Source organism: Zingiber officinale, chromosome 6A, assembly GCF_018446385.1.
Source record: "Zingiber officinale cultivar Zhangliang chromosome 6A, Zo_v1.1, whole genome shotgun sequence".
Classification (NCBI taxonomy): domain Eukaryota; kingdom Viridiplantae; phylum Streptophyta; class Magnoliopsida; order Zingiberales; family Zingiberaceae; genus Zingiber; species Zingiber officinale.
Genome location: NC_055997.1, coordinates 118,505,133 through 118,577,221, shown reverse-complemented (window position 1 = coordinate 118,577,221; position 72,089 = coordinate 118,505,133). Strand labels below are relative to the sequence as shown.

At 40.2% G+C, this 72,089-nt stretch overlaps 2 protein-coding genes across 2 annotated transcripts; both read right to left on the bottom strand.

The window, feature by feature from the left end:
* Window positions 1–41,723: 41,723 nt before the first annotated feature.
* LOC121995211 (WAT1-related protein At5g47470-like) lies at window positions 41,724–43,388 on the bottom strand. The gene is made up of 6 exons (XM_042549013.1): window positions 43,195–43,388; window positions 42,843–42,959; window positions 42,410–42,623; window positions 42,164–42,325; window positions 41,926–42,077; window positions 41,724–41,841 (listed from the first exon to the last, which is right to left on the bottom strand). Exons 1-6 carry the CDS (start codon window positions 43,386–43,388, stop codon window positions 41,724–41,726), a joined length of 957 nt encoding a protein of 318 aa, XP_042404947.1.
* An 8,031-nt stretch (window positions 43,389–51,419) lies between these two features.
* On the bottom strand, window positions 51,420–67,382 carry LOC121995210 (cytochrome P450 71A23-like). The gene is made up of 3 exons (XM_042549012.1): window positions 66,852–67,382; window positions 51,913–52,104; window positions 51,420–51,866 (listed from the first exon to the last, which is right to left on the bottom strand). The coding sequence occupies exons 1-3, from the start codon at window positions 67,380–67,382 to the stop codon at window positions 51,420–51,422; spliced, it is 1,170 nt and encodes a 389-aa protein (XP_042404946.1).
* Between the last annotated feature and the right edge of the window lie 4,707 nt (window positions 67,383–72,089).

The window sequence follows — 72,089 nt, the reverse complement described above, 5'->3', positions numbered from 1 at the left end:
AAGAGGAATACGGTAGAAGATCAAGAGGTCTTTCTAAAAGGTATAACTAGTAATTTATCTTTCCGCATCATACTAGTTATTTTTGGAAATAATACCAAATACAAGAGGCATGCGATTCTAGTATTTCAAATATGTTTTTCGATGTTGTGTTCTTTTATTTTTTTTCCCTTGTGATTTGATTGTTCTTTTCGGTTAACCTAAAGTTATTTTAGGAAATTAAATATTAGCTTTCCATAAAAGGTTTTGTCTAGCCGGTGGTGGTTGCTCCCATATCCAAGAAGGCCATGTGCCTCGCCACGTCAGTACTGGGAACCAATTATGGAAATTAATATTTAATGGAATTAATAACTTAAGGTGATTTGGGTCGAACGTGTTAAGTTCCGCAGGAGATCCAAGTCAAAACCTAAAAGAACAAATAGATTAAGTTTTGGATCAAACGTGTTAAGTTCCGCAGACGATCCAAAATTTAATTTAAAAGAACACATGGTAGCTAGGAAAAGGTTCAGATCTTTGTACAAAATTTTTGTACAGTGGAACCACTAGGTTTTCCGAGTAGCAACCAACAATTACTTGATTGGGTTCTCTGTTTCCCCCTTGTCTTGTCTTCTATCTTAACTAGCTTGTGTTGCATTTGTTGTGCCTTGTTGCCGTTCAGATAGTGCTCACTAATGCCCTGCTGACCAGCTCTTCACCAATCTATGGTCGGTGAGTTTCACTGCTCACATTAGGTGTTATTTCTGGTCTCAGCATTAGGTGCATCAGTCTGACTTGTTCTTTCACTGTACTTACTAACTCTAGGCAAAGGTGAGCTAGCCTGTTAAATCTTTTAACCGCTTCTTCTACTGGTAGGTCACCTTGTCTAAATTCTATAAACTGCTCATAATGTTTATTGGTGATCCGTTCGCGGAAAAACTCTTAGTAAAACTCTATCTCAAAGTCAACCCAGCTCATCTGGTTGACTGCTATCTTACTCTTAACTCGCTCCCACTACATACAAGCATCTCCAGATAGGCAGAATGAAGCACACTTGACCTTCTCGACTTCTGGCCAGTCAAGAAGCTCCATTGTGCTCTCAAATGTCTTGAACCAAGCCTGGGCATCCCAGGCTCAATCGTGCCTGAGAATCTTTTTGGTTTCAGCTTCAGCAACTAGATGAGGTATGCTTCATGTCTTCTAGGTGTTGTGGCGACTTCTTGGACAACCGATAGGACTTCAGCCACCACTGGGGTCTCCACATTAATGGTTGGGAAAGTGGGAGGAGCTGGCTTCTGATTGGTCATTAGATTGACGATCACTTGCTGCTGCTCGCTACTTGTCTCTGAAGTTGAGCAACAACTTTAGGGAGAATAGGCCCAGGGGTTCTGGGCTCTTCGTTCTCCTGAACTTGGTCCTCAGTATAAACGATACGGGGACGTCCTCTTCCTGACATCTAATTATGCAGGGAAAAAGACTTGGTATCCTCTCTCTAACCCTTCTAATCATACATAAATATGAATAAAGGAAAGGGAAACTAAATCTTCTATCTTACTTAAGCACTTAAAAACAAATACTCTATACTGCAGTTAATAATAAGGAAAGCAGAATAAAGAAAGAATTTTAAATACTTTCTTACTTGGAGACGGCAAGGATGATGCTGATGTGTGTGTGATGCTGGAGAATGGGACCTGCTCTGATACCAACTGTAACGACCACCCTTCATACTACTACTACTACTCTCTAAGAGTGACCGTTACTTATCTACTACTCTACTTAACCGGTTTATTAAAAATCTCTAGGAAAACCCTACCGAAAAATTTCGGCAGAGTCTCCCCTGTACCGGTGATCATTTCCCATAATACAAGCATAATATACTCTGTCACAGGCGGCTGGAATATATATCTTCACAACCACACAGTATAATATCACAAATAAAAGAAAGAAACTATCCTATCAATAGCAAACATCAATATCACTCCATCAATAGAACCCAAACTACAAACGCGGAATAAACTTAAATACAATATTGACTCATAATAGCATTAAAAGAAAACTAAAGAAATCTAAACAGAAATGTCTTAATAATTCCTTAGCAAACTCTTGATCTCCCCATAGTTCAGCCATCACACACCTTCATCACCACCACCTTGTCGCCTTCCTTGCTAAATCTTTTCCTTTCCTTTATCTGCAGTAGGAGGAAGTGCAGTCTATAAGCATAAAGCTTAGTGAGCGCTATCTACTCACAAAAACTCGATATGCATGTATATAAATAAAAACATGCTAAAACTGAATGCTAACATATAAAACTACTCATGCTCATATATAGCAAAGGAATCATGCTAACTGAAATACTAAACATGTGTAGCTCATCATGCTCATAAACCAATAAAAGAAGCATACTAAACATGTAAAGCTACTAAACATGTAAAACTACTAAACATGTAAAGCTAAACAGGCTCATAAGAATAAAACTATAACAGCATGCTGAAAGCAAATAAAACTGAACATGCTGAATAATCTAATAGCAAGAAACAAATAAAACTACTACTGCATGCTTCAAATAACAAGAAACTAAACTTTCTAATTCTAAACATATTTGAAGCTTGTTTCATTTGTTTCAAAACTTATACTTTAATACTTCAAAATAATAATAAACTTCTTTTGGGCCCGGCATTGTACCACTTAGTGCGCATTCTTAATAAGAATCGAGGTAGCTAATCCCGAAACTACTAAGATACTTCTAGGCCTTGTGCCTAGGGGCATCTTGGAGCCCATCCCTTGGACCTTGTGTCCGGTACATGCCCTTTAAAAGTAAAATACTTTCTTTTTAACTATAACTTCTTTATACTTGCCCTTACTTGGCATTTAAGCAAACACCTTGTGTGCGCTTTTGATATTCAATATTCTGGAATTGAAATCAAGTCTAAACCTTAGTCTTTCTTGCTTATAGTTCTTAAAGATAGAAACTCATGCTTATGTAATAGCAAAGAAACTAATAATCGCATGCTCAAGATATTCTAATAGCAAAAGAGACTAGAAAGTATCACCGTACACATCTAATGGCAAAGGGAATTGATCATGCTTAATTATTAGCAAATGGAAAATTGCTCATGCTTTACTATCAGCAAACGAAAATTAAACAGCAAGAGTATAATCTAAACAGCATAGGAAAAATCTAAACAACATGCTAAACCCATTCAAATTCCTTCTCCTCTTCTTTAACAAACTCATGATAGCAAAGGTAGATTAACCAAGCTAAGGCAGCAAAAAGGAAATTAACCAACAAAAGAGAATTATCATTGATAACCTAGATTCAAATATATTCTTCATGCTTACTGCCTAAAACAACAAAAGACCGAAACTAGAATCTGCTGAAGTTTTAAACCTATGCAAAGCTTGGTATGACAGCAAAGGAAATTACATCTAACTTATCAGTCATCTTAATTCATAGTTTAGGAAGAACAAATCAAGAATCAACTAAATTAGTTATTGGTATAATCAGTGACCAAGTTTAGCATATATCAATCAAACAATGTAATATTTTCAATACTTCTTTCATTTGTTATAGAAATTGTAGTTAATTCCTCATCTTGATCAATAATATCAGTTCTACAATAAGATCAGAAGGTCAATGATATCAAGATGATGGAAGGTTAGTATATTAGAAAGGCATCCCTGTCATGGTCAAGAGCTCCAACTAGCTTATCCACATGGATATAAAATTTTACATTAGCTTCAGAGTTCTGAATATACAATACTAATTACAAGGCTTGGAAGGAATTCTAATCCACCCGCTTGAACTGAACTAACCCTTCCCTTTCTTTCTTTAAGGATCACGGCAGCAAGCAAAAACAACAAAAGCTCCATGAAACATGCTCCGAAATCGACACAAGAACTAACATAAATCCGAAACCACTCCTACAACAACTCAGTGAAACAAAATCACCCAGTCCGAATGAATCTACCAAAATCAAACTACAAATCCCGGAAGCAAACAAAGAAGAATCAAAGCTCGCGGAACTACTCCTACTGCAGGTGAGAAGCAACTCACCGAGCGTTCTTGGACTTACAACCGACGGAGACGACCTCTAGGGCTTCGGAGATGTGGCTGTTTCGGCTCTTCTTTGTGCCTGCGCGCTCTCCTTGCCGAGAGTAACTCGAACTTGTGAAGAATCCGCGGAGAAGGGAGCTCGCCGGCCGTCGGAAAACCAACCCTAGTCGCCGCTGCGTTTCCGCCCGAGAGGAGCGCCGTCGCGTGAAGGAGAAGAATTTTGAGAGAAGTTGTTTGATTTTCTGAAAAGAAACCTAAATTCCTTTTCTTATACTAGGGTTTAAATCGAAACTATACCTTAAATAAATTTATTCCCATATTTAGTTAACAAAACGAGCTTAGCTCGATTGGTCGGGCCGGTTGTGCTTGGGTCCGAGGAGCTGGGTTCGAAACCTAGCTTCTACAACTTTTTTTTTTTAAAAACTTCTTTCTTTTTTTAACCCTACTAAACGACCTCCAAAAATTACGTAAAAATACTCTAAAAATTCCTAAAAATCTCTAGAATATTTTAAAAGTATTTCCAAATATTTTTATGGACCTTTAGAACTTGAAATAGGGAAAATTGGGTCGTTACATAAAATTAATTTAAATTATACTAGACATGATTTGGGAATATGATATAAGTTATTTCCTACTGGATAAATCAAGAATTTTGGTGGAATATACTTTTTTAAGATTTTTTTTAATTTGACCCCTATGGTTCCTGATATACCAATTTAGCCATATTTTTTTTTTAATTTTTCTAATTTGACCCATATGGTTCCTTCTAATCGATTAGAGGCGACAAAAAGCGGAGAAACGGCTAGATTTTGAAGCATTCAAAAGGGGAGATTCAAACATAAAGAAGAACAATTGTTCCATTGTTCACAAGTGCTCAAAAAGTTCAAGTGCTCTCATCCTTGCTACATCCTCAAGCTACTCTAAGAAGAAGAAGAAGCTACATCGAAATCCTAATTTCTTCTCTTCTTCTTTCTTGTGAGCTATTTCATTTGAGAGAGAGTTGTAAATTGTGTAAGGTTTCTCCACCTTTGGCATTGTTCCAAGAAAGAGAAGTTTCATAGTGGATGATGTGATCATGGTATAGATCCTTAGATTAGTCACCTCAAGTAGGTGGATACTAAGTAAACACAAGGAGTTAGCATTACTTCTAAGTTTCCACTGTCCAACCAAAAAGATCAAGAAATCAAAGTGAGCTATTCACCCCCCTTCAACCCCCAACCAATGGTATTATAGCAAGGTTGTTTTTGAGAACTCACATCCAAGGAAGCACAAGTTTAGAGCTACAAGATGTCATTAAAAGAGGGAGACAACACTTTCGACCATCATTCTTCAAAGGCAACAACTTTGCTTACTGGAAGAGCTGCATGGAGCACTATCTCATGATCAAAATTGACATGTGGTTCTCTATCACGAAAGGATTCATGGTGCCAATGGAGGATGGAAAAGTGTTTGAATCCTCAAAAGGACTGTTGAACAAAAAATGAAGGCTCAAGCTAATGCCGAGGCGATCATGACTCTTCAATGTAGATTGAGCTTGGAACAACTCAACAAGATTGGACCTTTCAAAAGTACCAAAGATTTATGGGACAAGCTCATTAAGCTAAATGAAGACACTAAGGAGAATTGCGAAGAGAGATCTTTTAATAAACCAATTATAGAATTTCACAATGAAGGATGGAGAAATGGTAAGTTCACTATATGGGAGATTCAAGGAACTCTTAAATGGTCTCCATTCAGTTAGAGAAAGTGTGGAGAATCGAGATCTCATAAGATATTCACTAAATTCCTTCCCAAGAAACTCATTATGGTCATCAATGGTGGATGCATATAAGATTTCAAGGGACTTGTCAATGGTAAAGTTAGATGTATTTTGTGAACTTGAATTGCATGAGAAGGATAATGCAAGCCATAAAGAGAAAGGTATAACATTGGTTGCAAGTGAAAAGAGCAAGAAGAATCACAAAGAAAAGAAGGAGAAGGAAGAGTCCTCTTCCGAATCTGAGCAAGATAGTGACAGTGATAGTGATGAGTTGCTATCATCAAGTGAAATGGCAAATTTGGTCCAAAAGATGATGAGACGCTTAAGAAAGTTTGACAAGAAGGATGTCTAAAATTGATGTAATTTGCTATGAATGAAAAAGGGCACTATAAAATGGAGTGCCCAAAATTGAAGAAGCAAGAAGAAAATTAAGAAGGAGAAGGCTTTGAAAGCCACATGGGATGAATCATCTTTGAGCTCATCCGAAAAATATGAAAGGAAGAGCTCAAGGCATGTGGCACTCGTGGCCTTAAGCCATGTGGATGATAGCAAAGGGGAAGACAATCATGGGGAGGATGTGGAATCTTCAAGTGAGTCATCATCTAGTGATGACGAGTGTAACGACCCGCCACCTACTGGCTAGGCTGTAAGACCGGGGGTTACATTATGATGTGCTAAGCTAAGAGGTGCGGAAAACTGTGCTAATTAAAATCTTACTCTGCTAATGACCATTACGGTCTGTAAGACTAGGTTCAAAGACCTTTCCATTGACATGCATAGACTAGGGAAGGAACCCAACTTCCGATTTGATCAAAAGACTGAAATGAGACCGTTCCAGCTGAAATCAGACACTCCAATCGATCGGCTGATCGATTGGAGTCATCTGATCGATCCGCTGATCGATTCAGCGTGCTACTGTGCACGGACAAAATTCTGGATCGATCAGCTGATCGATCCAGCCTGACTAATCGATCCATTGATCGATTCAGCGCGCTATTGTGCGCAGGGTAATATTCTGGATCGATTGACTGATCGATCCAGACTTGCCAATCGATCCAATGATCGATTCCAGGGCTTTCTATTCGCAACAGAACGCGTCCGGATCGATCGACGGATCGATCCCGGAGCTTACTGTTCGCGGTACAAACTCCTCAATCGATCAGCTGATCGATCGAGAAGCCTCCAATCGATCGGCTGATCGATTGGGGTTTCTAATTTCGTACCAGGAATCTAATTTCAACACTGTTTCGTGCCCAAATCACATGTATCAACTTTATAAGCATAAAACCAAACTACTATGCATAACATTACTCATAAGGTGCTATCTAATATCAAACTTAAAGCATACTACCCAATTCATGCTACTCAAACATTCTACAATGTAGGAAAGTAACTAGAATCAGAAATACTAAGTGCAGGTTTGCTAGTTCCCAAACATCTTTATTCCAAGTTCCCATCCACACACATCTTCACTGCATTGACCTTCAACCTCCGCTAGTCCATCTTTCCTTTATCTTTATCTGCAGTATATGGGAAAGAAGTATCTGTAAGCTTACGCTTAGTAAGAAACCATCTACCTCACAAAACCATGCATACGATGCAATTTATGTTATGAAAATATGCTATTTGAAAAATGTGCTGAACATGCTAAAACATGGCATTCTGGCATACAAAACATAGAAAGCAAAAGCTGATCATGGCAATATCTTCTGGTATCAACAAGATAGAACTAAACTGATACAATAGCTAACTACATAAATCCTGAACTGAAATCACATAACTAAATTGTGAAGCTTTGAAAAACTATATATCATAAATAGATGAAAATACTAATCATGCTGCTGATGGGTCCGACAATTGTACTTGCTGTGTGCGCATCCCTAACTAAACCAGGGGTTGCAAATTTCGAATCTAGTAGGGTTACTAGGTTATCTAAACCTAGGGACGACTATGAGAGCCCAACCCAATGGACATCTAGTGCAGTACAGTTCCACTGCTAAAAGTAAAATACTGTTTTATAACTGAATTATCTTATCTTGCTATTTCTAGGTTATCTGAACCTAGAGCTAGATTATCTGAACCTAGAGGCGACTGTGGGAGCCCACCCATTGGACAGTAGTCCCATATAAGTTGTAGCAAGACTAAATATGCTATTCTAAATGCTTCTACTGCATTTACTGAACTATTAAAATGCCTACTGTAGCATTTTACTGAGCTAAACGTTTTATCAAGCACTTGGTGTGCACTAGAACACACCCTACGTACTGAAAATCTGCATACTACTAAACTAATGCATAAAACACACGAATAGCTACTTATACTGCAGGTGAGGGGTTTCTTACCTCCTGCTCGAAGTTTCTTACAAATCTAAACGCTAGGTTTCCGGTGGAGAAGATCCCTTCGTCGATCTCCTCGTGTCTATGTGCTCTTCTCTCGGAGAGGAGCGTTCTCGTGCCGGAGTTGTCGTCGGGAGGTGCTCCTATAGCCCTTGGGACGGAACCCTAGCCCCTTTGGCTTGGTGCGCCGAGAGAAGAAGAGGAGGGAGAGGGGTCGGCGGGTGAGGGTTTGAGGAGAGGAAAAAAATTACATTAAAACAATTCCTCACTTAACCTCCCTATTTATATTAAGTGGTTAATTCGGCCAACTTAAATATAAATATAATTGTTTTCCTCTTCTTTCAGCACACCCCTGCTGGGGCCTCCTGGTTACTAGAGTCATCCATAAGGCACAAGGTCTAGTAGGTCTCGGGTTCAATTCCCGCTTAAGCTATTTTACGTTTCTATTTGTTTTTGTTACTTCCGCTACTCTAAAAATTCTGTAAAAATATCCTAAAATTCTAGAAAAATCATAGAATATTTCTAAAATTTATTTGAGATTTTTCAGGCGTTACAATCCCCCATATCTTATAAAAAGTTCGTCCTCGAACTTAGAATAACTCTGGGTACTTCTGTCTCATACTGGCTTCTGTCTCCCAAGTTGCCTCTTCTGCTGTGTGACTTTGCCAAATAACTTTTACTAATGGTACTTCCTTATTCCGTAATTTCTTAACTGCTCGGTCTATTATCTAAATAGGCCGACTGTCATAGCTGAGGTCTTCGCGGACTTGTACTGACTGGGGCTCAATCACTTGGGTGACATCTGGGATATGCTTCTTCAGCATAGAGACATGAAATACATTGTGGATAGCTGACATCTCCTGGGGTAGCTCTAGCTCATATGCTACCTTTCCAACTCTTCTGGTGATAAGGTATGGTCCCACATATCTGGGACTCAATTCGCCCTTCTTCCCAAAATGCATTACTCCCTTCATGGGAGCTACTCTGAGGAACACTGTATCCCTAACTATAAACTCTAAGAGCCTGCGCCGTGTATCAGCATAGCTTTTCTGGGAGCTCTGAGTTGTCTCTATCCTCTGGCAGATCTGCTGTATAGCTGTTGTGGTATCTGTCACTAGATCTATCTGAAGTTCTAGCTCTTTCTGTTCACCACTCTCATACCAGCAGATTGGAGATCTACACCTCCGTCCATAGAGAGCCTCGTAGGGTGCCATACCGATAGTGGCCTGATAGCTGTTGTTGTATGCAAATTCTTCTAAACTCAGATATTTGCACCAACTTCCCTTGAATTCTAGGGCACACGCTCGGAGCATATCTTCGAGTACCTGATTTACTCGCTCCGTCTGACCATCTGTCTGAGGATGGAAAGTTATGCTAAATTTTAACTTAGTGCCTAATGCTGACTGTACACACTCCCAGAAGTGTGATGTGAATCTGCTATCTCTGTCTGAAATAATGGTCCGTGGGACTCCATGCAGTCTTACGATCTCCTTGAGATACAACTGAGCCAGCTACTCCATGGAGTAGGATATCCTGATAGCTAAGAAGTGGGCTGATTTAGTCAACCTGTCGACTATTACCCAGATGACATCAAAACCATTCGTGGTTATGGGTAATCCCACTATGAAATCTATGGAAATATCCTCCCACTTTCATTCTGGGATCTGAATGGGCTGCAGAACTCCTCCTGGTCTCTGATGTTCTACCTTGACCCTCTAACAGGTCAGACAAATACTAACATACCTAGCGACGTCTCTTTTCATCCCAGGCCACCAAAAACATTTCTTCAGGTCTTGGTACATTTTGGTGGAACCAGGATGCATCGCATAAGGAGTCCTATGAGCCTCGTCTAGAATCTTCCTCCGTAGTTCCTCCTGATCCGGATCGCATAGTCTGTCACCAAAATATAATACCCCACTATCTGAGACCCTGAACTCTCCACTTTCTGATTCTGTTAACCCTTGCTTGATTTTATGAATTTCAGGATCCTGATCCTGAGCTGTCTGAATGTCATCAAGCAGGGTAGACGCTAAAGTCATAGTAGAGAGCTGTCCCACTATAAGTTCGAGACCAAAATCTGTAATCTCCTTCTGTAGGGATGGTGACATGGCTGCTAGGGATAGTAAGGTAGCACTGGACTTCCTGCTAAGTGCGTCTGCCACCTTATTGGCCTTTCATGGGTGGTAGAGGATGTCTATATCATAGTCCTTGACCAGCTCGAGCCATCTGCGCTGTCTCATATTCAGATCCTTCTGAGTGAAGAAGTACTTCAAACTCTGATGATCTGTATACACTCTGCACTGAGCTCCATACAAGTAATGTCTCTAAATTTTGAGAGCGAAGATAACTGCTGCAAGCTCGAGGTCATGAGTAGGGTAGTTCCTCTCATAATCCTTGAGTTGTCTGGAGGCATAGGCGACCACCTTGCCATTTTGCATCAGTACAGCTCCTAGTCCCAACTTAGAGGCATCACTATAAATGTCAAAGCTGTCTGTGTTTTCTGGTAGAGCCAGAATGGGAGCACTGGTCAATCTCCTATTTAGCTCGCTGAAACTGTTCTCACAGTCCTCTGTCCACTAAAATTTTCTGTTCTTTCTGGTAAGAGCTGTCAGTGGGGTGGCTATCCTGGAGAAGTCCTCTACGAATTTTCTGTAATAGCTCGCTAGTCCTAGGAAGCTTCTGATCTCACTGGCATTCTTAGATCTTTTCCAGTTACTCACAGCCTCTATGTTGATGGGGTCTACCATAACACCATCCTTGGAGATGATGTGACCCAGAAAGGACACCTGATCGAGCCAGAATTCACACTTCATGAACTTGGCGTACAACTGGTTCTGCTGAAGGATCTGTAGTACTGTCTTCAGGTGCTCTGCGTGTTCTTCCTGAGTTCTGGAATAGATAAGAATGTCGTCGATGAACATGATAACAAACTTATCTAAGTATTCCCTGAATACTCTGTTCATGAGATCCATGAAGGTAGCTGGAGCATTTGTCATGCAAAAGGCATGACTACGAACTCATAATGTCCGTATCTGGTCCTGAAGGTTGTCTTGGGTATATCACCTTCTTTAACTCTAACCTGGTGATATCCTGACCGTAGGTCTATTTTGGAGAACACTGTTGCTCCCTTTAGCTGATCAAACAGGTCATCTATTCTGGGAAGAGGATACTTGTTCTTGATCGTGACTTGGTTCAGTGCTCTGTAATCTATACACAGACGCATGCTCCCATCCTTCTTCTTCATGAACAATACAGGCGCTCCCCATGGTGAGTGACTATGACGTATGAAGCCCTTGTCAAGAAGCTCCTATAGTTGCTCCTGAAGTTCCTTCAGTTCTATTGGAGCCATGCGGTAAGGTGCTTTGGAGATGGGATTTGTACCGGGAATGAGTTCTATCTCGAATTCAATCTCCCTGTCTGGTGCTAGGCCTGGTAGCTCTTCAGGGAAGACTGCTGGGTAGTCACATACAACTCGGACCTCTTCTAGCTTTTGGTCCTTGTCCTGACTGGTATTGACTACATGCGCTAAAAATCCCGTACATCCCGAATCTAGCAATTTCTGTGCTTTCAGAGTTGAAAGAAATTTCTTGGCTTTTCTCTTCGGTTCTCCGCTGTACTCAAATTGTACTCCTGCTTCAGGTTGGAATATGACTTTCTGTTTACGGCACTCGATAGAGGCACCGTATCGAATCAGGAAGTCCATTCCAAAAATGTCATCGTAATCAGTCATATCTAGCACTATCAGATCACAAAAGAGTTCTCTGTCTGCTATAATAACTGGCACTGCTCTGAGCCAGTGCGTGGATGCCATAATTTCTCCCGAAGGTAGTGTTGTCAGAAACTGACCACTGAGTACCTCTGGAGGTGTCGCTAACTTTTCGGAAAACGCCCTGGATATATAAGAATGGGTTGTCCCAGTATCGAATAAGACAGTTGTACTTTACTATAAAATACTGATCTGACCTGTAACAACTGTCGAGGCATTCGCTACATCCTCTCTGGTGAGTGAATAGATCCTCGCGTTCGTCGTGGCTGAGGGGGCTTCTAGTCTGCCCTGGCTGATGTATGGACCGTCTAAAGCAGCCTGCATCTGGTGTAACTGGGCTGGCTGGCCTCCATACTGAATCGGTTGTGGTTGAGGAAAACCGGTCTTGTTCGGGCACTGCTTAGCCATATGCCCCTCTTATCCACATTCGAAGCATCCTCGTGTGCCCTTGCGATAAACTCCTGGGTGGAATCTCCCATAAGTAGAACACTTGGGATAACTAGGGTGTTTACTGGCTGGTCCTCCTTTTGGGTAACTCCCTGGTTTGCGTTTGTTGCTGGAGTTCCCTTTCCAGTTAGAGCTGTGGCCCTGGTGTTTCTGAGTACCTGAGCCTCCCTGACCTTTGGACTCTATGAGGACTTGCTTCTGCTGTTTGATATTGTTCTGGTAGTGCTCGGTGGTCAGAGCACTACTTACTAGTTCTTCAGTGGTTTGCGGTCTATGGACGCCGCTGGCCACGTTCATTGCTATTTCCGGCCTTAGCATCTTGAGCATCAACCGGACTCGTACTTTTTCAGTGCTGACTAGTTCAGGGCATAGACGAGCCAATCTGTTGAATTTCTTCATAGCTTCCTCCACTGAAAGGTTGCCCTGACGAAATTCAGTGAACTCGTCGTAGTGGCGGTTTGTGACCCGCATGTGGAAGAACTCTTTGAAGAATTCTTTCTCGAAGTCGACCCACATCATCTGGTTCACTGGGTGCTTCGCTTTAATTCGCTCCCACCACATACGTGTCTCCCCTGTCAGGTAGAAAGAGGCGCACTTCACTTTCTCATGTTCTGGCCAGTCCAGAAGCTCCATCGTACTCTCCAGTGTTTTGAACCAGGCTTGGGCATCCCATGGTTCGCTGGTGCCTGAGAAATTCTCTGGCTTGATTTTCTGCCACTGGATCAGATAGGCTTCTCTCCTTGCCCCTGCTGCTGGGGCTACTGGTGCTGCAGGTTGGACTGGTGGAACCTCTATGACTACCAGGGTTGCTAAATTCGGTTCTGGAGTGACAGTGGGAGTGTTCTGCTGACTAGCTCTTAAGGTGGCTATCTCCTGTTGCTGTTCAGCTAGTTGTTTCTGTAACTGAGCCACTACTGCTGTAAGGTCTGGAGGAGGCACTGAGCTGTCTGCCTCCTGCTGGGGCTCAGTAGCTGGTGCCTTTCTACCTGGGCGTCCTCATACCATTTTCTAAAGAAATAGAGGACATACATAACTAATAGAACCATATTGCATAACTATTGTTATCATGTTAGGTACTATACTACATCTACAAGCATGCTTTAGTTATCTAAGAACATGAAAACAAACAAAACATAAATAAAGTGAGAGATGTTCTTACTTGGAAGCCGTAGGTTCAATGCTGATGTGTGTTTAGGGAAGTATGGAACTTGCTGTGATACCACTCTGTAACGACCCGCCTCCTACTGGCTAGGCTGTAAGGCCGGAGGTTACATTATGTTGTGCTAAGCTAAGAGGTGCGGAAAACTGTGTTAATTAAAATCTTACTCTGCTAATGACCGTTATGGTCTGTAAGACTAGGTTCAAAGACCTTTCCATTGACATGCATAGACTAGGGAAGGAACCCAACTTCCGATTTGATCAAAAGACTGAAATGAGACCCTTCCAGCTGAAATCAGACACTCCAATTGATCGGCTGATCGATTGGAGTCATGTGATCGATCCGCTGATCTATTCAGCGTGCTACTGTGCACGGACAAAATTCTGGATCGATCGGTTGATTGATCCGGCCTGACTAATCGATCCATTGATCGATTCAGCGCGCTACTGTGCGTGGGGTAATATTCTGGATCGATCGACTGATCGATCCAGACTTGCCAATCGATCCAGTGATCGATTCCAGTGCTTTCTATTCGTGACAGAACGCGTCCAGATCGATCGACGGATAGATCCCGGAGATTATTGTTGGCGGTACAAACTCCTCAATCGATCAGCTGATCGATCGAGAAGCCTCCAATCGATCGGCTAATCGATTGGGGTTTCTGATTTCGTACCAGGAATCTGATTTCAGCACTGTTTCGTGCCCAAATCACATGTATCAACTTTATAAGCATAAAACCAAACTACTAGGAATAACATTACTCATAAGGTGCTATCTAATATCAAACTTAAAGCATACTACCCAATTCATGCTACTCAAACATTCTACAATGTAGGAAAGTAACTAGAATCAGAAATACTAAGTGCAGGTTTGCTAGTTCCCAAACATCTTTATTCCAAGTTCCCATCCACACACATCTTCACTGCATTGACCTTCAGCCTCCGCTAGTCCATCTTTCCTTTATCTTTATCTGCAGTATAAGGGAAAGAAGTATCTATAAGCTTACGCTTAGTAAGAAACCATCTACCTCACAAAACCATGCATACGATGCAATTTATGTTCTGAAAACATGCTATTTGAAAAATGTGCTGAACATGCTAAAACATGGCATTCTGGCATACAAAACATAGAAAGCAAAAGATGATCATGGCAATATCTTCTGGTATCAACAAGATAGAACTAAACTGATACAATAGCTAACTACATAAATGCTAAACTGATATAAATCCTGAACTGAAATCACATAACTAAATTGTGAAGCTTTGAAAAACTATATATCATAAATAGATGAAAATACTAATGATGCTGCTGATGGGCCTGTCAACTGTACTTGCTGTGCGCGCATCCCTAACTAAACCCGGGGTTGCAAATTCTGAATCTAGTAGGGTTGCTAGGTTATCTAAACCTAGGGACGACTATGGGAGCCCAACCCAATGGACATCTAGTCCAGTACAGTGTCACTGCTAAAAGTAAAATACTGTTTTATAACTGAATTATCTTATCTTGCTATTTCTAGGTTATCTGAACCTAGAGCTAGGTTATCTGAACCTAGAGGCGACTGTGGGAGCCCACTCATTGGACCGTACTCCCATATAAGTTATAGCAAGACTAAATATGCTATTCTAAATGCTTCTACTGCATTTACTGAACTATTAAAATGCCTACTGTAGCATTTTACTGAGCTAAACGTTTTATCAAGCACTTGGTGTGCACTAGAACACACCCTACGTACTGAAAATCTGCATACTACTAAACTAATGCATAAAACTCACGAATAGCTACTTATACTACAGGTGAGGGGTTTCTTACCTCCTGCTCGAAGTTTCTTACAAATCTAAATGCTAGGTTTCCGGTGGAGAAAATCCCTTCGTCGATCTCCTCACGTCTACGTGCTCTTCTCTCGGAGAGGAGCGTTCTCGTGTCGGAGTTGTCATCGGGAGGTGCTCATATAGCCCTTGGGACGGAACCCTAGCCCCTTTGGCTTGGTGCGCCGAGAGAAGAAGAGGAGGGAGAGGGGTCGGCGGGTGAGGGTTTGAGGAGAGGAAAAAATTGCGTTAAAACAATTCCTCACTTAACCTCCCTATTTATATTAAGTGGTTAATTCGGCCAACTTAAATATAAATATAATTGTTTTCCTCTTCTTTCAGCACACCCCTGCTGGGGCCTCCTAGTTACTAGAGTCATCCATAAGGCACAAGGTCTAGTAGGTCTCGGGTTCAAATCCCGCTTAAGCTATTTTACGTTTCTATTTATTTTTGCTACTTCCGCTACTCTAAAAATTCTGTAAAAATATCCTAAAATTCCAAAAAAATCATAGAATATTTCTAAAATTTATTTGAGAATTTTCGGGTGTTACAACGAGGTAATCTCTCCCAAGATTGATAAGATGTATGCCACTATTGCATCTTTAACTAATTCTCTAGCAAAATCAAAAGAAAAGGTTAGAAAGATACAAAATGAATTAAAATCATTTAAGAATGAAATTGTGTTATGTGAAACTTGCATACATCAAGTAAATGACATGAATGAATTTGATGAGCTTAAGGATGAGAATGCATCTTTAAAATTACAAATTGTTAATCTTAGAAGTGTTGTGGTAAAGTTTACTTCAAGCTTAAAATATTTGGACATGATTCTAGGAGCTCAAAAGGGGTTTACAACAAAGCAGGCTTAGGGTTTGAATCACAACATAAAGAAGTCAAATTCATATCTTTAGTTAGTAGAAACAATGCTTCAAGGGTTAAAATTGTGCAATCTTGGGTACCCAAGCAATTTGTTGTTGATGCTACCGGACCCAAAATTTGGACACCAAAACATTTAGTTCATTATGTTTGAATAGGCATGTGCCAAGGGGGAGCATCCAACAACATGGTTTATAGATAGTGGATACTCTAGGCACATGACGGGAGATTCATCAAAATTCTCATCATTTAGACACAAAAGTAAAGGTACCATTTCTCTTGGTAATAGTGGTGAATTAAAAGTCTTAGAAATTGGACATATTAGAATTTCTAAAAAAATTATGATAAAAATGTTTTATTAGTGAAAGATATGACTTTTAATCTTCTAAGTGTTAGTCAACTATGTGATTCAGGTTATAGAGTTGAGTTTAACTCATCTCAATGTCTAATCAAGAATAGTGAACTAAACACCATTGTGCTCATAGGACATAGAAAAGAAAATATTTATCAAGTTGATTTATTTGGTGCTACTAATGTATTTGCTAAGTGTCTCATGTCTAAAGAAGAGGAGACTTAGCTTTGACATTGGAGACTTGCTCACACCAACATGAGGAATATCAAAATTCTTTCAAAGAAAGAGTTGGTGCAAGGATTGCCAAAGTTGAAGTTTCAAAAGGGCAAAATGTGTGATGCATGTCAAATGAGTAAGCAAACCAAAGCACCCATAAAGGTAAAAATGTTGTAAGTACTTCAAATACATTGGAGCTCATTCACATGGATTTTTTTGATAGTAGTAGATATATATATATTTTTAAATGGTAGTAAGTATTACTTTGTGATTGTAGATGATTACACTAGATACACATGGGTATTTTTCTTGAAACATAAGGATCAAACTTTAGATACCTTGATTGCTTTTTGTAAAAAGGTATAAAATTAAAAGACTCATAAGATAAATAAAATAAGAAGTGATCATGGAGGTGAATTTGAAAATGATAGGTTCACAAGTTTTTGCATGGAAAAGAGTATAAATATGAATTTTCCACGCCTAGAACTCCTCAATAAAATGGAGTTACTAAGAGGGAAAATAGGATTTTGCAAGAGGTTGCTAGGAGCGTGTTGAATGAATGTTCATGTCATAGTGTCTATGGGATGAAGCAATTAATACAACTTGCTATGTACAAAATTGAATATTAATACATAGATTTCTGGGAAATACACTTCATGAGTTGTGGTTTGGTAAACCACTTATAATTAAACATATTAGAATGTTTGGATGTAAGATTTATATTCTAAACACCAAAGATCAATTAGGAAAATTCTCCACTAAGGCAAATGAGAGCATTCTTGTAGGTTACACAAGTTATAGCAAGATATATTGAATCTACAATAAAAGATCTAAATTAGTTGAAGAATCATTAAATGTTATGTTTGAAGAAAATCCTCCCTCAAATCCTACTAGAACAAATGATGAAGAATCACAATTTGAGTTAGAGAAATTAACATTAAATGAAGGAAATGATCAAGGGGGAGAAAACCAAGAGAGTGATAGTGAGAAAATTGAAACTTTACCACTTGAACCCAAAATTACAATAAATCAAGAATCAAGATCTATTAGGATTCATGTAAATCATCCCTTAGATAATGTAGGAAGAGATATTACACAAGGAGTGAGAACTCAATCTTACTTTAGAAGTGAAGGAAGTCAAGTAGCCCTAATTTCTTAAATTTAACCAAAAACCATTGATGATACCTTGCTTGATCTGGATTGGATTTTTTGCAATGCAAGATGAATTATCTTACTTTGAGAGAAGTAAAGTTCGGGACTTAGTTCCTAGGTCCAAAGAAAAATCAATTATTGATGCAAAATGGGTCTTTAAGAACAAACTTAATGATAAGGGAATGATTGTTAGAAACAAAAGCTAGATTAGTTGCTATAGGCTTCAATCAAGTAGAAGGATTGGATGATGATGAAACTTATGCACCCATAGCTAGATTGGAGTCTATTAGGATAATGTTGGCTTTTGCCACTCATAAGGGATTTAAATTGTATCAAATAGATGTAAAATTAGCATTTTTAAATGGTATTATAAAGGAAGAGGTATATGTTGAGCAACCAATGGGGTTTGAAAATTTTGGAGTGTCCAAACCACATGCATAAACTTAAAAAGGCCTTATATTGGCTAAAACAAGCTCCCCGGACTTGGTATGAACGATTGTCAACATTTCTAGTATCAAAAGGATTTTATAGAGGGCAAATTGATCCCACCATATTTTTGAAAAATAGTGGTAATGATATATGTGTCACCCTAGTATATGTAGATGACATTATTTGTGGTTCCACAAACAAAGATTTTTTAAATGAGTTCATCAATCACATGGAGAGTGAGTTTGAAATAAGTTTAATTGGTGAGTTGACATTTTTCCTAGGTTTATAAATTAAAAAAATAAAAGTGGGAATCTATATTCATCAATCTAAATATGAAAAAGAGTTATTTAAGAAATTTAGAATGAAAAATGTCAAAGATATATCTACTCTCATAACCACTAATACAAAATTAGATAGTGATCTTGAAGGAAAAAAAGTTGACCCTAAGTTGTATTGTAGTGCTATAGGTAGTCTCCTTTATCTCATGACTAGTAGACCTAATATATTTTGCCATGGGTTGATGTGCGTAGATTATATACACTTTTATGCATACTTTAATGCACATCTGCTTGTATTTCATGAGCATAATCTATATTTCTTACACCCTATTTCATTATAATATCATATTTCTACTCCTTTTATTCGGAGATCTACTCTTTGTATTTTTTTGATTGATAGGATGTGATTTGAAGTGAAAATGACCCTTGTAGATGACTCGAAGAATAAATGAAGAAAAAGGGTCCGATCGTGTGGAATCCATATAGCTGTGCCACATGTCCAAAAAAAGGGTCTAGCCGTGTGATGCCACACGGTTGTATCACAAAACATGAATGAAGCAAGCCCTAGCCAGTAGCCACATGGAATCCACACAACCATGTCAATGAAACAGAGTAGCACCTTGCCGTGTGGATTCTCACGGCCGTGTCAATTTCTAGAGCCGAAGCAACACACAACCATGTGGATTCACACGGTCGTGTCAATTTCTAGAGCGGAAGCAGAACACGACCGTGTGAAATCCATATGGTCATGTCGCTAGACCAGACCTAAGGCAGACTGTGGCCGTGTGGATTCAGACGGTTGTGGCACAGGCCGTGCTAGGCTCGTGCCCAACTCTATATAATGGGTTTTTCTCTCCTTCTCACATATCTTTGTATTGGTACTTGCCCCCATTCCTTGGGGAAGGGTTCTCCCCCTTGGGGAAACCCTAGAAGCTTCATCTTCGCCGATCTGTCCACCTTCGGAGAAAAGATTACAAGCAAGAATATTGGTGATGCATAGATAAGCATTCCTCTCTTCCCTATATTGTGTTTTGGATTATAGGATGCTTAGTTTCTTATCTCTTGTTTGTAAATCCTTCGCAATGGAGTAGATCTCTAGATCTAAGATGTAGGAAGTAGTTATGATGCTATGTGATGTATGAACTATGTATTTGGATATTTTCTTATGCTATGATATGTTTTATGACTTGTTCTTATGTGTTGTGTCTTATATGTATGTAACGAAATATGTGTGAGGTCAATGCATTTAGATGTAAAGTTTTGATCACCATGTAGAGGAAGGACCTTGAATTATAAGACCATGGTGTTGGATCGAGACGCGCTAGAGGGGGGGTGAATAGTACTCGTGGCTTTCACTTTTCGTATTCGAAAAATGTTCGAGTAATGCAGCGAAAATAAATAAAGCAAACACACAGAAAGAACCAAGTATTTTTACTTGGTTTGGAGCCTTGGATGACTCCTACTCCAAGGCTCACGCTGTTTGAGCGTTTACTTTGGGCAACAACTATTACAGTGAAAAAAGTACAATTGGAATATTACAATTAGTGCAGAAAAAGCTATACCGACAACTAAAATAGAAATCTCACAGCTTCGGGTCGTCGGGGACTTGTCGTAGCTTATCTGGGTCATTTCTTGAGCAGCACATGAAGGATGAATCACTTAGAATTGATGAATGAAGCTGTTGGTCGAGAATCCCTTATAAAGCCCACTGAGGGCACCTTCAACCTCCTTGAAGGCGCCCTCATCCGCGCCGAGTTCACCATGCGGATGAGCTCTGAAGGTGTCATCGCTAATCCACTTGAAGGCACCTCCATACCTCTTGAGGGCACCCTCAAGCCTGTCCGAGGTGCCTCAAGCCTCCATGAGGGTGCCTCTAGCTCCACAGCACCCACATCTCCTCCTTTACACCCGAGGTGCTTCTAAGCTCCATGAGGGTGCCTTGGGTACTGTTCATTTGAGGCATACTTTACTTTTTAGTCCCTACAAAACATGTTAGTCCGCAAAATACCAACATATCCTGCAAAACAAAGTTAGCACATAGTAAACACAATAACATAAATATTTTGACAGTCTCTGGACCGTCTGGTTTTGACTTCGGATTTTCGACCGGAAATCCTAGATCGAACCGGTGTCTACTATTCCCTTTGCGAGGAACGCGTCCTCACCTACTCCACTCAGGAGAGCATACCTGATGCCAGTTTGGTCCTCTAGATTGACTGGACTTTTCTCCTAAGGTTACCACCCCCTAGGACCTATGGTTACCACCCCCTAAGGTTTTTCACCACCTAGGGTTACCTCCCCCTACGACCTAAGGTTACCCCCCTTAGGATTTCTACCACCTAGGGTTACCACCCCCTGGGACCTAAGGTTGCCGCCCCTTAGGGTTTTCCTCCACCTAGGATTACCACCCCCTAGGACCTAGGGTTACCACCGCTAGAGTTTTCCACCTACTTAACCACAGTTAGGGCTTTCCTCAAAAAATCTCATTCACACATGTTAGATAACAATTAACCTTAACTTTGAATCTCTTTGCCACTATCAAAACTTGAGTTCGATCGTCGGATGCTTCCTACATCAACAATCTCCCCTTTTTGATTATGACAACAAAAATTCAAAGTTAATTAAAATAATGCTATAAAGAATTTTCAAAAGATAGCATAAGCATGATAGTACAAACATAAACTTAAGTACAGAGCTCCCCCTTAGTAAAAAAAACTTAAGTATAAAGACTCTCCCTTAATAAAAGTCCTCTTAAAAAAGTTTGAATTTGAATTTTCTTATATTCTCCCCCTTTGCCATATATCAAAAATCATCAACACAAAGAAGGAAAAGAAAAAAAATTGAGAAAGTGATTATTGGTCGTAGCTAAGAATAACTTTGTTTGAGAAATGATTAGGCTTTAAAAATTGAAAACACCTTGATAAATTCATAAATCTTTCTTTTGTCAACTTAGCTAACTTTTTGAAAAGGAAAAAAAAATCTTAGGTAAGCTTTTTAAAATTGTTTTTCGAAAAGGAAAAAAATCTTTCAAAAATCATTTCTAAAAATCCAATTTCCAAAATATAGCTAAAAAGTAGCTTTAGAAATACTTAAAAGTCTTTATAGGATAAAAACTTTAGCTAAGGGAAAATAATTAACTTGAAAAGTAAATTAGCTAATATTAAGTTAGAAATATGTGAAAACTTTAAGGAGTTTTTAGTAAGAGAATCACTTTATTAAATTTTTAGTTTTAAAAGAAGGGAGTTTAATAGTAGAGTGATTAAAGGCTTAGCTTTGAAAATAATTTCTCTTATAAGACTCTTCAGCTAAGTGAAAGCAAAAAATTTGAGAAATTTCCCAAGAGAAAATACTTTAACTAAGAGAAAGTTATTTTGACTTGAAAATTTAGCTAAGAAAAATGATTTATCTTTGAAAGAATCACTTAGCCAATTTTGAGTTAGAAAACTTAGTTTAAAAAGAGCAAATAAATATTTTACAAACTTTAAGAAGAAAATTTTAGAGATTCATAATTTAGTTAAATTTAAAAAATACTTAACTTGAAAATAGTATTAATTTGTAAAACTTGTAACTAAGGCCACTTTTACTTTAAAAAAATTTCTTTTCAAGATCCTAGAGTCCAAGCATGAGTAACAAAATACTTAGCCTTCTTAGCCAAATGTCTAACCATTTGTTACTAGTTGTTTACCTAGAGGGCAATAGTTTTTACTAGGTTAGTCAAGTTAAGTTAGTGATCCAGTTAGTTTTGACTAAGACAGGATAACTTAACTTGATCAATGTAAATTTGGTGTTTATAACCCAGACTTATGTCGATACACAGACATAAGCATACTGAAGTTCAGACAGTACTCTATGCATCTCACACCATTCTAAGTGTTTTTAAACACAAGCAAGTTAGACCTATGATGCTTGTGAGGTGCTCTGACTTTTTCTAGAGGTACATGCTTTCTAGGGGGTAATTTCCTAGGCTAAACTAGACTTTTAAAAAACTAACAAAAGTTGAAATTTTGAAAAATGATTTTTCCTAGAATTTTAAAAGAATTTTTTAAAAAACAAACTGAATTAAGAGCATAGTAAGCAGAATATAAGGTCTATTCTACTAAGCACAAGACTAAAATATCCAAAAGTAAGTTATCAATACAAGAAGTGTATGTCTAATAAATACAAATGCATATCCAAAGTATGATCAACTCAGAGGATCGTCAACTGGAGGGGGTGATCGCTCGGGTGCATGTAGTGCATGAAGAACCTCCTCTCGAAAAGTGATCATCTCGGCCCGTAGTGTACGGAAACCATCCGAGACGAGCTATCGTGTCTGCGCGGAAGATCGCTTGAGACGAGCGAGTCTATCCTCAATGGATAAGGAAGTGGAAGGTTGAGCTGACGTCGAAGGCTATGATGGATCAAGAGGCTCCCCAAATAGTTGAGCCTCAGTGAACTCGAATAACTCCTCCTGTCCCTCGGCTGGCTGAAAGTACTCATCTGGGGCTAGGCTGAACTCCTCGACTGGAGCAGCAGGCTCATCCTCAACTAGATCGGTTGGTGGCGGCCTACCTCTCCATGCAAGGGCCCCTTGAGCAGTGATATCTATATGTGCTAATCTAACATGACACTGGTCAAACTCATCATAAGGTGTAAGATGGGTAACCATCCCATGAGTCATATCTACACCATCTATAGTCGAGAAGATGTATGTCAAGATATGGCAGTAGGGCATATGAAAGGACGTAACGAGACTAGCCTCATGAATAATGTTATAAAAAATATGTAATGCGATGTCTATTTCTAAGTGCTGACTCAATGTATACAAAAAGAAGGAATGCGATGGACGCATCTTCGGGACATCCCGAGATGAGATAGGCAAAATGCATGTTGTCAAGACTCTATACATGATGTAGTCTTGAACCCTAAGAGAGAGTGACCTGAAGTCGGAAGCTCCAAGTGGTCTCTCCTCTCCAAAAAAATACACATGGAGTGTATCCAATGTAATATGGGAGTAGGGCTCATCAAATGGCAAATCCCTACTAGGGTAGCATAAAAATGGACATGTAGAGGGTCTAAGATCTAGACTGGTACGTAATAGGAGGGGGTAAGCTGAAAATCCTTTCCACCAACTCTGGTGGAATAGGTCAAGTCATCAACTCTTTTTAGGTTATTATAGAATTGAGCACATAAGGTCTGATTTACTACATTACTACAGTAGACCAGCTTGTCAAGCTGAAAATGCTTAATCGTTTGGACCACAAGCTGACAATAGCTAGAAAAAATGTCTATTCAAATATCTACATTTGATTACAAAATATGTATGCTCAATGAAATCAAGCCTATGTTGCTCAATGGGAAATCTAGCATCGGCAGAGGGGGCACTGCCAGAAGTGGATGCAACATTGCGTTGTTTCCTAGTTTTTAACCAAACATAGATATTACAACAAAAACGCAAAATAAAGGTATATAGAAATATTTAGGATGGATTGGGATATACCTAGGTGGCATTCTGAAGCTAAAAGAGAGGAGACTTTAGGTTGAAGGCGCCTTGATGGGGAGAAATCGTCGAGATTTTGGGTGAGAAAGGAGTGGGAATAGTGAATAGAAAGGTTTCTATTCAGTGAAGAATTTCGGGTTGAAGGCGCCTTCACGGCCTTTGAAGGCACCCTGAGGGTGGTGTGGGAGGCACCTCAGTACTCTTGGTGGGAGGCGCCTTAAACAGGTTCGGCGGGAAGTTTGCCGCCGCTCTCGAGGGCGCCTCCTTTGTATTGGAGGTGCCTTCGAGAGGCGCTTTATGGCGCCTTGTCGTGATTTGATATATTTTTTTATTAAGATTAACTTATGTTTGTGTTAATTTCGATTAAATTAATTAAGTTAATTAATTTGATTAAGTTAATTAAAGTTGATTATGTTAATTTAGTTTAAGTTGATTAATGAAGTTGATTAATTAAATTTGATTTATTTATTAAGTTGATTAATTAAGTTGATTGATTTATTAATTAAGTTAATTGAGTTTATTTATTTATTAATTAAGTTAATTGAGTTTATTTATTAATTAAGTTTATTAATTTTATTAAGTTTATTTATTTATTAATTAAGTTGATTAAGTTTATTTATTTATTAATTAAGTGTATTTACGTTTATTTATTTATCAATTAAGTTTATTTATTTAGGTTATAAATTGAATTAGTTAAAATTGACTAAGTTCAACCTAGATCCATCTCATCCAATTCTAAGTTATCAATCAGGGAACCTTAAGTAGTTTTGTGAGATGGTTATCTTTAATTTAGATTATCTCTAAAGATTAATTTACATTTGAGTTAAACTTAGGTTTTCCAATTTGTTAATTAAATATACATTTTGAAGATTGGCTCCCAGGCTGTGGCGAGGCACTAGGCCTTCTTGAGTATGAGATCATCCACCACTTCTATACAGAGTCTTTCAAAGAAAATATATATTTAATTTCCCTTTTGAAACCCCTAGGTTTAACTAAACAAGTGTAAATTACGCCTAGGTCCTTAATGTAACCTAATCTAAACATGCATATTACAAGGAAAAGAAAACAAACAAGCATCAAGCAATTTTATCTATTTATTAAGATATTTTTTTTATTGGCTCCCTTGGATTATAGCCTCGATATGGTCTATCAAGGTAATGGACTTGATCCTTGGGGACCCAATATTGACCAAGTCCAACTTGATTGACCAAGTTGGACTTAGGTACCCATGCTTGGACTATCTTTCTATTCGGTATATTAACAAGCGATAGATAAGATCGGTGTTTTCTTTTAGCTTTAAACCCTAGTCCGGATCGATTGTATACGACTTTCTATTTTCCAAGAATCAAGTCAAGATTCTTGGAACCCAGTGTAAACCATTCCAATGCTAACTTCAAATCCTTGACTTGAGTTTTCAAACTGGAATTCTCTTCCTCAAGCTTTTGGACTTGAGTTGAGGTTCCAGTCTGAATCAGGTCAGTCAAAGATTCAGAGTTAGTCACTTCTTTAAAGGATGTTTTCTCCTTTAGAAGTGATTTGATCCGAATGTTGGATTTTGCTAATTTATGCATTAAGTAATTAATTAAATTATATAATCGACGCGTACTTATAGAGAGGTTAGGCCCTTCGGAAACGGATACAGATCCGTGGCTTCTCTTGGACTCAGCTTCCGATTCGTCCTCGCTTCCGGATTCTTTGAGTTGGTCCCGGGCCATCATTGCAAGAAAACTCGTATGCCCGAGTTCTTCATTGTATGACTCTTCGGAAGAAGACTCATCCCAGGTCGCCTTCAGTGCCTTCTTTCTTCTTGGTTTGTTCGTGTCTTTATGGTTTGGGCAGTTCGCCTTGATGTACCCCTTCTGGTTGCATCCGTAGCAGGTGACTTCGACTTTCATTTTTGAGTTTAGTTGGGCCTCCTTGGACTGGATTACCTTTTTGACATCCTTCTTGTTGAATCCTTTCTTATTTCGATAGAGTTTCCTCACTAGGTTGATGAGTTCGGCAGTGAGTTCGTCGTCGTCTGAATTTGGATCTTCTTCTGACTCTGGTTCGGTTCTGCGTCTTAGTTTTGACTCGCACGCTCTGCCTGTACCTACAACCAAAGCTATACCCTTCTCGGTCGGACGTGAGTTAATCTGTTTATGCAATTCGAATTCTATAAATAACTCATCTAACTTAATTGAAGAGAGATCCTTAGAAACCTTGTAAGCATCTACCATGGATGCCCACAAGGTATTCCTCAGAAAAGCGTTTAGGGAATACCTGATTATATTTTTATTTTCTACCTTTTGTCCGATTGCTTGTAGGTCGTTGAGAAGGTCTTGGATACGTGCATGCAGCTGGCTCACCGTTTCACTTTCCTACAATTTTATATTATATAATTTATTAAGAATTAAATTCCCCTTACTTATCTTAGTGTCGAACGTTCCTTCATGTAGTTTGAACAGCTTCTCCCACAGTTCTTTGGCGCTCGAGAACGGGCTGACGCGGTTCAACTCCTCCTTCGTCAGTCCACATTGGAGGATGCAGGTCGCCTTGGCGTTGGCTTCTACTTTCTTGATCAGAGTCGCGTCCTAGTTCTCGTATGGTATTGGCTTACCGGCGCCGTTAGTTGGTAGTTCGAGCCCAGTTTTGACGATCATCCAGACTTCAAAGTGAGTCTAGAGATACACCTCCATACAGCCCTTCCAGTAACCGAAGTCATCTCCGGTGAAGAGCGGTGGGTGGACGGTGCTATAACCTTCTTGGAGAGCCATTGAAGATCTAGCACGAGAAATGAGAAAAAAAAGAAACGAGTCTCGGGACTTGATCCTGGATTAGTAGTGTGGTTTAAAAGAAAAAATTAGCACGCATTCTCGAGTGGTGTTGCACCAACTTCAAGAAAAATTCGATTATGAAAAATCTGATCGGAAGGTGGTAAAAATACCGACTCTGATCAACTCCAAAAAACTAAAATCACCACGAAAGAATGCTTGATTGGTTGTTGTACCAAATCGAAGCGACTCCACTCTGATACCAATTGTTGGATCGAGATCCACTAGGGGGGTGAATAGCGCTCGTGGCTTTCACTTTTCGTATTCAAAAAATGTTCGAGTAATGCAGCGGAAATAAATAAAGCAAACACATAGAAAGACCCAAGTATTTTTACTTGGTTCGGAGCCTTGGGAGACTCCTACTCCAAGGCCCACACTCCTTGAGCATTTGCTTTGGGCAACAACTATTATAGCACAAAAAATACAATTGGAATATTACAATTAGTGCAGAAAAAGCTATACCGACAACTAAAATAGTAATCTCGTAGCTTCGGGTCATCAGGGACTTGTCGTATCTTATCCAGGTCGTTTCTTGAGCAGCACACGAAGGATGAATCACTTAGAATTGATGAATGAAGCTGCTGGTCGAGAATCCCTTATAAAGCCCACTGAGGGCGCCTTCAACCTCCTTGAAGGTGCCCCCATCCGTGCTGAGTTCACCGCGCGGATGAGCTCTGAAGGTGTCATCGCTGATCCACTTGAAGGTGCCTCCATACCTCTTGAGGGCGCCCTCAAACCTATCCGAGGCGCCTCAAGCCTCCATGAGGGTGCCTCCAGATCCGCAGCGCGCACATCTCCTCCTTTGCACCCGAGGCGCTTCCAAGCTCCATGAGGGCGCCTCGGGTACTGTTCATCCAAGACATACTTTGCTTTTTAGTCCTTGCAAAATATGTTACTCCACAAAATACCAACATATCCTGCAAAACAAAGTTAGCACATAATAAACACAATAACATAAATATTTTGACAATCTCCGGACCGTCTGGTTCTGACTTTGGATTTTCGACCGAAAACCCTAGGTCGAACCAACGCCTATTGTTCCCTTCGCGGGAACACGTCCTCACCTACTCCACTCAAGAGAGCATACCTGATGCCAGTCTGGTCCTCCAGACCGACTAGACTTTTCTCCTAGAGTTACCACCCCCTAGGACCTAGGGCTACCACCCTCTAGAATTTTTCACCACCTAGGGTTACCTCCCCCTAGGACCTAAGGTTACCCCCCTTAGGATTTCCACCACTTAGGGTTACCACCCCCTAGGACCTAAGGTTGTTGCCCCTTAGGGTTTTCCTCCACCTAGGGTTATCACCCCTTAGGACCTAGGGTTACCACCCCCTAGGACCTAAGGTTACCACTCCCTAGGGTTTTCCACCTGCCTAACCGCAGTTAGGACTTTCCTGAGAAACCTCATTCACACATGTTAGATAATAATTAACCTTAACTTTGAATCCCTTTGCCATTATCAAAACTTGAGTTCGATCATCGGATACTTCCCGCACCAACACATGGGACCTTGTGATAGAAGCTATCCCTTACTTTCTACGGTGTTTCCTTGAAACAGAGATCAATTCTCTACTAGGGAAGTTAATTAGAGTTTTAGGAGTTTTTCCCAAATTAATGTTAGGACATGACTTGTGTAATCTAGCGATTGTATGAACAAGGTGCCCTGTGATAGAGGGTATTCCTTTAACCAGACTTTCTAGGTTATCTTTTCTATTTAATTACATTAATCTATTATTAGGAAGTAAATTGGATAACCCTAACTATTATATAACCGGGGGGAGGGGGGGCTATGACAGAGGGTATTCCTTTAACCAGACTTTCTAGAATTGCTTCTTTACTTAATAGCATTAGAACTTGGGTAAACTCTTTTGTGCGACTTATGTGGGATTGTATCGAACTTTAGTTAGAAGCTCTACACAAGTGTAAGCATGGAGTTAGGTAGATGAACATTGTATATAGACATTATTAGTTTCATAATAAAATTGAAATCCTACAAGCTATCATTCTTTACTCACCTACGCTTATTCTCTTTCTCCCTACTCTCTTTCTCTTCCCTTCTCTTTCTTCTTTAAGTGTTCGTGAGCCAACATTCGATTGTCTAGATAATTCATCATGCGAAGTTAACTAGTGCTTAATTAATAGTCCTTATGGGATCAATATTTTATTATTTGACGACACCAGTATACTTACGGGCACACATCAAGTTTTGGCGCCATTGCTGGGGACTATTTTCGATTAACATTAGTTGATTAACATATGAGTTACTCTAGATATTTTTCTTTTTCTTTTTCTTTTTATATTTTCTTTCCTATTTTCACTATGCATTTTATTTCTTGTCTTCAATTATGCATTGTTGGTTTTCCTTATAATTGTTTTTAGATATTATGAGCATTAATATGTCAAGCAGATCTTTAAGAGAATTTTTCATACTTATGAGTACAAGAGGAAGATTTTTTATTGATGAAAATTATAATTCAGATGATGATCAATTTGAGTACCTTTGTAAAGTGCGTGGTACTACGTCTCATCCATCTGCTTTTTGTCACTTCTTCCAAAAAGTTGTAATACTATGGAACTTCAGTATTTGTTTCAACCTCTCATGAATGAACTAATTTTTGGCATTGATTACTATGATTTGAAAATTTATTAGACTCAGAACTTTCAACCCCAAGAAATTCCCAAGCAGCATGATTATTTCCAAACACAGTAGCATATCCCTAACCCACCTCACTACTACAATTAAGATTGGATGGATCATCAAAATTCTGATTATAGAAGTATGAAAGGTGTTGATCAATCTTTTCAAGCATCTTATAGTTTGTCAAAATTTCAGGATGATTTGACACTAGATAGACTACATCAATCTCAACACATTAAGCTAACTTTCTGGGAAGATTCCCATGACTTAGAAAATCTTTCGCCCAGCCAGATAAAGACCACAACACAAGATTCTGAAGAGGTAATGGTACAATGGGGGATTTGGTTTCTATGGATGTTATAATAAATTGATGAACATTTTTCTAATGAAGTTGTCGATCGTTTAGTTGATAATATTGATGTTAGTGGACTCTTCACCACTTATGATGATGATGTGGTGGATAAAAGTATAGGGACATGTACTATGGGAGGAAAAGTCCAAAGAATCACCTCCTTTGATTACACAACCAATTGATACTTTGGAAATTATAAGAATGGAATTGGTTGATGATAATGTGTAGGGACTTGTGCAATGGAAGCAAAACCCTAATAATCACTACTTTTAAAGGAACCGCCACTTGAACTAGAGCTAGAGCCACTACAAGATCCATAAGTAGTCATATTCACTTGTTTAAAACTTTCAAGTACCTCTCAGTCATGCAAGGTTAATATTTCTAATGATCTTTTAGAAAATTTCATAGAAGTACCTGTAACAACTCGAATTTCCTCATTTCGAGTCCTAAAAGTAATTTAAAAATATTTAAAAATACTTTTAAAATATTCTAGAGAATTTTAGGAATTTTTAGAGTATTTTTATGCAATTTTTGGAGGTCGTTTGGTATTTTTACTAAATGAAAGAAGTTTTGACAAAAAACGTCCAAGCCGAGATTCGAACCGTAGACCTCGGACCTGAACCGAGCCTTAACCGAATCCAGCCAGCCAACTGTTCTACAAATGTTTTGTGAATGAATATGGAACGAAATACATTTAAGCAGTAGTTAAGAATATTTAAAATAAAAGGGTAATAAAAGGCTCGGCTAAGGATTCGAAACCGTGACCAAGGGTTTCGGTGAAAACGTAGTCAACCAAGTGTGCCGGCGGGTGGTGTTAATTAAGGAAAGAGCGAATAATATTTAAGTAGTAGTTGGCTAATAAAAAAACCCTAGTTACAAAAGAGGGCTTAATTTTCTCCCGAAACCGATTCTCTTTCTCACCTTCCTCTCGCGTTAGCGCTTCTCTCGGGCGAAAACGCAGCAGCAGCTAGGGCACGATTCCAGCGGCCGACAAGGGGATTCTCTGGAGGTTCTTCACCAGTACAAGGTTCCCTCGTCGAGGCGGAGCCGTGAGCACAAGAAGAGACCGAGAGCTCGACTTCTCCGGAAACCCTAGAGCCTTTGCTTCGATTGTAAGTCCAAGAACACCATTGTAAGTTGCTACTCACCTGCAGTAGAGTAGTTCTGGGTTCTTAATCCTCTGTTTTCGAGTTTTCTGTGAAGATTGATGATTTAGGGTTGCTGCCGTGTATCACATAAAGTAGATAGAAGGGGGTTTTGGTTGGATTAGGTTTCGGATTTATGCTATAAAGTTTTGTTTAGCACAACATTCATTTCTTTTGGTTTCCTGCCGTGAGTTGGTTGGAGCATGTTCTTAAGGGCAGTGTTCTTTTGGTTAGGGCAGTGTTCTTAAGGGCAGTGTTCTTTTAGCACAGCATTCATTATATGGTTTTAAGAAATTTGAGCATGAAATGGGTTAATTTGGAACATGCAGTTGGTTGCATTGGGTAGTACCTTAGTTTAGACTTCTTTAGTTTTGGCGGTAGGCGTGTACCATATTTAGTAGAAGTGTAGAATTTTAGATTCCTATAAGCATCTAGTTCTTTTCAATTTGTAGTTTAGCAAGTATAAGATTTAGTTTTTCTTACCGTGTAGTTTTAGTTTTCCTCTTCGTGCTCAAGTTTCAGATTTAGCTCTCTTTAGTTTTCCTTTTGTTAACCTTGTATCTAAGTATAAGATTTCAATTTCAGATTTAGTTTCTTATGCTTTCTTAACTAGTTGGAACAACCCTTATATTTAGCATACAAGTTTAGATCTTTTTGTGGCATTAATGGGCACGAACAACCCTATGTTTAGCATTTTCTGTTTAGACATTTTTTTGTGCTATTTAGAGGGCACAAACAGCCTTTAATCCAAGTACATAGTATTAGTTTTCTTTGCTATTTTAACAAACATGATCAACCCTGTTATTAGCATTGTAGTTTTAGTTACTTCATTACTTTAACAAGCATGAACAGCTACTCTCTAAGTGTATGCAGTTTTTTTTTTAAGAATGCATATTTTTCTTTCTTTGATTTATTTCTGCTGTAGCATGCCTAAAGATTTCAGATTTGTTTTCCTTGGTTTTAAATCTATTGTAGCATGTTGGAATAGGCTAGTATTTTACTTGAATAAGTATAAGAAAGATAAAGAAAAGAAAGAAAAAGGTCAAGACCTTAAGTAGATTCCCAAAGTCAAGACTTTAGGAATTTTAGCACACAAGGTGCTTGTTAAAATGTCAAGACATTTAAAGAAGAAGTAATAAAAGATAATAAGTATTTTACTTTAAAGAAGCTAGTACCCGACTTCCGAGGTTGTCGTTAAACAAATCCAGGTGACCAATTCCAAGGACTTGACCCTGGTAAGACCAAGGTCTTTACCCTCATAGGACTGATGACTAGCTACCACAGTCTCTATTAGGGAGTGCGCATTGGTACTAAGCCTGGGCCCAAGAAAGAAGTTGATTATTATTTTTAAGTATTAAAGTATAAGTTTTTAACCAAGAAGAACTTTATTATTGTTTTGAAGTAATAAAGTATAAGTTGTGGAACAAATGAAACAAGTTTCACATATGCTTAGAATCAATAAGTTTAGTTCTTTTGAATTCTAGCATGCAGTATTAGTTTTATTTGTTTCTTGATTATTTTATTGAGCATGATTAGATTTATCTACTAGCATGCAGTTTATTCTTGTATATCATGAGTATGCAGTTTATAGTGCTTTACTATTGATTATGCATGAGCAGATTTATTTCTAGTTTCAGTACATATAAACATGATGCAGCTATATTTATGCTTTATTTTCTTTTAGAGCATTCAGTTTCTAGTTCTTCTTGTATACATGCATATCCGTGTTTTTGTGAGTTAGATAGCGCTTACTAAGTAAATTTTGCTTATAGATTGCATTTCCTCTTACTGCAGATAAAGGAAAGGAAAAGATATAGCAAGGGAGGCGACAAGGCGGTGCGGATGGTGTGTGATGCCAGGACTATGGAGAGATCTGGGGATTTGCCAAGAATTTATTAAGACTGTTTCCGTTAAATTGTTTAAAGAATTTAGAACTTATACATGCTACTCTATGGATTGTTTTATCGTGTTTTGTGAAAGTTGATTATTTTGATTATATATGAACTGCGTGGGTGTTTGATATATGTTCCATCCACCTGTGGCTATGTATACTGTGTATGTATTGATGTTTATGGTCACCGGTACAGGGGAGACTCTGCCGAAATTTTTCGGTAGGGATTCCTCGTGGTTTCGATCACACCGGTTAAGTAGAGTTAATAGTTAAGTAACGGTCACCTTAGAGAGTAGTAGAGTTGTAAGAAGGGTGGTCTTTATAGTACCTGTTATATATTTTGTTGGATGTGATTCAATTTTTAATACATGCTTTGTCAAAGCTAATATAGTTTTAGTTCTATCTTTTATAATATGCTTGTGAGAGATATGTTTTCCCTATTGGTGTGTAGATTTTCATGAGGCCATGATTTGGAAGCTCACACTGAACCATCTCCGTCCTTCAGAAAGAACTCGCAAAGAGACGAAAATGAAGAGAGCGGTGATACACTACATTACTCTTATGATCATAGCTCTCTTCAAAATAATATGGGTCATTGGAAGGAAAGTCTTGAAGTTTCTTACTTCGGCAAGATCATATTTCGATAAGCCTAATAAGGGGTCAAGCTAATGACCTTAAACAAGCACTTCTTGGGAGGCAACCCAAGTTCTTCTTTCTTATTTTCATTTAAGTTTTTAGTTTCTTTCTAGTTTCTTTTCTTTCTTCATAATAACCCTAATCCCTCTACTTAATTTTTTTTTGTCTCTTTATTTTTATAGGATTCTAAGTTGTGGAGGAGTGTAAATCACATATAGAGAAGTATCTTCAAAACATTAATGTCTCAACCATTTGAAGCTCATCACTTGGTAACTTCTCTAACTCTAAAATCTCCTCCACTTTACATTTCTAGTTTTCATTGGGACAATGAAAAGTTTAAGTCTAAGGAGATGTGTTGGGTTTAGTTTATTTTTTGTCATATTCCTTAGTTTTTGTTACATCTCTTTTTGCATAATAAAATTTTTCTAGTTGCATCATTCATTATACCATGATTATTTATTCCTTAATGTAAAATACTAGCATGCTTGTTCTAGATTTCATGTGGTTTATTGGTTACTTATGGTGCTAGTATGTTTAGTGATCTATCTTTTTCTATCTATGATAGCATGAAGTGAGTAGTGTTTTTACTGTAAGAGTTTAAGTATTGGCATTATTTTAGGGTCTCTCTACACCTTGCCTAATTTTGATTGTAGATAACTCTAAAAGTAGTCATGATTCAAAGAACTGGACTAGTACTTATGTTTCTAAGGTGACATCTTAATTATATTTTGGTTACTGGATGATTTTGGATCATGGCAACTCACTTGGAAAAATTAAATCTCTACATTGGCATATGTGATTAGTACTTCACCTTATAAAGCACAAAAAAAATTATTTAAATAAGGGATAAAAATAGTTGTCGTGAGTGGAAACTAATAATTTACCCTTTTGAGATCAAGTTAGGTTACTAGCAAAATAAATATTATATTTCTCTTGATTCCGAGTAGTTCTTTGAGACCTTGTGTAGTTTTAGAGATATAAATCATGTGTGTGATAGGTAAGTTCATATTTGCCAAAAGCATAAGGAACATAGTTTTATGACGACTTGATAAGGCTTAGGGATTGAAACTTGAAAAATTTAGATCACTATTACACTGAGCATGAATAACTATTTCTTAGGCCATACCTAAACAACCTTTGTATCTTGCTCACCAATGAAATCATTTGATAGGATTAGATCGATTTTCTAGAAATTATGATGCACTATTTAACCACAAGAGTTTAGATGCAGTTTTTGCTTGAGAACAAGTAAAGGTTTAAGTCTGAGGGTGTGATGTGCATAGATTATATACACTTTTATGCATATTTTAATGCATATCTACTTATATTTCATGAGCATAATCTATGTTTATTGCATCTTATTTCATTATAATATCATATTTCTACTCCTTTGTTCAGAGATCTGCTCTTTGTATTTTTTTATTAATTGGATGTGATTTGAAGTGAAAACAACACTTGTAAACAACTTGGAGAACAAACAAAGAAAAAGGTTTGGTCGTGTGGAATCCACATGGCCGTGCCACATGTCTAGAGGAGGAGAAGGATTTGGCCGTGTGAACCCACATGGTCATGTCACAAAGCAGGGACGAAGCAAGCCCCATTCGTGTTGAATCCACATGGTTGTGTTAATGAAGCAGAAAAGGAGCAACACCCGACCATGTGGATTCACACAGTAATGTCAATTTCTAGAGCCGAAGCAGCACACGATCATGTAGATTCATACGGCCATGTCAATTTCTAGAGCCAAAGAAGCACACGGCTGTGTGGAATCCACATGGTCGTGCTACTAAACCAATGCCAAGGCAGGCTGTGGTCGTCTGGATTCACACGGCCATGGCAGGCCCGTGCCCAACTCTATATTAAGGGTTTTTTCTCCCCTTCTCACATATCTTTAGCTTGGGGCTTGCCCCCATTTCTTGGGGAAGGGTTCTCCCCCTTGGGGAAACCCTAGAAGTTTCTTCTTCTCCGATTCATCCACCTCCGGAGTAAGGATTACAAGCAAGAAAACTAACGATGTATAGATAAGCATTCCTCTCTTCCCTATGTTGTGTTTGGATTGTAGGATGCTTAGTTTCTTATCTCTTGTTTGTAAATTCTTCGCAATAGACTAGATCTCTAAATCTAGGATGTAGGAAGTAGTTATGATGCGATGTGATGTGTGAACTATATATTTAGATATTTTCTTATGCTATGATATGTTTTACGACTTGTTCTTGTATGTTGTGCTTTGTATGTGTTTGACAAAATGTGTGTGAGGTCAATACATTTAGATGTAGAGTTTTGATAACCATGTAGAGGAAGGGCCTTGGATTGTAAGACCATGGGACCTTGTGACAAAAGGTATCCCTTACTTTCTACGGCGTTTCCTTGAAACAAATATCAATTATTTACTAGGGAGTTTAATCAGAGTTTTTGGAGTTTTCCAAATTAATGTTAGGAAGTGACTTGTATAATCTAGCAATTGTATGAACGAAAAGTCTTGTGATGGAAGGTATCCCTTTAATCTGACTTTCTAGGTTACCTTTTCTACTTAATTACATTAATCTATCGTTAGGAAGTAAATTGGATAACTCTAGCGATTGTATGATGGGGGGCCTATGATAGAGGGTATCCCTTTAACCAAACTTTCTAGAGTTACTTCTTTACTTAATGGTATTATAACTTGGGTAAACTCTTCAGTGTGATTTACGGGGGGTTGTATTGGACTTTAGTTAGAAGCCCTACACAAGTGTAAGCATAGAGTTAGATAGATGAATAATGGATAGGGACATTAACTAGTATCATAATGAAATCAAAATCTTAAAATCTATTATCCTTCACTCACCTACTCTTATTCTCTTTCTCTCTATTCTCTTTCTCTTCCCTTCTCATTCTCCTTTAAGTTTTCATGAGCCAACATTCGATTGTCTAGATAATTTACCGTGCGAAGTTAACTAATGCTTAATCAGCAATCCTTGTGAGATCGATATTTTATTACTTGACGACACCCGTATACTTGTAGGCACACATCATGGGTGTGTGTACAAGATATCAATCTTGTGCCAAGGAGTCACATTTGAGTGTTGTTAAACGAATTCTTCAATATCTCAAGGGAACTTAAATTGTAGGTCTTTGGTATCCTCGAATTGAGACCTTTGATCTAGTGGGATATACGGATTCTGATTATGTCGGATGCAAATTAGATTGCAAAACTAGTGGTGAATGTCAATTTCTAGGATCCTCTCTAGTGAGTTGATCAAGTAGGAAACAATATTATGTAGTTCTCTCCACAACCAAAGTGGAATATATCGCTATGGGAGAGTGTGTATCATAATTATTATGGATGACCCATACTTTAGAAGATTATAAACCCACTTACAAAAATATTCACGTTCTTTATGATAATGTGAGTACCATAAACTTAACTAAAAAATCAATTCACTATTCAAGAACAAAACACATTATGGTTAAACATTATTTTATTCGTAATTATGTGACTCGAGGTGATATTGTTCTTAATTATATTGAATCAAAATCCAACTTAGCCAACATTTTCATTAAACATCTTCCCAAAGTTGAATTTAGTTTTCTTCAAAGAGAATTGGGAATGTATTATGTTGACTAGACCATAAACCTTCATGATCATTTCAAAAATACAAATTCTTAAAGCCCACTTAACCTTTATTTTACATTCTACATAAACATAGGATTTCCTTTGATATGTTTAGATGTGAGTGATATGTTAGGGACAATTCTCTTAGTTATAATGCTTATTATGATGTATTACTTTGATCAAGAAGATTAAAATTTTCATGGATCATTCATTTATCCAATCATGATGAAAGCAAGTGTACAAATCATGTATATTTAGCCCAAGATTGTGGTTGAAAATTATGTTTTGAAGATCATTTCAAAATAATTTTTGAAACCCTTGGTGAAGTCTATCTTTCGATTGAAGTCACCATAGATTAGTTAGATACAAAGTATAGTGAAACATTAAAGTTTTTAATAGTTTTTAATTTTGTATCTATTTTTGAAAATGGGATGTATTTTCATATGAAACTATTTTCCTTGAGAGTATATGGCATAAGTAATGTCTACATAAAATTTCATAATTTTCTAATACTTGTAGAATTATCAATGATTTTTCTAAATTTTGGTTTGAAATTAAAATTAGATATTCAGGTACGGTAATCGATTGGATCAATTGATTACAGCACACAAATCAATTGAATCAATTAATTAGTGATGACCAATATGATTTGTGTTAGACCAATCAATTGGTATAATCGATTAAGAGTCATTTTGTCGCGCGAACAGAAATTTGTTGAATTGATCACCTGATTGATTACGATCATATTAATCGATTGAATCAATCGATTTGGGTTACTTTTTCTCCGCATAGATTCAATTGGAATTGAATAGACAATTGATTAAACCTTATTTAATCGATTGGTGTAATTACCTAATCAATTCAAGATCTCGACTTAAACCTCATGCCCTAACTACTCTATTCATTCACTCATTTTATTTTCTCTCATTCTCTTGAACCCTAAAACCTCTAAAACCTTTTTCGGTGTCGTGCTCATCCTTGACGTCTCTCCAGCGATGACTACACTGTTTAGGTCACTCCGGTAAGACCTAGGTCTCTCTCATGTCCTTGATTTTCCCTCTCAACCTCCCGGTGATAGCCTTTCCCTATCCTGAGACCTAAGTTTCTAGTGCTTGTGTGGTTTTGATGACTACTTTCATTGGTGTGGTGTCAATTAGTCCTTATCTCTTCGCCATTCACTTTGCTGGGCAAACAATGTCGCCACCAAGGTAAAACCTAAAACCCTAATCCCTACCTTTCATTCGATTGTTTATGTATTCGTGTCCACTTTGCTAATCAGTTTGTTTGGCATCTCATTCATGCATCATTCCATATCATTGCTATTATTTCTCATGCATGTTTAGTGCATTCTTTCGTTACCATTAGGAAGAAACAAAAACAAGTAGAGTCAGGTGAGGGTTCATCTCGCCACCATCAACCACCTACTAACTCTCGCTTTCCAAATGCTTTTCATCAACATGATTTCAACTCGATAAAGTTCAAACTTATTCTGGCTTGGTCAATTGACCCAATCTTCTTCCATCATCACTATAAAGATGTAGTTCGGATCATTGCCCACTATCAGTTGCAGAAGCTTGTCTATTGTGAGCATCCTATCAATGAATCATTAGTTAGCAAATTCTATAATAATTTGCATCCTGGTGTGGACTTGACATATCGTACTTGCATTGCAAAATGAAATATCGACTTTTCTCTCACCATTTTTTAGGAGTTTCTATATTGTCGTCCATCCACGAATGCTCTTGCATTTTATCCCACCTTACCATATCTCCTGCCTCCACCTTTTGACCATCTCTCTTTGTCTTTTATGTATGAGCATTTTTATCGATGACCCCGTCCAAACAACCCTAGTGTTGCGATCACCAATTTCTCGGCACTTGAGATATCTACACCAAACAATGCTTTGTTCAAAGTTACTGTCAATTGTCTATTACCTATTGTGACTCATGCGCTAGCTGTTATTCGACCCTCTCACCTTTTCATGGTATACGCTCTCCATCATTACCTTGACATAAACATTGCATTGAATGCTTTCTACTGCATTACTCACTTTGTCACATTTGTCCATGGTACTATTTATACGCCCCTTGGACATATCATCATAGAGTGGTTAGCATCTTTGGGCATCGATGTCTCACATGGCGCCAGGGTGTAGCAGATGACGAAGAAGTATTTGAGGGTCTCGGCTTGATCCTTCTCATTAGCTGGCATTGAGGTAGAGGGGGATATCGTAAGATGGATTGACGGTCGTCGCTTGGGTGAGGGGCCACGACTACGAGTTGCGGAGTAGGTTGCAGCTGGGGCTCAGTGGCAATAGCTCATAATTGCGATGATGATAACGACGTGTATAGCGATGATAATGATCTTTGATCTCATGTTTTGGAGCTCAAGTAGACTATGGACACACGCTTCGAGGAGATGTGCATGGATCATGCTCTTGAGATGGCTAAGGCGCGCACTAAGCTTGCGACCATCGGGCGTTGACAGATTGATCTACAGACGAGCATTGATTCCTTGATTGATCTAGTACGCTCGTGGATGTCGGGTCATCCTCCTCCTTATACACCTCCTCCAATGAGTTTATCCCTTACTGTCAAAAAGGGCAACAAGCTAGAGGAAGAAGAAGAAGTTGAAACCCTAAAGTCAACAAGTCAAGGATTTTATCAAGAGAGTTCAACTTCAAGATGGATTTTTGAGATAGACTCAAATTTGATATTCGAGTGCCTCCACCATTCATATCGCCAAACTTCAATCTTTGGAAATCAAGAATCAAAAATTTTTAATGATCGAGATAGAGCAATGATTTGCTCTAATGGAGGGATTTGAAGCTCCAAGTGATAACAAAGGCAAACTCATCAGGAGAAGTAAATGGAGCAAGGAACAAATCAAGAGATGTGAGACCAATGACAAAGTGATCAAATTATTAGTTAATTTATTGCTAGGCAACATTTTGAGCCAAATTGGAGATATATAAAGATGCTAAGGAGCTATGGAGAAAATTGGTGAAGCTCCATGAAGATCCATCTACAATTTAGAGCAACGACAAAGGCAAAGAGAGAAAATCTTTGTTTCATGTATATGAGGATTTGGAGGTTGAGAGATACCAAACATCCGAGGATGAAGTTGTCACCTCAAGGATTAAGGGGAAGTGTAGATCATTGGCATTGGAGCAAAAAGAAGTCTCTGCATCCAGATCAAATGAAGAAAATGTCACCCCTGTATGTGAAGGTATAACAATTTTAATTTGTAAAAATAAAGATCATATTATTTGCTTTGAGTGTAGAGGAAAAGGATATTACAAAAGTAAGTGTACCAAATTGGCCAAAAAGAAGGCTCAAGTGACACTCAGAGTGTTGCAAAAAGCATACCCTGTTAATGGAGATGCCCCCTTTTATATATCATCTCTAATAACTGCCGCAATCATGAGATGGCAGAGAATGTTGGATGGCATAAGTTGTCGAGTAAGAAAATATATACAGCTTGGGAAGCGTACAACCATTGTCCGAGAAATCTTCTGTTACTCATGTGCGCCTTTTTTGTAACTTACACCATTAATGTGATGGTTGAAGGAATATACTGTCACACTGTATCGACTGATAGAAAGTGTAGAATCGCCTTTGAGGAAGATTCCATTGAATGCTCATATAACAATAAAAGAATATTCTCTGTCAAACGGTTGTTATTCTCTGATAGACTATCGCGATTCTCTGACAATGTGATCCCCGAAGGTATCTCGGCCGGATATTTAGGCGTCTGAGTGTATATATAAAAGTAGAGTACTAAATATGGTAGGATGTTCAGCCCTTAAGACTGCTCAGATATATGTTATGTAATGCTAGAGTTCTGATTATGGATAGAAAATCAAGTCCCCTAGGTTCGGATGACCATATGACCGATCAACCATACGCAGGGATACTTGTTTCACGAAAATAGAGAAATAAACCTCGAGAGGCCCGACCTGTACTTTCCGCCGATCGTCCTTGTATTGGGATGCTCGCTCCTGAAGTGATGTCTGAGCTCTAGAAATCCAGTCGGATTTCTTCTAAGATTTGCCTTGTATGTTTACTCGGCAAAGATAAGAATACTGAACCTTATAACTCTAGTCAGTTGTATATTCGGCCACCCAGAGAAAGATGCTAGGTCTCCGGGTCCTGTCCGAATATTACTCCTGGCCGACTTTATGGTCGGTCAGGATTCTCTTGAACCCGAATGGACAATGACCGATCGAGTATATACTAGGTGTCTTACTACAAGCGGGAAGCACTAGGTTCCTTTGGTCCGACCGACCTCTTGGCCGACCGTCTTTAAACAGAGGGTTTTAGCGTTGGGCAAAGAACCAAGCCCTATTAAGAATGACTCCTTGACTTGGGCCATCACCTCATCTTGACTTTAACTGACTTTAACTGCAACGTCATATCTGGGTCTGTTATGACGTATCAATATGTTTCTTATGTCACACTTTTAGATATAACATAACTCTTGTTATTGAACTTAGAAGAAACATATTGCAAATTACAGGGACAAAAGAGTTCATTTATGATATCGTCTTCCACGAATTATTGGAAAAGAAGTGTTCATGGTAGCAAAGGTTCTTGAATGTCTTCAGTAGTTTGTGGGAAAGCAGCTTCTTCTTTTGTCTTGGCCCAGAGCACCTCATAGAGTCCACAGAACATGAGGAACATAGCAACAATGCTGCAACATTAAAGTCCAAGAAATAGCTCCATCAGCAAACTGTCTATAGATCATCAGCAATTGAATTCAATATCAAAACCGTACCTTTTTAGTCCGATTGACTGGCCTAAAACTACTGCCGTTAGAATGGCAGAAGCGACGGTTTGAACTGGGTTAAACATGCAGACGAAAACCGGCCCCTTTTCCTTCACAGACCATGTAATGAATCCAAGGCCAGCAGAGTTCACTACACCACTCTGCATTACACCCAACATTGAATGGCTATAGAAAGAAAACACACACCTGAAAGCATGATACATGTGACTTAGCAAAGCATGTGTACCATTAGAGCAACACGGATGGCATCCCATAAGTTCATGGTTGAAGTGCCAACGTCGATCTTCCCGTCAATCAGTAACTGTGCTATCGCTGTAAAAATTGTCCCCAACAAGGATGCAAAGGCACACAAGCTTAAGGGAGCGGGAAACTCCATCAATGTTGCAGCCTACACAACACGATTGTGGTTCTTGATCATGTCAAAAAGCATTAGTTAAGTGGTAGATTAAGTTGACTGAGGTGATAACAATACCTGCATAATTGTCGCGAAGGAGTTCATCAGGACAGCCCCAAAAAGGCATATGCAACCGATGAACCAACCACCAAAGATGCCGCTATTGACAGAGTTGGCAGGTGGAGATGAAGGATTTTGGTAGATGCTGAAGGCCACTGCTCCACCAATGCACACCATGTTTCCTAGGATCTTCAATCTGGTGAACCAGCAATTGATATCGAACCTCTCGAACCTACAACATATCGTCAGTATTTGAGGCCTACCACATGAATTCAAAACTCATGCTTAACTATTATAGATGTCTTCAAAGATCTATCATGTTACTATGATATTGGAATGTATTAAATGCATGTTCAAATCTAAGAAACAAGATTCTCTTATTTAAATGAAAGTAATGTACACTTAAAAGAGAATATATAATCATTGATTAGTTGCTTAATCGAATGATTACCTTAAAGACACTGCTACTATGAAGATGATTCCAGGGGCAAGATTAGGCATGGCAGAAGCAATGGAAGGAGATGTGATCTTCATTCCCGATATCACCATAACTTGATATAATGTTGCCCTAAAAATTAATTATATGAAATTAAAATTACAGATATAAGTGAGATCAAAACCATATAACAGAATTGGATTAATCTTAGTTACCCTAAAAGAGCAATCGAACTGATTTGGATTATCAATTTCCAACTTAGTCGAGCCGGCCATTTGCTCCTATTGTAAGTTGAACACAAATGTGTATCGATAAAGAATAGATACTTGAGTTATGCAAAGGTATAGAGGTGACGGATATTATTTACCTTTCGAATATGACCGCGAATGGAAGCATAATTTCAAACATGAAAAAGTTCACTAAAATGACAAAGAACAAAGGATTCATGCCAATGGAAAGAAAGGGGCTCAAGTACACCATGTAGGCTGCAGTGCTAACTTGAGTTACGACCAGGCCAAGGATGATGAAGGCATTGGTGAGCATGTGACTAAGGGGCCTCATTCTCACGATCTAGTTTGTTGATAGTAGAAACTTGAACACTTGAACGATGATAATGTGTTGAATGTGTGGTGGGGTTTATATAATGTATAATACCACTTTGATATTGAATATTTATTATTGTTATATTCCTTCTTTTTAGGATTCTTCTATTTTTTTAATAAAAATAAAATCATCCTATTCTAAAATCCTTTTTTCCCTTTTTTTATACAAAAATTTCAATGAATGATTATTTAATTACCTTGATATAAAAATAAAATCATCCTATAGAGATATATATTTTTCTGATCTAGGGGTTTATGAGTTCAGCTGACATAAGAGAAACAATAATTAATGCACACCTATAAAACTATTTAATACCTTACATTTCCCAACTCATGGTTGAAACAGGAAAGTAATTATTTATGTAATGGAATAAGAATAATCAAAGCAATGGAAGTTGAATCTTAGAGAAATTAAGGTCACTATTTTTTTTTTTAATGTTAGGCCGTTAAATTGAAAGTTATCGAAATAAAACCGTTAATTTTATTCAAATTAGAGTATTCCTTGTAATTAATTAATTGTTTGAACGTTGATTTTACTAATTAAGGAAGGAGAAATGCTTTGGAAAAAAGTGGATTGAAGGAATAAAGCATGTAGAGAAAAAAATAATAATCAATATTAACTAAAGCAATATAATTCTTACAAAGGATATTTAATAAGATAAAATTTCATTGCAAAATAACTAATAGTTTCAGTACCTATATACAAATGGTTCGAGTATAGAGAAGTATGCACATAGGCATTTGCTTGTCAAATTGTTGATCAATTCACTCTTACAATCCTTGTTCCACGTTACGGGAAGTAGGTCATGCCACATAGATTGTAAACGAGCCTAAGTCAGCCAAATATTCTGTTGTTCAAGCATTTTTAATAAGTTAATCTAAATCAAATATAAAATGAAATAAACTTCTGAAATACTTCTTGATACGACATGTTACGAGCCACTCCAAAGATAATGTAAAGTTGATAGTCAATATGATATGTGATGTGATGATAAGGAGAGATTTATTTTAAGAAAAGTTTTCGTCATAAAGGGGGTTAAAGTTAAGGCGGTCAACGTCCCTTATCACTGGTCAGGCGGGCGAGTGGTTCGTCCGACCGAGATATGAAAGGCCCAATCTGACATCATCACTAGCTCGGCCACCAACTGAGCTAAGACGCTCAAGACAGGAATGAACGCTAAGTGTTATATATAGAAGCAAGCCGAGCGGTTACCCCACTTGGTCTTACATCAATACTCAGATCAGCGGAGTAGAGTTATAGTCGAGCAGACCACACATGAACAACGCTAAATATAGCCGAGCGACTATCCCGCTCGGTCAAGGTGCGCATACATCAACCGGACAGTGGAAGTATCGGCTGAGCGGCTACCCTGCTCGACCAAGTAGTAGATTCATCAGCCAGACATTGGAGACTCCAGCCGAGTAGCCACCCCGCTCGGCCTTGCAATGGATGACACTAGGACAAGGAACTCTCAGCCGAGCGGCCATCCCGTTCGGCAGAGCAACAGACACCGCGGGATATCCTTCGACATTCTTTTGAGAGTTAGTGTCGTCGACGGGCGGCATGGTCAGGCAGAAGATCGTATGGCAGAAGCTTCCACTGTCACTTCAGAGATATGCTCGGCTCGTTAAGGTACTGTGTCAGGGACACTTTACTAACATGACTATTACGGAAGGTTTGGGACAGCATGCCCACTTTAAGAAGTGTGCACACAAGCTATAAGAGCCCTATATAAAGAGTGGGTGAAGCATCGGCGGCGGTATGCTTTTCTAGCGATCTCTATAGTGCGCTACAGTTTCCTTCACTTCTTGCTTCACCAGAGACTTACTTGAGCGTCGAAGGGTCATCGTCAGGGATCCCTTCCCTAGCTCAGCACTGACGCTGCTTGTGTTGCAGACGGGAGCAAAGTCCCTCGGAGGTCAGCAGGAGCATCATGTCCCCAGCATCCACCTCCTCAACTTTCGGACAGGATCATATTTGGCGCCGTATTTGGGAATGCCACTTGAATCTGAGCAGAGGAAATAGAAGATGTTGGACGGCTAACCACCGTGACGCTCACGCAAGAGGAGTTGGAGATGCTCATGCAAGCATGAGCAACAAAAATGATGGAGCAACAACAACAGCAAGCGATAGCTGATCGACTAGCACCGCAACCGGCGACCTCGGCGGTCGATCGACGAGCAGGGCAAGAAGACCGAGCGTAGCAACTCTCCGTGTGGGGGCAGAACCGTAGGCCGACCGACACCAAGGGGAAGCGCCGCCCATGCCGATCCCTTTCCATCAGGCTCTGTTCCAAACTCCATCGGAGATAGCTCAAGCGCATTAGGAGCAGGGGTCATCTTCTAACGAGGCGCCCGTGCGGGACACGAGAAAAGGAACAACACCCTGGAGTGTCGCATCCCCTGAACAGATCAACAGGCAGTTCTCAAAGGAAATCTTATAAGACTCTTTTTCTTGACACTACACCCCGTTGGCGATCAGGATGTACAACAGGGCAACCAACCTAGATGATCACCTAGATCGGTTCAACAATGAGGTAACGCTGCACCAGTACACGGACGGAGTAAAGTGCAAAGTCTTTCTCATGACTCTTTCCGGATCGGTGCAGCGATGGTTCAGAAGGCTGTCGGATGGCTCGATACGAGGTTTCAAAGACTTCCGAGGTGCCTTCCAACACCACTTCGCCAGCATCCGATGCCACCAAAAGACAAGTGTTAGCCTCTTCGCCCTGAAACAAGGGCCCAAGGAAGCGCTTCGAGCGTATATCCAGCGCTTCAACTAGGTGGTCATGGATATCCCCTCGGTCCCGTCCAAGGCTATGATGAATGCCTTCACCCAGGGACTCGCCGAAAGAGACTTCTTTCACTCGCTCATCCGGAAGCTGCCCCGAGACTTCGACCACATGTTGAAAAAGGCCAACGAATACATCAACGTGGAAAAAGCCCAAGAAGCCAGAAGGAAGGAGGCGCCGACCGAGCATTCGACGTTGACCGAATGTCGACCAACTAGCAGTCATATACCGCCTAAAGGACCGAGGGCTGAAGGATCATGGCTGCATCAAGAGACTAGAGCACACGTCGTGCAGCATGTAGCGTTTGGTCGGCCCAAGGCATCCAAGGGCAAGATATGGATGCCTAAGTTTTGCTCGTTCCACTAGTCGGTGACACACAACACGCGGGATTGTCGAGGACTGATGTCGATCATCAGTCGACCAGCCCCAAGGGGATATCGCCGTCACTGTCCATCTCCCGATCGAAGGGATCTCCACCACTCGATCGAGCGACGAGAAGAGAGAAGGGAGCCCGAGCACAATCACCATCCGCAGAGGGAGGAAATCGATCTCTCTAGAATCCCAGCCGAACGGAATAGGCCATCCGCTCAGGAAGAGGAAAGTAGAAATAACGTTTCCCGGGGAGAGATAGGCATTATTGCTAGAGGGCCGATAGGCGGAGATTCCAATTGGACCCGGAAATCATATACTCGTCGGTTGGAGATCCACGTCGTCGAGTGCAGCAAGGAGAAGGCCGAAGGGCCTCAGATCAGCTTCGGCCCCAGCGATCTGGAAGGGGTCGAAATCCCTCACGACGATGCTTTGATCATCCGAGCGGTGATCGCCAATTACACCATCCACCGAACCTTTGTCGATACGGGGAGTCCGTTGAACATCATTTTGAAGAAGGTGTTCGATTAGCTGCAGATCGATCACAGTGAACTGCTGCCCATGGTGACCCCGCTCTACGGGTTCACGGGTAATGAAGTCTTGTTGATTGGCAAAGCAAGATTGACCATCTCACTAGGAGAAGAGCCGTTAAGAAGGACTTGGACTACAAACTTCATAGTAGTGGATGCACCATCGACCTACAATGTCATTTTGGGCCGACCGGCGCTCAACAAGTTCCATGCGGTAGTATCCTCTTATTGCTAGAAGATAAAGTTCCCAGTAGATGACCAGGTAGGCGAGGTCAAGGGTGATCAACTGGCTGCTTGGCGATATTACGTGGAGATGGTCAAGGCCGAGGCCAAGGCAACATGAAAGGTTCCACGGCTACAAGTAAACGCTATTACCAAGAAGCCTCCTACCTTGATATATGAAGAAAAGGAGGAGATATAGATCCACCCAAGCCAGTCAGAAGCCACGACTTTCGTGGCTGTCGACCTGGAGGAGAAGCAGAGACGCTTGGCCGGTCAAACAAATAAAATGGGACTTCAGCGCCGAGTAGAATTTAATCATCTGGGCGGAGATAGAAAAGCTGTTGGAGGTCGGCCACATCAGGGAAGTCCAATTCCCGAGCTGGCTCGCCAATGTGGTACTGATCTCCAAGCCGGGCAACAAATGATGGGTTTGCATCGACTTTCATGACTTAAACAAGGCATGGCCGAAGGATTTCTATCCGCTACCCATGATAGATCAACTGGTGGACAGCGAGCTGATCTGCATGCTCGACGCATATCAAGGATACCATCAAGTGTTGCTCGCCCGAGAGGATCAAGAGAAGATCAGCTTCATCATAGCCGACGGAACATACTACTACAACGTCATGCCGTTCGGACTGAAGAACGCTGGAGCCACCTACCAAAGGCTAATGAATAAGGTATTTCGATGGTAGATCAGCCGTAATATAGAGGTATATGTCAATGACATACTCATCAAATCTCTCCGAGCGATTGATCTATGCACAGATATCAACAAAAACTGTCGAACGTTAAGAGCATACGAGATAAAGCTGAACCCAAGCAAGTGTATGTTCGGCACAAAGAGTCGTCGCTTCCTAGGCTACATTGTCACCGAGCGGGGCATCGAAGCCAACCCCAGTAAGATCCATGCTTTGCAGAACATGCCCCCGCCTCAAAATTTGAAGGAAGCTCAGAGGCTGACCTGTCGGATCATGGCATTATCCCGGTTCATATCCAAGTCATCTGATTGGAGTTTGCCACTTTTTAATATACTACTCTGAGCCACAAAATTCCAATGGGAAGCCGAGCTGAAGGCGTACCTGAGCTCACTACTTGTGTTGGCTAAGCCAGTCGCGGGTGAGCCACTCTGGATATATTTGTCGTCCAATGAACATGCCGTTGGATCGGCTTTAGTTAGGCCGAATGACCAACATCAGCAACCTGTATATTTTCTGAGTCATATATTGAAGGACGCTGAATCATGCTACACTGGTCTCGAAAAATTGGCCTATACATTGGTAGTCGCTGCGCGGAGTCTACGCCTGTACTTCCTAGCACACTCAATAATAGTGCTGACTAACAGCGCACTAGGGAGAGTTTTTCTCAATCCAGAAGCGTTCGGACGGCTATTCAAGTGGACAACCGAGCTTAGCGAATTCGACATCCAATATCAACCCTGAGCGGCAATCAAGGTTCAGGCCCTAACGGATTTTGTTATATAAGTCCAAAGTAACGAACCACCAGTGACATAGAAGATATATATGGATGGATCATCCACTCAGTAGGATAGCGGGATTGGCTTAATCCTCATCTCACCTCTGGAAGACCGGATGAAGCTATCCGTCCAGCTGGACTACCGAGCTACTAACAACAAAGCAGAATATGAGGCACTGATAGTTGGCCTATAAGTAGCTCAGCACGTAGGAGCAGACAAAGTCCTCATCCATTCAGACTCCCAGCTCACCGCTCAGCAACTATTCAAGACCTTTAAAATAAGTAGCTCGCGGTTAAAGCTATATGCAGAGACTTTTGAAAAGCTGAAGGCCAACTTCCAAGAGATGATTATCTAGAAGATCCCCCGATCGGAGAACTAAGCGGTGAATGAGCTAGCAAAGCCAGCTAGCTTGTTAACGCCGATCATCATAGGTCAGCCGATCGAGCAAGTATCGCTGGTGGCTCACATCGACCGTATGGAGGGAATCACCTTTCCAAACGACTGGAGGACGGGCCTAACAGAGTTCTTGTGTTCAGGGATTGTACCTACCGATTCGGAGGATGCTCGCCTGATAAAGAAGAGAGTCGATCGGTTCACGCTGATCGACAACCAACTCTATAAGAAGGCTTTCGCCCGACCCCTACTCAAATACGTTGGATAAGAAGATGTCGATTACAACCTGAAGGAGGTACACCAAGGTGCTTGTAGGGGTCACCCAGGCGGTCGCGCATTGACTCGGAAAATACTTCTGGCTGGATACTTCTGGCCTTCCAGGAGGGCGTCGTTCGGACGGTGGCCACTTGCCTATCTTGCCAGAAGTACCACAACATGCTGCACCGACCGACTGAGGAAATGAAAGCGTCCACGGTATCATACCCATTCAACCATTGGGCATGGATATCGTGGGGCCTTTCCCTATGACAATCAGTCAGCGGAAGTTCCAGCTAGTGGCGGTAGACTACTTCTCAAAGTGGGTCGAGGTCAAAGCACTGACTAGAATCACCGAACAGATGGTCATCAAATTTATCTGGAAGAACATCATCTACCAGTTCGGAATCCCATGCCAACTCGTGTCTTACAATGGGAGGCAATTCGCCGAATGGGAGGCAATTCGTCGTTCAGGAGCTCAAAGAATGATGTAAAGGCTATGACATCCAATAGTCCTTCACCTTAGTGACCTACCCCCAAGGCAACAGACAAGCTAAAGTCACCAATCGGGAAATCCTCCGAGTCTTGCGCGCTCGGCTTGACCACATGGGGGGCAGCTAGGTTGACAAGCTCCCCAGCTTGATGTGGGCGCTTCACACGACTCCAAAAGAGGCGATCGGCGTCACCCCATTTCAGTTGGTGTACGGCGGTGAAGCGGTCGTCCCAGTGGAGGTTGGAGTAGAATCTGATCGAGTACAACTCTATGATGAAGGGAACGTCGAACAGAGGTAAATGGAGCTTGACTTGGTGGATGAAACGCGGGCAAAAGCCGTCGTTCGACTGACGACCTACTGGCAATGTATGTAGTAGAATTATAATCGGCGGGTGATCCCGAGATCCTTCCAGGTCGACGATCCCGTCTGGAAGAAAGTGAAGCCGGTCGGCAATGTCACCAAGCTCTAGGCACCATGGGCAGGACCATTCAAGGTCATGCAGAAGCTCCGTTCGGACTCCTATTATTTGGAGGACAAAGAGGGGAGGCAGCTCGAGAGGCCCTAGAGCGCGAACCATCTGCAACCCTATAGGGTTGGATGAGAGGTGCGCAAGTGAATCCTATATTTTTCGGCTATTGTGTGTTTGCCAAGTGTAGGGAAAAGTTTGAATAAAAAAGCAAAGACCTCTTTTAAGCGCGTCTCTCCCAACAGTCGAGTGACGACCTTAAATCCGGGTGCAAGTATAAATAAATCGTCGAGCGGCTACGTTAAACGCTCATCTCCCCCAACGGTCAAGTGGCGACCTTAAACCCTCGTCTCCATCAACGTTCGAGCGACAACCTTAAACCCTCGTCTCCATCAATGGTCGAGCGGCGACCTTAAACCCTTATCTCCATCAACGGTTGAGCGGCGACCTTAAACCCTCATCTCCACCATTCTTCGAGCGGCAACGTTAAACTCGAGTCTTTGCCAAATCGTCGAGCGACGATGTTAAACGCAGGTCTGTTTCAAATCATCTAGTGGCGACGTTAAACTCGGGTCTTCGCCAAATCGTTGAGTGGCGACGTTAAATGTGTGCCTGCTTTGAATCGTTGAGCGGCGATGTCATATCCGAAGCTTCATCAACTAGACAAGCGACAACGACGAACCCAAGACTATGCAGGCGGTCAAACGACTAACTACAGATGAGGGTTGCCTGAAAACCCCCAAAATGGCAAATAAAGGGCCCGTTTGAGAGGACACACTATAATACTACTGGCCCAACGACTTGAAAAGAAAGGCGAATCGATCGGACGTGCATAAAAATCATGACCGAACGGAGGAATTATGAGGCTATAATACGACTAAAGGAAGACCAGAATGCAAACACAATAAGAAAAAGCCCTGCAGAATGGCTGGGTATGCATTAATACTTGAAATGTTTACAAAAGAGGGATTACAAAGATCAAGCTCTCAGCCTCATTCTAAGTAGTCTAACATGTCGTTAGGCAGAGTGGCTGTAAGCTTATCTCGACTTATGACTTTGCTTGTCACAGTAGTTGGCAAGTGGCCTCCCTCGGGAAGCTGTCCAATCGTCCCTTCGATCGCCAAGTCAAATAGGCGAAGGGCCCGATCGGTGAATCTGTCACAGAACGCATCCGAATGGAGGTAGACTTTCTTCATGGTTTCAAACCTGCTCCCATCGACGTCCTGGTAGATACGTAGTGCCGCCTGAGAGCCCTCCAGCTCATCCTTAGCGGTGGCTATCTGGTCCCAGAGGGACTTTTCTTCAGCCGAGCGACTGTTCCGCTCAGTCACCATAAAATCTTCGGCCTCCTTGAGCTTCTGGGCAAGCTTCCTGACCTCCTGGTTCTTCAACTTGAGATCGTTGATGGCCTGTTGCTTCCAGGCAGTGTCCGACTCTATCTTCTTATTGAATGTGGCAACTTGTTTTGTATTGAGACAACATCACCTCCTGGTCGACAGACTTTTTTCGCTCAGCCTCCAAAAGCTTGTTACTTTTCTCCATGTTGGCCTTTAGCTTCTCGACCTCGGAGATGGATGGCTCCTGGGAGGAAGAGGCGCCGCTCGAAACCTTGAGCTTCCTGAACTCATCCTCCAAATGAGCCAGCCTGTGGCACATGACCAGGCTCTCCACCCAGTACTGTAGGTAAACAAAAAAAGGTCACGAACAAAGGTAAGCGATGAAGTTATAATAAAGAACTTACACCGGTGGTCATATGGGTATGACTATTGTCCAAGGCGCTTGGAGGGAGCATCGCCGCCTGGTTTTGGGCATCCTCCTAGACTTCGGCGAGCTACCCCTAGATGAGGATCTAGTGCTTGGGGGTCCGGGACTGGGCGCTGTGACAGATCGTCGGTCGCTCAGAGCTGAGTGGGAGGAGGTCGCTGGACTAGAAGCCGGTAAGATCCCGCACCGTTGGACTACTACAGGCTTTGGTTGGGGCGGCAGGAAGGTCATGGGTGTTGCGGCCACAATCCCTTATGGTAGCTCAGCCAAGGAGGGCGTTCGATTGGACAATGATACCTCCACAGTTGCTTGGAGCGGAGCCAGAGTCGAAGTCTTGACCCTCTCGACCGATTGCACGACCGAGGTAGTAGAGCGCAAAGATGGCTCCCCTCGACACCTCTTGCGCTTGGTCAAGGGCATGTTGGAGGAGGCCGATCCCGAAGGCTCCTTGACGGGAATGACGGGTTGCCACTCCATCTGGAGTTATGAGCTCGGAGCATCCCCTCCGCTCGGCGCATAGCTAGCCGTGCCTTCGCCCACTTCCATGGGTGCTTCCTCTCTCAGCCTGAGTGGGTTTTCGTGAGAGTCGACTGGTTGCAGACCTCGGCTCATCAGCACTTCAGTGGCCACCGCCTTGATCGTGACGTCCGAAAGCTTCACTTTGTCGGCCATCCATGCTCGCATCATGACTCCGGCTGTAGAAGAAAAAGAAAGATCAGTTAGTATCAAAGGAAAAGGATAAAGTGGTTGCATATCTAGGCTGGTCGGCAACCTAGTGTGGATCAGACTCAAGCCAAAAATGTACAATACACCCTCCAACAATAGCTTGTGAATGCGATATTTCTGTCCCCAGGGCGTAGCACAGATGGGGAGTGCATGGTTCTGTGGCTGAAAGGTCCAGGGGTCGATCCCCGGGGTGTCACTGCCTGGGGTTAACGTCTCCGCCATGCACTTTCCACCTGTGTACCTGCATTTACCTCTCTCCATATCCATGGGACTGGCTCTAGGGGGGTCGCTGATGTGGCGGTTCCACATTTTTTATTTTGTGAATGCGATATTTCTAATCGGCCAGCATGGAAGTCGCATGGAGATAGTCTGAGCTACTCTTATATCGCTTCAGGTCGGGCTGAGGCGCCACTTCAAGTTGCCAATGGGTCGCGAATTCTAGTCGCTCGGGGAGACAAATGAAAAAGAAGTATTCTTTCTAGTATTTATTAGAGGTCGACATTTTGTCAAAGAAAACTAGGCCGACCTGAGACTAGAAAAGGAAGGTCACTGACTCAGATTGCTTGGGGTAGTAGAAGTAATGAAAGACTCGAGGAATAAGAGGGATGCTGTGCAGCCAGAACAAGATGGTGATGTCGCATAGTAGACGGAAAGAGTTCTGTACGAGTTGGGGGAAGGAGATGCGGAAGTATTTACAAATAGCGATAATGAAAGGATGGATGGGGAATCATAGACCGACGACAAAGTTGTCTACGAACAGAAAGATTGTGCTGGTCGGGGGATTATTGGGCCGATCGGATGGAAAGGGTAGAATGATCTCATGCCCGGGGGGAGTTCAAAGGCATTTTTCAAAGCCTCCGCGTCGCCCGCATCAAACCAGGACTCCATGGTGGTATACCAGAGTTCGAAAATGACGGTCGACGACTGTGAAGAACTTTCCGTGGCAAAAATAAAAGGAAAAATAGAGAGAAAAGATAGTGGGGGGAAGGAAAGGCAATCAAAAGAAACCCAAAGGGTCGCGGGAAGGCCACCGGAATAAAGTAAAAAAAGAAACAAAGGGGAAAGCTTACTGGAAAGGGAAGAGATCGTCGGGAAAGAAATGTAGGTGGTCATCGGAGCGAAGTGTGCAGAGGAGCAACAGTCGCCGGAAACATTGAGGAAGACACAAGTGCAGGCGAGAAGCCGACACTGCGAGTTTGTAAATGTTGCACTCGGCCTACCACAGCCGTCCGATCTAGGTCATGAAAACCTATGCAAAGATCCGACCATTGAATTTAAACTGCCAAACGTCGCCATCAGTACCTGTCACGTCAGGCGTGCGGCGGCTGCGGGCATGACATGTGGAATGCTACCATGGGTCGGCAATTAAGATTGGCATGGGAACCTACTCTACCTTAATGAAAAGGGAATTACACGCTTCCCAAGAAATTGAGGTGACGTTAGGCCAGCCTACGTTTGCCCAGGATAGACGGAGGAAAAAGTCTACAAGTGTAAGCCTTTGCTTGTCTGATCAGATCAAAGGAGCATTCTTATGACTGAGCGACCACCTTCAAAAGGCCGATCGGCAAGGCTCAGGCCTGGCCTGATCATTCCATACAAAAAGGAAGGCCGATCGAGATGGAATCTGTAGGAGGATCGGTGGCCGGCTTTAAGGGGGTTGGATAGCTAGGCCACCCCCAAATTGCTTTCTTCTCTACAAAAGATTAGTGTGTAGCGGAAATACAAAAACTAAGACAATGAAAAATCAAACAAGAATACAAATGCTAACATGCTTGATGTAACGTGGTTCGGAGATTGCTTGCTCCTACTCCACGACGTGTCCTTGAGGTGGACGAGCCCTTGATCCTTCGGTGGATCAGTCCCCGGCAATCTCCGGCTAGAGCGTCTCCTTCTCGGTGGAGCAAACCTCTCACAAGAATCTCTTCCTCTTTACAAGATGAAATTTAAGATTGGAGGAAGAGAAGATTTGGAAGCTTTTGGGCAAGACTAAGAGAGTTTACAATCAGCACCAGTAACCTCTTCTAATGCCCCAAGCTTCCTATAATTAAGAGGAGAGAGTTGATCAAGATATCAATTCAAACCCCGACACCAATCCACTGGTCCATGCACCAGTCGACTGATGTAGCCGTTAGACACAGCCAACGGCTCTCTACAGAAGCCTTTTCTGCCCAACGGCCATATACCAGTCGGCTGGTCCCATGACTAGTCGACTGGTCTTCACAGCCGACGAGCACAGAAGCATTCTGTGCTCTTCGTGAATTTGGACTAGTCGACTAGTACCTTACATTCACTCACTCTCATCCTTTCCAAGGTCCTTTGAAGCCCTCTTCCTCGGCCTTCATCCCTCAGATGCACCCGAGCCCGCGACTCCTCTCCGTGCCATCCTTCACATTATCTTGAAGTCCACTTCCCTCGACTCCACTCCATTGCTCCTCGTCTGGCGGTCCCTTGGATGTCTTCCACACCATCCTTCACCGACTCAAAGATCCGAGCCCTTGAATAAGCTTCCCACACTTGGTCGCACCAAGTTCCTCATGTGTTTCACCAAGTCCTGCAAGACTCAAACACATATCAAACACATATGAAAGTCTAACTTAAACTCTTGACACACATCAAAACCTAGGCTGATTGCACCAACAATCTCTCCCTTTTTGATGTGTGGCAATATGTTTAAGTTAGGCACAAATAATAACTTTGAAAATTACAAGCAACATGTAAACATGAAGCATAAAACCAAACTCCCCCTAAACATATGCTTTCTTCCTTAATTTTCAAGTTTTGCACACGAGTATGGGAATAAAGGTTTCTAACTTAAATTTACCCATTTCTCCCCCTTTGACACCATCAAAAAGATTGTACCAAACAATCATACACTATATGGCATCAAGTATGACCAAAAATTTGATCTCAGAAAATAACAGTATGCTTGAATGCTGGTACCAGTTGACTGGTACCTGACACAATCGACTGGTACACTCTGAAATTGAATTTCAGCCTTTTGCAGCCAACTTAAAAAATTCATAAAAAATTTCAAAAAAATTGAAAAAAACATGAAATTTTGAACACATATTTCTTATTAGGTCCTATAACTAGGAAAAATATATGTCCATAAAAATTCATCATATTTTTGAAAATTTGACCAAATCTAAAAAGAACCTTGAAAACATGAAAGTTTGTATCAATTTTAAACTTTGTTTTGAATTCATATGTTTCAAAATAATTATACTACAGTAGATAAAACATAGAATTGTTTTCAAAACATTTAAAATATTCAACTATGATCTATGGGCAAGATGTCCATTAATTAAACATTTGTTTTCCCCATAGTTAGTCTATAATCACTAAAATTGATACATTTTATAACTCATCAAAATGCCATAAGCATAAGTGAATTATTTGTATCATCATAAGATCTCACATTTATGGTTATAAAATAATGCAAATCATTGTGAGATAAAGGTAACCTCTACTTAGCCCTTTTGATCATGAATTTCTTATCAAGACTAAGTGCTCCCCCTTAAGGTCTCAAGTCAACCATTTTTCAAGGATTTGAATTATGATTTCCATGGTTGACTTGACCTAAAATCCTCTAACCCTTGAGGATTGATTTTAGTACCCAATAAAAATTCTTTCTAATTGAGTTAACCAAATATTCCTCGAGGATCCATTTTCTATCTATAGTTTTGGTTTTTGATTGCCCCTAGCAAGTAGACAATGATAGGTCTTTTCATTGTTGGGTTCATTGTATCCTAACCCATTTTTCTTAAAACTTGCCCTTTGGCTCCCAATAATCATATTTAGGATTTTAGAGCCAATTTCAAATTTTCTAAGGGCTTCGCTAAGGTATTCTACCTTTTCCCTTAGTTTCCTATTTTCCTCTTCTAGACATGAAACATTTGAACTTGAAGACAAAGAAACATGCATATCATTTTCCTTAAGAGTCATGGATTCTAATTTTTCTTCAAGGCAAACAATATCATTTTTCAAAGACTTATTTTTCCTTTTTACCTTGAACAAATCCTCATTAGTACTTTTAATAATCTTAATTAAAACATGGGGAGGAAGATTATATACCTTACTTATCAAGAAGTCCGAATCCGAAGTTTGACCTCCCCCTTCACTTGAGCTCCCTTCTTCATCTTCACTGGAGCTCCTTCCTTCTTCCCTTTCGGATGAGGTGGAGGCAATGTCATCAACTCCCATTAATGCAAAGTGGGAGACATGATGTTCTTCTTCCTCCGATGATGATGGATCATCCCATGTAGCCTTTAGGTTTTTAACCTTTTTCCATTTTTCTTTTGACTTCTTCTTCTCTTCCTTCTTCTTTTCTTCTTTCTTCTTCAAGAGAGGACAATCATCCCTCATGTGTCCTTCTCCTTGGCAATTATAGAAAATGACCTTCCTATTTCTACTTTTGCCCCTTGAACTTCTCCTAGCATGTGATTTGTTAGTAGAAAAAGATTTAAATGCTTTTCTCATTTTTATTACCATATACGCCTCTTGATCACTATCCATTGAGGTGCTTGATTCTTCGGAGTCGGAGGATGGTGGGGATGAAGACTTCTTCTTCTTACCCTTTCCCTTGTTTACTGTTCGCTATCCGCAAGTGTACGGAAATGTCGCAAGTAATATAAAAGATTATCATATCCACAGGGACTGGAATAGGCACTAGAAATATCTCAAAGTGAATTAGCTAAACAACTAATCAATTGGGTTCAAATGCTAAGGATGAAAAACAAATCTAAAATGAAAGATTAATAGACAAGAGTTTGAGGGTTTGAGTTATGATAAAGGGAGGTTCTAGGAGTTTTGGTTTCTTTGTAAGATCTCTTGAATGTATAGGATTTACGAATTCTTATTCCTCAATTGTCTAATATTTGTAGAAGGTTGCCGGTTCTCTCTTGCAATAGATAACCGGCTTAGGACTGAAAGTGTACCTAAATGTGATCAATTAGATATGAACCTATGTTGTCCTTACACAGGATTGCACCTATTACTATGCTTCCCTCGGATACCAACATAGAAGTTCATAGCTTCTTAACCCATAAAGATACAAGGATTGAATCATAAAATCTATCATACCCTCTTGAATATTCTCATTTCCCCTTCAAGGTTATCTCTTAAACGTCCTTACACGGCCTTGCACCTATCACATGGATCCCTCAAAAAATCAAGTGAGAGTTAATCTCTACAAAGTCTATAAGATATCCAAACAATCAATCAAGAATGAGAATTAAGCCCTAATCACAATTAATCATTCAAGATCCAATCGATACAAACTAGGCAACATTATAGAAATAAAGAAATGACAAATCCATAAGAGTTTACATCAATTTATCTCACAAATACTCCCTCCATCCTAGAACAAATAAATCTACTCCATAAAACGAAGGAAGAAAACCAAAGATAAGAAGATTACAAGCATTCTTCAATCCCAATCCAAGAAGAGGAAAGAAAGAAAACTTATCTACAATATAGCTCCATCTTCGGATCCAATCCTCGCTTCCGGAGTCAAATTCGCCAAGATCTCCCTTTAGATTGCCCAAAAATCCTCCCAAGAATGGGAGGAATCCACCAAATCTTCCTTTCTCCCAAAGGGGAGAAGATCCCCTTTCAAATCTCCAAGGAGGCTTTAAATAGAGGGAGGCTTTTGGGCGCCACACGACCCCGAGGCATGGCCGTGTGAGGTTCACACGGCCAGAGCCTTTCCTCCTCTCTTCCATCTATACACGGCCGTGTGTGGTACACGGCCATGGACAACTCCCATCAAAACCTCCAAGCACAGCCGTGTAAATCCACATGGCCTGGACTGCCCCAACTTCTGGAAACCTGGCACGACCGTGTGGTACACATGGCCAGAACACTTTTAAGCGTTAGGAACCCTGCACGGTCGTTTGATGCACACGGCCAGGGTCTTCTTGGTCTCTGGAAACCTTACACGGCCATGTAGATCTACACGGTCATGTAAGGATTGAACTCTGATTTGCTTTGAAACTTGGCACGGCCGTGTGAGGTTCGCACGACCAGGCCTTCTTCCTTTGCTGTTGCTGCCACACGACCTCTGAACTCCACACGGCAAGAGCTCCCTACCAATGCAGGACCGTGTTTGGTACACGACCAGGTGCCTTCTCGCTTGCTTTGCTCATAAGTTTTATCCAAGAATGCAGAATCTTCACCGAATTTGACTCCTGTGTACAGAAAATGCACAAAAGCAGATCTCCGAACAAAAAGAGTAAATATGCTAAAAGGAAAACTGAAAGTACAAAAATGCATAGATCAAGCATGCTCAAAATATGTAAATGTGCGTCAAAACATGCATAAAAGTATATAAAATCTACGCACATCATACCCCCAGACTTAAACCTTTGCTTGTCCTCAATCAAAATGCTGCAATCTAAATTCATATGTTCTACAACGCATTCATAAACCCTAATGCACTTTCCTAACTCTATCAAAGAGTTCCACTAACAAGCATATTCATGGAAACAAATCAAGTATGGCTTAAGCTTAAGTAGCCTATGCACAGTGTAAAAGTAACTCAAAACCCTTCAAGTTTCAATCTATGTCCTAGTCAAGTCATCATCAAATTTGAATTCCTAATGTTTCCGGTGAAAGACAAGTAACCAGTGATAGGCACTTACTTGCCACTCACTTGGTTCATATTTCTCAATCAACCCAAGGTCTCAAAGGTGTGCTCAATCTCTAGAGAAGCTAAGCAGTCATTTCCCCAGTAACCTAACTCGGTCTCAAAGGAGTGACTTGCTAGATTCCACTCACGACAACTGTTTTTTATATCCCATATTCACTTTTTTTTCCATTGCTTTTTTTTTTCAATTTATTTTTTCATAAGCATTTGCATTGTGAAAATCTTATTTCACAAGTGTACTTTTAGCACAAATGTTGGGATATTTTGATTTTTCCAAATGAGCTTTCATGAGTTGAGCCTCATCTAGTAACCAAAATGAAGTTTGAAAAATCACCATGGAAACCAAGTACTAAGCAAACAAGATGAATCATGACTATTTCAATGATATCAACCATTCAAGAATCAAGTCAAAGTGTAGTGAAGGTAAGATTCTTAAGGTCAAGACAAGACTAAAGCTCATCTCCATATGATTCTTATCTTATTTCATGCTACCCAAGATAGAGAAAAGAAGTACATAAAGCTTACTACTAGCATCATTTACAACATCATGAATCTAGATAATGAACGTGCTAGTATTTTATCTTGAAGACAAGAAAGCATAAAAGTGAAGATTGATGTTCTCAAGATGTTTGCCAAAATTATTTCAAAAGATAATCAAATGACTATCAAAACATTCACTCAAGCAAGACAATCAAAATAGAATGCAAAACAAAAACTACACATGCAGAAGACAAGAAAACAATCAAAAACTGAAACAAAAAGAAATCAGGTTTGACACCCCCCTAGACTTAAACTTTTCATCGTCCCGATGAAATCAATATGGTGGAGGTGGAGGGGGAGGGGGATGAGGAAAAGGGTGCCTACGACATGGCTGACCAACGGGGAAACTAGGGAAACCTGGAGTTTCACTCAGGACTATATGATACTCAAACAAAGCATCAACTTGTTGGCTAGTGACACTCATGCTTTGCATAAAGTCTCTCATTCTAGCTTGATCAGTATCATAATCCTGGACAAATTCGGCCACTTGACCCTGAAAATTTCTTGTGAACTGGAAGTGCTCTTATACTTCTCTAAACTGATTATCTGATAAAGAGAAGCGACCTTCCAACATTCTTCGTTGGGCATCATGCTTCTCATGGAGCGATTCTAGAGAAGTACGGAAATCAGAAAAATCAAATCTGGAGGAACCCGTACCGTAAGCAAAAGAATGCCTAGCAAGATTCGGATGTCCGGAAGGCTGCGGGTATCCAGATATTGAAGGTTCAATGCGTGGCTCTGTGTCTCCGGATATAGAGGGAACATATTCGTGATCGATATCGGTGATTACCCAATTAGCAGGGTTACGAATAGACGTTCGTCCGAGACAAGGGAGAGGTAGAGGAAAACCATTCCTCCTAGGAAATGCAAACCCATTCTCATCCTGAACAATCATTTTCATGGCAAGACATGCATCAATTTCTATCATATCATTGCCATGAATTATTTCCAACCCATCTAAATCAAGATCTAAATTATAAGTTATTCGGGTAATCAATCCACCAAAGACAATTGATCCCGATGATGCCCTTGCGGCTCTTAACAAGGTTTGTACAAAATAAAAACTAGAATCGAAATCGACCTTATGAAGCATGGCCCATAAAGCATAAAGCTCTATATTTTCACTACAACAAAAACATTAAAAGACAACGGTTAAAAACCGTTGTCGTAGGCCCTTTAAAACCGTTGTAATTTGCAGTGTTATTAAAAGTGGAGGGCTACGACAACGGTTTTAAATCGTTGTCTTTGAATGAAAAGACAACAGTTTTACAACGGTTTTAAACCGTTGTCTTTGAATGAAAAGACAACGGTTTAAAACCGTTGTTATTTAGAGCATTTTTAATAACGTAACACTACCAATTACAATCGTTTTTGGGGCTATGACAACGGTTTTTAACCGTTGTCTTTAAGGGTGATAGACAATAATAACGGTTTTAAACCGTTGTCTTTTAAATTATTATCTTTTAATACCAATATATCATATTTCAATTTAAATATATAATAAAGAATCATAATCAAGAAAGAATATTCTCCACATCAATATCATTCAAAATGTTAGTTATTCAAGAATTACAATAACAAAAGAAGAAACATATCTCATGTTCAAATAAAATTATCCCATTACAAATAAACTTCCATGGAAAACCACATATTGCATATCTGCTAAAGTGCAAACTGTATTGAAAAGAAGCTTCGGCCTTTCCTTACACCGTATTGTGACCACAGAATAATCCTTGTCAAACCAATTGACAATAGTAACCTTTGTCCAGCAATTCTTGTTCCCACTATCTTCTTCAGACCTCTTATAATCCCTATCATCGAGCATCAACTGGTGAAGCCTTCTCTCTGTGTTAGTGATACCCATGGAAACCGCAGTCTTGGCTCCCCTATGCCTGTTGTTCCCTTTTAGCACATTGCAAAGTAGTTGTTTGATTCTAGAGAGTCTTTGAGGATCAGTTATAGCTGAATTCTTCTCGTCGGTCACCTGCATAACTGCTACGTCTCGAGTGTTGTGTGTCCAGACCTCAGCACTCACCACATTGCATTTAAGATCAGTAAGAACAGCACTAGCTTCAGAGAGGAGGCCAAGCCGATCTATCCCTGTCAGCTCGATGGATGTGTGATTGGAAGAAGGTTTGAGATCTACATATCTCCTTCGCGAAGGTACAGCAGAAGAACCTTCCCCTATGGACTATAAAACAACTCTTGGGCATTTCGGACGCTGTGGTACATAACGAAATAAGAGAATGCAGGAAGATGGAATTGAAATAAAATACCGTTTGAATGCACTCCTTTATATTATCAAGGTCCTTTTGTCTTTCAATTTTCTTCAGCAAGTTGTCCAAGTTATTTATGATCAAAAGAGACAAGTTTCAAAAATCTTGAACAATTCACTTCAGCAAGTTGAAACTGAAACTAGTCACCAATCCTGTCTGGTAGGATTGGATGGACTCTGGTTAACCTAGAATTTTCACAAGTTTAACTTGGAAAGAATAGTCAGACCTCCAAGTGAAACCATAGTCCAGATTTTTCAATACAAGGGTCTTAACAATTTAAAGAATAAACTCATTGAAAGAAAAAAAACACACCTTTTGGTTAAAATTCCCCTTGATGGAATAAAGTCCTCTCCATTGCCAACTCTGAGCTACAACATTTGCTTTAGTTGTCATAAATAACCTCAAATAATACGTAAAAGTATAAATACAAAACATAAAACCATACCCGGGGAGGCTGTAATACTATGCCTCCTACTTGAGTAAAAGCAGTGACAATGCTAATGCCACATGCATATAGGAGTGGGTTAGGATCATAATTATTGAACCTTAAAGCCTATCATCGAAGGATAAGCATGAAAAAATAGCATATAGGTCATACCAACAAAACCAATCTTAAAGATCGACACATACCTCACTGAGGACACTCATTCGTTGTTGAGGCTTCAACCTTGACTTTTCCACCAGGGAAGCTCATTGAAATGTTGACAGTGATTTGGTATATCTTTGCAGTGAAATGCTTCATTACATATGGTTCAAAAATTCTTCATTACAGCGATTTGGTATATAAAAGCAGCTTCTCCTAGTTCTTAAAATAATGCTTCATTACATATGGTTCAAAAATTCTTATAAACCAATTGATTGCAAAATGCTGACAAATACTGAAACAACACAACCCGGAAAAACTCACATTTCATCTTTGCAAGGCTTGTCACTTATCCCAATGATTTTAAATTCTTGATTTGTATGAGTTGTCTTCACTCTCGAATTTTCAAAGCTCTTCTAGCCTAGCAACAACAAACAGTGAAAAAATAATCTTAGTAGACATAATATGAAGAATGAAACAAGCAAGCTAAAACAAGTTGTCTTAATAGGTATATTATATATAGGCATTCAATAACCTAGAAAATAAAAATAAAGAACAAATTCTTAATCACCTTGTTCCAGTCCAGTTGGTATGCATCCTTGATATTTTGATTTGTAAGTAGAAAATCAACCACTAGTCCAGAACACACAGTCATAGTAGTAGAGGCATCTATATTCAACAAATAAGAAAGATAATAATATTTTTAAAACAATAAAGTTTTTAGGAAGACTTATGAGTACTAAGTAACAGTAGTATAAACAAGAAGACATCTATAATGTCTTCTTTATGGGAAGACTTATGAATATTAAGTAACAGTAGTCTCAGTTTTTGAAACAAACTGTATCAAACAATGGAAGGGAAGGGAAGGGAAGGGAAAAAATGTTACCGGAAGGGAGAGTTTTGTGGTTGTGGCCACTACTAACAGAAGAAATACAAAAGAAGACTAATAGTAAACTAGAATTATCCATTGACTAATAGTAAAAGAAGACTAATAGTAGACTAATATAATAGTAAATCCCTCTTATTTCCTTCCTTGAAGTCCTCTATTTGTTGCAGTAGCCAGTATCTTCTTAGAATAGCCCTTATAGCTACTCTACTGTATATTCATTTCTTGTCTTTTATCCTGTGTAACTTCGTTGGTGCCCTTCAATGACTTTATTTGATGTAGTTGATTATCTTCACTGGATCTCTAGCATTCCCGTGACTCAATATCTCATTCACAAAGTGACTATATTTCTTCTCTCTTTGTCTTTGAGATTTGTGCCTTGTTCCCTGTGTACCATTTGTCGAGAGCTCCAGGATTATCCATTGACATTGCACCTATAATTGGTTGCTTCTTTTTCATGTGCTTGATTGGACTGAGCATCTTTACTATTAGTTGCACTTCTAGTTTGCTACTTCTCTTCATGTGCTAGAATATACGATACAAAAGAAGACTGTTTGCTGCAACAGAAGAAATACAAAAGAAATATGCAGAGGCAGGAATTTCCACTTGTACTCCAAGCCAAATTGTGGTTAACTAGCATACATATATGATAATTAACTGTATGAAAGATAATTCATTTATCTCACAAGGATCATATATGCTAAGAATCCTACATAGTTGTAGTGTTTTTTGCTACAAAGAGTTAGGTTCAATGAATTTGAGTGGTTAGTGCAAATCAAGTACAACATCTCATAGAAGATTAAAGCGTTCCACAGTATTGTACTCTTCTCAATGGTTGCTCGGAGATAAGATAAGGAAATGACTTACTAGATAATCTAAAAGGATAACCATATATAAACAACTTCCGTCCTTGCACTTGTGAATTCTGGAATTCCAAGCTCTAATCTTTTGGTGATGTAAATTTAAGAAATCAGCAAATGTAATACAAATAAAGAGTAAATCTAAATTACTTTTGCACCGTATAAAGTGTGATATATATAACCATTCATACTGGAACTTAGACAATATATGTACATTTATATATGGAGATGTAGTGTCGATGCTGATCTGCCACAGACCAAAATAACACCACTGCGTTTCTATATTTTATTGAACAATTTTCCACATATAACCTCTGAACATTAAAACCACTAGTCCAGGTCAATAAAATTTTTAGGATTGTTTTAAAAAAATAATTGTCTCACAAGAATGTTAATACAGTCTGACCGGGCTGTTGTTTTGATGTTGACACTGATTTAAGTTTGTATCAGATATTAATTAAACTCAGACTGATTAATGATCAAGGTTGATCATGTAGAGAGGAAAAGTCCAAGTACGGATACTTGGCACGCGAAGTCGGAGAGGGTTCGGCAGCTCGTTCTCCGGACTAGGTCAGAGAGGGCTCGGTAGCTCGTTCTCTGGACCGGACGAAGTCGGAGAGGGCTCGGCAGCTCGTTCTCCAGACTAGGTCAGAGAGGGCTCGGTAGCTCGTTCTCTGACCCGGACGTGGAAGTTGGAGAGGGCTCGGTAGCTTGTTCTCCAGACTAGGTCAGAGAGGGCTCGGTAGCTCATTCTCTGGACCAGGAAGATGTTAGGGTTTAGGGCTGGGAAGCTCTAAAATCAACAGAGGCATTGGATCGGTCTGTTGATCGATCCAGTGATACTTTGGCTATCTGGATCGGTCTATCGACCGATCCAGTGATACCTTAGTTATATGATCGGTCTCGTGACCGATCAGTAACCACACAGTAGCTCTCTGTGGGTTATCTGATCGGTCTGGTGACTGATCAGTAAGAAGCGATGTGATTCAGAACAATAGGGGGATCGGTCTGTGGACCGATCCACCTATAGGCTGATCGGTCCACAGACCGATCAGCATCATCCCAGACTGATCAGGATGTGTCCTGATCGGTCCAGAGGGCTATGGATTGGTCTGTTGACCGATTTATAACGATGTCGTTTGTCTTCTGCTGTTTCTATGTGATTTCTGATTCATCTGATCTAACCATCTGCTGTAAGCTTTTTGAGTTACAGGTTTCAGGTGTTGTGCTAATGCTTAAATTCAAATTAAGCTCCATCAGAAGAATAAGACCAAGTGCTCTTTCTGCTGGTTTCGCTGCAAATGGTGCAATTGGAGCGTCAACGTTCACTGGCTGCGATCAGTTGGCAACAGCTTAACTCTTGCTTATTGGTTCGAGCTCAGAGACACCAGTGAAGACCATGGATGGTATTGGTGTGAGTTCAGAGAACCAGATGAGGAGGAAGAGTGATTGGCGACGCCTGAGTTGGTCGCAGTGATTCGATACAGGTGACAGTGATTCGGCTCTGGCTGAAGACAGTGAGAAAGCAGAGGAATAAGAAGAAGGAAGAAGAGAGGTTTGAGAGAGGATTTTCAAAAAAAAAACTCTCTGTCGATCAAGCAAGAGTGCTGTGTTTTTGAGCTCTTGGCTGAGGAACTTCTTCTTTCTTTGCGCTTTGCTTTCATCGTGGCTGTAAGTTTATTGTTCATTCCTTTTAGCCACTAAACTCTGTAAGTCTTGTTCTTCATTTCAAATCTTTTCTGAGACTTTGTGGAGAGGTTACTCCACCGAGAAGGAGAAATACTTAGCCGGAATCTGTCCGGGGTGTGATCTATCGAAAGATCAAGGGATCGTCCACCTTACGGATATGCCGAGGAGTAGGGGCAAGTTATCCCCGAACCTCGTACATCCTTATTGTGTTAGTGGTGGGTTGTTTCTTTTCCTTGCATCAGTTTTCCTTTTGCTTATTTCCGCTGTGCTAACAAACTTTTGTGAGGAGATTAATTGAGTTTTTAGAGGAGGCTATTCGCACCCCCCCTCTCTAGCCATCCGAAGGTCCTAACAAAGAAGACATTCCCTAAAAATGTATTAGGGAATGTCCTCATACGGTTCGGCTATTCAACCTATTTGCTGTGGAAGTTGAGCAGAGGAAGAATTAATCTACCTGAAGGAGCGCCTTGATGACTTCTAGAGTGAGGATGGATTCCAACACGGGATCCTTCTGAAGGGAGATCAAAACATCCACGAAATCTTTCTCATCATGCGACGACACTCGCTCTTCATGTTCCTTGATAACCTGATCCAGCAGATCGTCCCACCTCTTATTGTTCTTCTTCACTCGCGCCACCTTGCCGAGCAACCAATCCACCCAACCGAGCCACGGGAGGTAATCCCCGAGATTAATCTTGGCCAGCAGCACCGAGTTCTCTGAGATGAACTTCGAGAACAACCCTTTCCTCCCTTCAAACTTCTTCCCCGTGACCATCCGACACAGGATGTCATTGGAGAAGGCAAACAGGATGGCTGACATGTCGATCTCCGCTGCCGATCCACGGGAGAAGATGGCGGCAACCATGGTGGCCACCTCCTGCTTGCGAACCAGAGCGTAGGACTGTACCATCTTGGGGCTCAGCTGGTGGAGAGTGCATATCTGGCGGCGTTGCCTCCACTCGTCGCCGTAGGGGGCGAAGGCCATGTCACTCAGCCATCGAGAAGGATGCGGGTGACGATGGTGGAGGAGCGGCTGGCACAGATGTGATTGTGGGTGCGGAGGACATCCCGGGCAGCGTCGGGGGAGGAGACGACGAGGGTCAGGACGCGGTCGAGGCGGAGGCAACGCCTAGAGCCGTATGAGGAGAAAGATCGTATGAGGAGAGAGGTTTAGGGTTCGGGTAGGCTAAGGGGGGAAAATAGTGCGCCAAAAATTTTTCGGAGAGAGGGAAGCAAACCACTGCTACAACAAAAACGACGAAGGGAGAAAAACAGCAAAAGAATAAAGTCAAAGACAACGGTTTATTAAAACTGTTGTCTTTAACCCCTAAAAAAGCGTTTAAAGACAACAGTTTTAGAAAACTGTTGTAAAAGGTGTTGTTGATTTTACAAAAAGTCGCTCAACAACAACGGTTTTTACAAAACTGTTGTCTCTTATTTTTTTCAGGCGCTCAAAGACAACGATTTTGCCAAAAACCGTTGTCTTTTACCAAATTAATAACAGTTCCTTCTAAAACCAATGTCTTTATGGTGTTGTCTTTTAACAATTTTGTTGTAGTGTTTTAACTACCCCATCACTCTCTCCCCTACCAAAAATAGTTTTTGCTCATAATTCTATGTAGGTACCTAAAAATGGGGTTTTGCATATGAGAAGTCTTAGCTCTTGAAGGCTCATAAGGTACGGTTGATCCAATCCAGTTAATGCATTCCAAAAATGATTCCAATTAAACCTTGAATCAAACCTACGAGGGCTACCGGTAGACAATCCAAAATAAGAATTAAAATCACTAAATGTCCATTGAAATTCTTGATTCATCAATCTAAATGAAAATTTTCCAATATAATCATCCTCGTTAGTAAAATGGACATCTAATGAACTTAAAAACTCCAAAACAAGACGAGGATATATAGGCAAATTTGTGTACATAATATCACCCCACTCTAAAAACCCAATCAACAAATCTACATCTTCCCTAATTCCAAACATATCAAGAACAGTTGGGTCCATATACCGAGTACACACAATCTTTCTATTGACAAGAATTGCAAATCTAGTAATTTGATCATCATTTCTAAATACAATGTTGAATTCATTGTCATTACCTTCGTTGCGTAATGTCCTCTTTCCTTTGCCCTTCATCGGTTGTTTTCCTTTATCCCTAGATGGTTCCTTCTCTTTATCTCCACTGGATCCACCACCTCCTTTACGAAGTTTCTTCAAAAAATTGGACATCTTGTTGAGTTTAGATGAGGGAAGGGACTATTTAGGGTTAGAGAAGTAAGATCTCAAAGAAACAAATTTTTTGAAGAACAAGATCTGAGGTTAGGAGAACAAAGATCTTGAGTGTTGGAGAAGAAAAGAATCTAGATCTAAGAGAGTTTGAGGAAAAAGGTTGAAGAAAAGAGGGATTTTAAAGAGATTGAGAGAAAAGAAGATGTTTTAAGAGAGGTGGGTGTGTGCGGGACACGGCCAAAACCTGGCCGTGTAAGGAGAACACGGCCTCTTAAGGGCTTCTCCACACGGGTCGTGTAGATCTACACGGCCCCTCCCTTTTCCTCCTCGGCTTTACTCACACGGCCGTGTCTGGGACACGGCCACATCCTTCTTCTTCTCGGCTTTCTCCACACGGCCGTGTCTGGAACACGGCCTTCTGAGTTCTCTTCTCTGGATTTGGCACATGGTCGTGTTTGGTACACGGTCGATGCAAGCTTTTGCTCTGATTTCTCCACACGGCCGTGTCTGGAACACGACCAAAGAACTCTCCTTCTCTGGATTCTTCGCACGGTCGTGTCTGGTACACGGCCATGCTCCCTTCCTTCTCTGCAGACTTCACACGGTCGTGTCTGGTAGACACGGCCAGATCCTTTTCCTTCTCTGCATCCTTTGCCTGGCCGTGTACAGTACACGGCCATGCCCTGTTTTACTCCATTTGATGTTTATTCTCCTAATCCACTTCTCCAATACTTCCATGCCCATGAAGAAGTCATGGCCAGCTCATGGAAGTAGATTTCAACCTGAAAACAAAACTAAAACATAGTGAAAACAAACTAAAACACAACAATGAATTTATTCTAACTAAAAGAGTCAATCTGGAGGACGAGGTTCAGAAAAATACAACCTTTGTACCTCTTCTAATTCCATACCATGAATATATTTTTTTAAGCATTGACCATTTACCTTAATTATCCCAAGCTCTTTTTTCCAAATATCTACAGCCCCAAAAGGATAAACCTTCTTTACCTCAAATGGACCCGTCCATCTTGACTTAAGCTTCCCTGGAAAAAGCTTTAATTTTGAGTTGAACAATAAAACTAAATCTCCTACATTAAAATCTTTACGAAGAATGTGTTGATCATGTCATTTCTTCGTCCTTTCCTTGTAAGATTTAGCATGCTCATATGCATCCATCCTTAATTCATCAAGCTCATTTAACTGAAGCTTCCTTTTCTCCCCTGCTTCCTTTAAATCCATGTTCAAATTTGCAATTGCCCAATAAGCCTTATGTTCTAGCTCAACTGGAAGATGGCAAGGCTTTCCATAAACTAACCGAAATGGAGTCATTCCAATGGGAGTTTTATAAGCAGTATGATATGCCCATAAAGCATCATCTAATTTTAGTGCCCAATCCTTTCTTAAGGTGGATACGGTCTTCTCTAATATGGATTTAATCTCCCGGTTAGATATCTCTGCTTGACCATTAGTTTGAGGATAATAAGGTGTTGCTACTTTATGCTTCACTCCATATTTTCTGAGTAAATTTTCAAACTGTTTTTCTGTAACACCCCTAGAAAGCCTAGATAAAGTAAGGGCAATGAGAGTACGAATGTAATGAAAAGAATGTGTAGATAGTCTACGTTGAATGTTACGATGGGAAGGATTTAGATGATTATGAAAGAAAATAAAGTTGAGAATATAAATCATCTATGCATGATTTATAATGTATGGAATTAATGTAGACAAAAGGAAGAAATATGAATACATGTATGAAATATTTATGCATAATGCATAATAGGGTAATATATGAATTATTATGTACAAAAGAAAATAAAACGTTAGAAGAGAGATTGAACCTTGGATCTCATGTAAGGAACATGTATAGGATACCAAAGGGGATAGGAGAATTATTGATAAGGAGAGAGAGGACTAAGTAGTTAAGAATAAGAAAGGATTCTTTTTACTAAAAAGGAAAAGGGAGTAAAAAGAAGTAAAAATATACATAACCAAGTTTTGATCCTTGGTTCTCTTGTGGATACATGCATGTGTTAACCAAGTGGGATAGGAGAGGATATTGTAAGAGGAGAGATAGGAATTTTAATTAAAGGAAAGAAAAGAGAGAAATTAAGGGAGAACTCAAGAAGCATCTTCTCTAGAATATTCTTAACATTAAGAAGAGAAGTAAATAAGGAGGATGAATCAAGACAAGTTTCCTCCCCTCATTTTAGTATAAATAGGCATGGAGGGGTGACTTCAACTTCATCCTCACTCACTTTCCTCCTCTCCTCCCTTGGGTGCCGAAAACCCTCTCCCTTCCTCCTTTCTTCTTCTTGTTGCCGAGCAACACAAGAGGAAGAAACCTCTTCTTCCTCCTCACTCCCTCCCTCTTTTCTTTCTTGTTGTTGCCGAGCAACACAAGAGGAAGAGGTCTCTTCTCCCTCCTCCTCTCCACCAAAAGACCTAGCCACTCTTCTCCTCCATTGGTGCCGAGCAAGCAAGCAAGGAAGAAAGGTCCCCAAGCAAGTTCTCAAATCTAGGAAACTTAAGCGAAGAAGGTAAGCTTCCCCTCACCTGTGGTACAAGGCTTTTATGTGATTTTCGGATTTATAAGGATTAGAAAACCTAGGAAAGAATTTAAGAAAATTCGGCTAAAGAAAAGGTTTTCAAATCTAGGATGATTTAAACAAGACCTCATTTCATGATAAGATTTTCTATGCTATGTAGAAGGATTCCTTTCCATGATTTTATATTGATATGATGTATGATCAGAGGAGTATCTAACCTTAGGATTTCAACCAAAAATATTTTAAAGAGGTGAGTAAGATTATTGTCTAACCAAACTAGTGCAAGGTTCCTTCTATGAAATGCTATACATAATATTATGTAATATGCCATGATATGTGATAGCATAGGAAATGCTAAACATAATGAGGAGAAAATGAAATTATGTTATATGCCATGATATGTGATAGCATAGGAAATGCTATACATAATGTTATGTAATATGCCATGATATGTGATAGCATAGGAAATGCTAAACATAATGAGGAGAAAATGAAATTATGTTATATGCCATGATATGTGATAGCATAGGAAATGCTATACATAATGTTATGTAATATGCCATGATATGTGATAGCATAGGAAATGCTAAACATAATGAGGAGAAAATGAAATTATGTTATATGCCATGATATGTGATAGCATAGGAAATGCTATACATAATGTTATGTAATATGCCATGATATGTGATAGCATAAGGAAATGCTATACAAAATGAAGAAATGAAATTATGTTATGTAATATGCCATGATATGTGATAGCATAGGAAATGCTATACATAATGAAAAGAAATGCATGAAAGATTGTTAAGGACATGATATGATAGTTATGCATGATAAGTTATTTTTGTATGGGTTTGTACCATGGGTGGGCTCCGTAAACGCCCCGGGGTCGATGGAGTAAGACTCGGGCCTC

Coding starts and splice junctions, on each gene's coding strand:
- LOC121995211 (XM_042549013.1), bottom strand. CDS start 43,388: ATGAGGCCCCTTAGTCACATGCTCACCAATGCCTTCATCATCCTTGGC. Junction 42,078..42,163: donor CCATCCGTGTTGCTCTAATG/GTACACATGCTT, acceptor GGTGTAATGCAG/AGTGGTGTAGTGAACTCTGC. Junction 41,842..41,925: donor CAGTCAATCGGACTAAAAAG/GTACGGTTTTGA, acceptor TTAATGTTGCAG/CATTGTTGCTATGTTCCTCA.
- LOC121995210 (XM_042549012.1), bottom strand. CDS start 67,382: ATGGCCTTCGCCCCCTACGGCGACGAGTGGAGGCAACGCCGCCAGATA. Junction 52,105..66,851: donor TCATCAAGGCGCTCCTTCAG/GTAGATTAATTC, acceptor GTTTACCTACAG/TACTGGGTGGAGAGCCTGGT. Junction 51,867..51,912: donor AAAAGTCTGTCGACCAGGAG/GTGATGTTGTCT, acceptor TTCAATAAGAAG/ATAGAGTCGGACACTGCCTG.